Genomic DNA, 72,089 nt, shown 5'->3' with positions numbered 1-72,089 from the left:
GAAGTCTAGAATTTATGAGACCAGCAAATGTAAAATTTTCACAACTCTAACACACACCTATCTAGGGCTCAGTGAAGACTTGCATCAGATTTATATGTCTTATTAGGTTTAATCTTAAAAGTACAACATGAAAAAACCTAGAATGTTTCAAATAATCTGAAATAGCAATCCTATGACAGTTATAACAACTGCAATTTCAAACACCAAGGCTTGCATAACTTCACAATATAATCATCTCAAAACATGTGATCAAAAACTTTGGGTAGGAGCTTCTTTCATAAATTCTTCGAGGACAGCTACCACACTTTTGGCTTCGGGCATTTCTTCGTGTTCCGCTTTAACAATCTTCAAAAGGATATCTCCACTACCACAGTTCTTTAGGAACATGTAACATTTAAACAAAGCATAATGATTCATTTCTGCCTGCCGGATAAATCTCTTCAAATTATTTGTGTCTTGTATGGCCTAGAAAAAGATTACCCAGTTAAATGTGTGTTTAGTGAGATAATAATGAAGCCTGAAAAAGATCTCCTATCCAGCTGAGAACTCAACATATGTTACTGAAATGTTTGCTTTTTATTTTTGAATATTTTCATCATTTTTATTGCTAATATGCTTTGCCCTCAGTAGAACAAAATCTTTTATATATATAAAGTAAAAATACTTTACAAATCTCCTAAATAAGGTGACAACATGCCTCCCCACCAAAATTTTGAACCCTTAGGCATGGAACTCCTTTTTTTGTGCTTTCCAACTAAGATATGTCACGAATTACAAGACTGAAGTCCTTGAAATATAAGCAAGCATTCAATCCAATTAACTGGATATGCAATGGTACATATGCAGAAGCCACTGAAAAATACAAATGGAATGCCTTTTGAGGATTCTAGTTCGTGTTTGTTTTTAAAAACTTATTTTAATTATTGTGAATAAGGCTTATGGTACAAAATAGATACAGAATAATGCAAATTTATGGTTAAGACCCGGACTCTACTGACAATTAGGAAACCATAAACAAGACCAAAAGACAACCCTCAGAATGGGAGAACATATTTGCAAATGAAGCAACTGACAAAGGATTAATCTCCAAAATTTACAAGCAGCTCATGCAGCTCAATAACAAAAAAACAAACAACCCAATCCAAAAATGGGCAAAAGACCTAAATAGACATTTCTGCAAAGAAGATATACAGACTGCCAACAAACACATGAAAGAACGCTCAACATCATTAATCATTAGAGAAATGCAAATCAAAACTACAATGAGATATCATCTCACACCAGTCAGAATGGCCATCATCAAAAAACCTACAAACAATAAATGCTGGAGAGGGTATGGAGAAAAGGGAACCCTCATACACTCTTGGTGGGAATGTAAATTGATACAGCCACTATGGAGAACAGTATGGAGGTTCCGTAAAAAACTAAAAATAGAAATACCATATGACCCAGCAATACCACTACTGGGCATATAACCTGAGAAAACCGTAATTCAAAAAGAGTCATGTACCAAAATGTTCATTGCAGCTCTATTTACAATAGCCCGGAGATGGAAACAACCTAAGTGCCCATCATCGGATGAATGGATAAAGAAGATGTGGCACATATATACAATGGAATATTACTCAGCCATAAAAAGAAACGAAACTGAGCTATTTATAATGAGGTGGATAGACCTAGAGTCTGTCATACAGATGAATTAAGTCAGAAAGAAAAAGACAAATATCGTATGCTAACACATACATATGGAATTTAAGAAGAAAAAAAAATGTCATGAAGAACCTAGGGGTAAGACAGGAATAAAGACACAGACCTACTGGAGAACGGACTTGAGGATATGGGGAGGGGGAAGGGTGAGCTGTGACAGGGCAAGAGAGACGCATGGACATATACACACTAACAAACGTAAGGTAGATAGCTAGTGGGAAGCAGCCGCATGGCACAGGGATGTCGGCTCGGCTCGGTGCTTTGTGACTGCCTGGAGGGGTGGGATAGGGAGGGTGGGAGGGAGGGAGACGCAAGAGGGAAGAGATATGGGAACATATGTATAGGTATAACCGATTCACTTTGTTATAAAGCAGAAACTAACACACCATTGTAAAGCAAATTATACCCCAATAAAGATGTTAAAAAAAATAAATAAAACAAATAAAAACACCAATAAATAAATAAATAAATAAAATAAAGATATTGTTTACATATAAAGAATGACAGGTAACATCTTTCATTAGTATTGCCTTTACAATTTATAATGTCGCTATATCACAGTGGATAGATTTGCTCCATTGAAATGTGTCTTTTTGTTTGTTTATTTGCAAATAGTAAACTAACATGAAAAAATGTTCAGCCTGAATAATAATTAAAGACAGATTTGAACAGCTATGGAGTGCCAGTATTAAGTTAATAAAAATAAATAAGATTGATAAAAACCTGTTGTATTAGTTTCTGCATAGAAAACCCACACACATTGCTGGCCATTCTGTAATTTGTTCCTATTTTTCTGAAGTGCAAGCTGGCAATTTGTAAGAGGAACCAAAGCATTCAAACCCTTTGACTTGGTAATCCCACGTTAGGGAATATACCCTAAGGTAATAATCCAAATGAAAAAAATACGATCCAGCAATGCTCCTTCTGCATCTCCCTGAAGAAAACAAAACACCTATTCAAAAAGGTAACTGCACCCTCATGTTCCCTGCGGCATCACCGAAGAACCCAAGTGTCCACTGACGGATGAGCAGACAAAGAAACTGTGGTATATATACCCAGTGGAATACCACTCAGCCATGAAAAAGAATGAGATCCTGCCATCGGTGACAACGCGGATGGACCTCAAGGGCATCATGCTAACTAAAACAAGTCCGACAGAGAAAGACAAATACCACACGATCTCTTCTACATGTGGAATCCAAATATATATAGAGTTAAAAAACAAAAAAACAAAAAAACAAGCTCATAGACTTCAAGAACAGACTGGTAGCCACCAGAGGCAGGAGGTAGGGAGTGGGAGAAATGGGTGAACTGTTTTGGTTTTGGTTGAAATAAACTGAAATTTTTAAATGCAAATAAAAGGACTTCCCTGGTGGTCCAGTGGTTAAGAATCTGTCTTGCAATGCAGGGGACGCTGGTTCGATCCCTGGTCAGGGGACTAAGATCCCACGTGCTGTGGGGCAACTAAGCCCGCGCGCCACAACCAGAGAGCCCACACGCCGCAATGAAGAGCCCACGCTCTGCAACTAAGACCCGACACAACCAAAAAATAAAAATAAATAAATAAATAAAGCAAATAAAAACAGTGATATACCATCGTCACCCTGTCAGATTAGCAAAGATGAAAAGTTTAGGTACCCAGTCGTCACTGGGTACGGGAAAACTGGCACTGAGGATTCTAGTTTTGAGAATGACATCATAGCTATAAAGCAGATTTGTTACTCAGTCACCGGTACTAATTACAGTTCAGACAAAGACTATGCGTGGCACTCGGCACACAGCCAATTAGTTACCTTTAGTTTAAAGTTCTCCAGGACTTGTCGAAAAAGAAAAGGGTTACCTCCTTCAGCACCATTCAAAAAAGCCTGCATCCAATCCTCACAAAACCGATTGCTTCCTATAAAATATTTTAGAAAAATAAATAAAAGTGAAATCACAAGACATTTATTCTTCCTTTCTTTTTATTTATTTTCTTTCTTTCGCGGTACACAGGCCTTTCACTGTTGTGGCCTCTCCCACTGCGGAGCACAGGCTCCGGATGCGCAGGCTCAGCGGCCATGGCTCACGGGCCCAGCCACTTCGCGGCATGTGGGATCTTCCCAGACCGGGGCACGAACCCGTGTCCCCTACATCGGCAGGCAGACTCTCAACCACTGCGCCACCAGGGAAGCCCTATTTTCTTTTTTTAAATTGAGGTGTAATTGACATATTAGTTTCAGGTGCACAACATAATGATTCAATATTTGTATACATCAAGATATTCTTTCCTCCTTTATAAAAACTCTTATAATGAATTATTTAAGACTTCTATAATGGTCTAAAAAAACTTAACTCACCACCTGGTTAAGAAATACCAAAATGGTTGAAGTTCCCGTGTGCCTCTTCCCAATCGCATCCCCTTCCTTTCCCATCAGAAAGAATTATCATGCCCATGTCTTTCTATAAACTTTTGCCACATACTTTATCTATAAGCCCTATATAGTATTATTTTGCATATGTTAAAACTGTATTTTTCTTTAATGGCTCTTGCATTATATAATACATTTGTGTGCTATACTGAGACATATAGCTCTAGTTCACTCATTGTCACGGCTATATAGTATTCCATTGTATGAATAGAGCAGTTTATCAATTCTCCTGTTGACAGACACTTAAGTTGCTTTCAGTTCTTTGCTATTTCAAACAGTGCCCTTATGAACATCTTGTATTTGTCTCCTTGTGTACATGTACAAGAGTTCTCTATATACCTAGGAGAAGAATTGCTAGGCATGACATGATTTCCACGTTTCTAGAACTGCTATTGTTTTTGGTGATTTGGGGATAAACATGTAAAACTGCACAAGACAGGAAGGATAAGTTTGCATCATTTGTTCTCAGCGCAAAAAAGGAGATTCACAAGCCTGCTCCCGGGGTTGTTGGCTCACCTGCATTGTGGAACTGAGGCTGGGAGCTACTACAATCGATGATCACAGACTTATGCTGCTCCTCCGTCATGGCCATGCACAAAGACGTCATGGTGCCTTCGTGAATAAGGCCTTGGAGACTGGCCACACTCAGAAACCTGCCACACACACAATCCTTTTGCACAAACTATATTATAGGATGGGAGGGAGGAAGCAAATTCATTCTGCATTGGGAGTGGGGGTGGGTGTTAAAAACATAAACATCAGGCTTGCTGTGGAAAAGGTTCTCTTTGCAAAACTGTTCTTTACCTGTGAATGTCTCTCTTTGTTTTTTCATCTGATTCTTTAACCTCAACAGGAGTATAACTCAGAGCCTATGAGAGAAAAATAAAGCCTAACTGATACATGTATTCCAGTTTTCCTTGTTGCGCAGCCACTTGTGACTAAACATCACCTCCCCCAATAACCACCACGCTAGACGATGCTTGCTCGGCACTGTCCGGGAGCGCTCCAGAGCCTTGTTCAGCTGTTGCTGTTCAGATCACTAATCCTTGTTCAGATCACTAATGGTCTGAAATCTGGCTTCACCACCTGGGCTTGTGGGGCCATCCAGCCTCAGCTGCATCTACCTACCACATATTTACATGAAAAACCTGGCCATTTACTCGAGCCTACCCCATTGTCTAGATATTTTAGTGAATTTTTCATTTTTTATTTGGACATTTTTATATAGGTAAAATCCCTTTTGATTTCCATTTTCCTTCTCAAATTATTTTGGAAATTACACCTCTTCCAGATCACTTCAAAGGGTAATTATTTTAGGGAGTTCCCTGCTGGTCTAGTGGTTAGGATTCGGGGCTTTCACTGCCGTGGCCCAGGTTCAATCCCTGGTCGGGGAACCAAGATCGCATAAGCTGTGCAGCGCGGCCAAAAAAAAAAGGTAATTATTTTAAAACGTTTTATCTTATTAGAAGACTCAGTATTTGCAATTCTACCTTAGTAGTGTAACTTTCTAGATCTGAATAAATAGAGTGTGGTCTATCCTAATGCAGGCATTGTCTGAATGAATATTCGGGGGGAAGGTAATGTTCAGAGAAAATAAGTATGTCTTTAAATAATCCAAACTTGGCCAAAGTGATTCTCAATTAAGGAAATGCTTTTGTTTGGGCAATACTTACAGCATGTAGCAGAAAGGTAAGCTGCTCCTGAAAGAGATGAACCACCCTTTGGATTGGGCATACAACATCCTCAAACCAGCTGCTCAGGTAGGACTGTACGTGGTTCTCCCCACCCCTTTCCTAGATCAAGAGAGAATGTCATTTGCTTTGATATCAGCCTTCACCTTGGACTTAACATTTTCTTCATGATACTCTTGACAGTGAAAAGAACTGGGGACAGACACCTTCTTTTAAGCTAACACCACAAATTTTAAAAAAGGAATTGTGATATAACTTTGCTGGGCTTGTTGGGCAGAGTGGGGATTAATTCAGTACTGCATTTCTTAAAAACACACTAAGAAATGCGTTATATAAAATGAAGAGACTGAATTAATAGGGTTCCATGCTATTTCTTCACTGAAAGGAGTTGGGGCATTTACATGTCAATCTCCTCCCACTGTACTGTGAACTCTTGGAGATACTCTCTTAATAATCCTCATCTCCCCAGCACCTGGCACAGCGTCTGAAATGTCCATGGATGAGCTTATAAAGTGCCTGTTGAATGAAAGAATGCAGATAGTTCGTTCACACTCGAAATGCGAACAGGGAAGAATACAAGTCATCGCATCAAAACACTCAAGCCCACTCCGGGTGTCAGACACGCTGCCAGGAGCTCATTTGGCTTCCTTGGCTGTGCTGCTCCCTGGGGCTGGAGGGAGAGCTCCAGCCTGGGAGAGCAGCTCCCCCTAGACTCGTAACCCCGGCTCACTCCTGTGCTATCCTTTCCCCTCCTGCAGTGTCTTGTAAGCACATGCACAAGTGAAAGAAAGGAATTATTACCACGTGTAATGGGGAGTAAATTTTAAGAGTTATGACTTTACTGCCACCAACCAAACACATAGTTTTTAAAAGGTATGGATAAAGGAATTGATACGGAGGTATCTAATTCATAAAAGATCGATTAATGAAAACTGGGATGTTTCTAAAAATCTTTGAGGTTGAGTTCAAGGACAGTCATCCCATTGCATAGCATGTCTTTGGTGCCAGAGGCTTTGTGGGCCGTTAGTTCTGACCAGAATATAAATCTTATGTGTCTAGAAATTGGGAAAAGAACGTCATCTTCCTCGCTTGGCATGTTACTATATACCTTTGAATTTAATTGAATTTTTCATAGATGCAAAACTTCAGAAGCAGTCTTGTGAAACATACAGCACTTATACGACTATGTTCCCTGCTTCCCTTAACAAGCACCTTTCTTTTTTTTCCTTCTTTTTTTAAAACAAATCCATTTAAAATTAATTTATGTATTTTTGGCTGCGTTGGGTCTTCATTGCTGCACGCGGGCTTTCTCTAGTTGTGTGGAGTGGGGGCTACTCTTCATTGTGGTGCGCGGGCTTCTCATTGCGGTGGCTTCTCTTGTTGTGGAGCACGGGTTCTAGACACGCGGGCTCAGTAGTTGCGGTGCACGGGCTCTAGAGCGCAGGTTCAGTACTTGTGGCACACGGGCTTAGGTGCTCCGCGGCATGTGGGATCTTCCCGGACCAGGGCTCGAACCCGTGTCCCCTGCATTGGCAGGCGGATTCTTAACCACTGCACCACCAGGGAAGCCCCCAAGCACCTTTCTTTTAGCCCGCAAAGTAGCACATTTTCAGAATTTCTACGTGTTCGTGTCCACTTGGATGATTTGACAAGTATAGCAGTCGCATAATGTTAATCATCTCAGTCTTTAAAAATATTAACGCAGGGACTTCCCTGGTGGTCCAGCGGTTAAGACTGCACGCTCCCAATGCAGGGGGCCCAGGTTCAACCCCTGGTCAGGGAACTAGATCCCGCGTGCTGCAACTAAGACCCGGCACAACCAAATAAATAATAAATATTAAAAAAAAAGGAATGAAACTCTTTTAAAAAAGATTAATGCAATCATCTTACCTCACAGTTCATGTTATTTTTCAGCCCTTGAATATACTTGTCCAATTCAAGCCTGAAAGTATGTTCTTAAGGAAGCAATAAAGGATGAATCAAGAAAGGGTTTTATTTCTCAATAGGTAATATAAAAATCTCTCAAATAACTGTCAATTAAAACAAGCCAAGACAAACTGGTCGTACGGAGGTCTGAAATTGGAGTTAATGCATAAGAGGTAGAAAACCTTTGCGGACGTTGCTAGTAATAATCCTCTACTTGCCTGCCAACACTTTCCTTCCTGATACCCTCAAAGACCAAAAAAAGGATATAGCTCAAGTCCTTTTTCAGACCCTCCTAAAAAGCAGACCACATACTCTGAACAGTTATGTTCAGAGTCTGTTGTTGTTTGGGAAAGCAGTTTTTCTTGTTGGAAAAGGCAGTAATAACAACCAACTCGGTAACCTGGCGTTCTAGAACAGAAAGAAAAAGGTTAAATGTGTTATTTTGATAACTCATGCATGTAGTTCTGTAGACTCCCCTGAGCCCTGGTCATCCTTGTCTGGCAATACCATTAGATTGCTCAGTAGGTCAGAGCTTCCCAGACTTCTTGGTTTACTTGTAACAACAGAGGAAAATGAACGTATACCATAATGGGCTTTAGCTAAAGCAGCACCTAACAAACATGGAATTTCTTTGAATTCTCCTGTCTTATGTGAAAAATTCATGCAAATTTCACTCTTGTTCATAGTTTTTCCATGTTCACATAAATATAATCATCTTTTCTCCCTCCCCTAAACCTTCATGAATCACTGAAGCTCCAGGCAGATGTGAAGTGTTTATCCGATGGCCTTATCTTTGGTATGTGGCCTCATACTCCTGAGAGGACTTGATGCCAATATCATGGTCTGAAGTGAACTACAATCAAGGGGTGTAGTAGAAAGATGGCTGGAATTCGACTGAGGACACCTATATTTAAGCCTGAATCCCATCAATGTGACCAGCCTTGGGACCTCAACTTCTCTGAGTTTATTACTTCATCTGAAAATGGAAGTAAGAGTATCTGCTTTATCACCCCTTTGCAAGGAGAATGGCATTGAAGTTTGTGAAAGCCCTTTACCACTGTAAAGTATACAGTTATAGTTTTGGTAATGAGCTCTTCTCTTCCAAGTACAAGACTAAATATGTACACCGAGGAGGCAGAGTCTCTGCCGTTCAGTTAATTCCATTCCACAAAAATGTGAGGCCCAGTGCTCAGCTGCCAGGGAACAAAGATGAACTTTGCAGGTCTAGTAGGTACTGATCTTTTGGAGTTTCTCACCACTTCTCATATTTAGCTCAGAAATAAAATCTCAGGATACAGCACATTTTATACTTACCTCAGCTCCACAGATGCAACATTACCCAGCCCTTCAAAGACTGCTCCCTTAGAAAGACGCTTAGCAATGAAACTGCACAGCTCTGGCTCCAATTCAGATGGTAGATTAGTATCCGCCAAGGAGAGGCTTGACAAATGAAAGACACACGTTCCTTACCAGTGGACTCTGCATTTACACCCCGCAAGTCAGATAGGACATCGCTAAAAGCCCTCACTAAGGACTCGGCAAAGCTTTCTATCTGACTCCTGTTGGTGAGGCTTCTAGGAATGTATATCACCAAGTATGATCTACCTCATCCATTTAAAATAGTTCTCTTTCCAGCTCATTCTCTCTAGTATTATGACTCCACTGGGACCTCCAAGCCACTGACCTTATATCTTTTTCACAGCAGCCTCAAGTTTCTCATCCTCATCTTCTTCCTCCTTACCAAGCTTAAATTCCAGTCATTGTAATCACACCCCTGCACACATTCTCATTCAACCCCCCTTTCACCTTCCTGTACCTACTTAGCAAAACTTCAGCCCTGGTTAGTCCAGCTCTCTACCTACTCTGCATCTGCACCTATGCAGCTGAATGTGGTTGGACAAAAACCCATATCCACAGTGTCTAGTCTCATTTTAAATTAATGACCACTAGGAATTTCCTGGTGGTCCAGCGGTTAGGTTGGTGGTTTCACTGCCGTGGGCCCGGGTTCAATCCCTGGTCGGGGAACTAAGATCCTGCAAGCCGTGCAGCACAGCCAAAATACATACATACATACATACATAAATAAATGACCACTAGCCTCCAGTGGGCCCTACTGCTGCCCAGCTATCACATTTCCTGGTTCACTCATTCTCAACTCTTTGAGATCTCTATTTTTCTTTAAATTAATTAATTTTGGCTGCATTGGGTCTTCGTTGCTGAGCGTGGGCTTTCTCTAGTTGTGGCGAGCGGGGGCTACTCTTCGTTGCAGTGCGCGGGCTTCTCATTGCGGTGGCTTCTCTTGTTGCAGAGCACGGGCTCTAGGCACGCGGGCTTCAGTAGTTGTGGCTCGCGGGCTCTAGAGCACAGGCTCAGTAGTTGTGGGACACATGGCTTAGTTGCTTCACGGCATGTGGGATCTTCCCAGACCAGGGCTTGAACCTGTGTCCCCTGCATTGGCAGGCGGATTCTTAACCACTGTGCCACCAGGGAAGTCCCTCGAGATCACTATTTCATGCCTCCTCTTCTTTCCTCAATCCTCCAACTACCTACTACCCATGAATAAACACACCAGCTTAGTGATCATTTATGAGCTAAACATAAACACTTCAGTTTGGTTGAGATTAGAATATAAACAGAAACTATAAATTGAATATGCAGGAAGAAAAGCTTTTCTGTCATCAAACTTCCCAATATAAAATATAAACCCAGTACGCCTCACATCTTTGGTTTCATGTTATGGAAAATTTCAAACATATAAAAAGTAGAGAGAATAGTATAATGAACCCACATGTACCTACCACCCAGTTTTGACAATTATCAGCTTATGGGCAATCTTGTTTTACTTGGTGGCGGGGATAAATTTGGAGATTGGGATTGACTTTTACACACTACTATATATAAAATAGATAACGAAAAAAGACCTAGTATATAGCACAGAGAACTCTACTCAATACTCTGTAATAGCCTATATGGGAAAAGAATCTAAAAAAGAGTGGTTATATGTATACATATAACTGATTCACTTTGCTGTCCACCTGAAACTAACACAACATTGTAAATCAACTATACTGCAATAAAAATTATTTTTAAAAAAATCTTGTTTCACCTGTACTCCCATGTTGTCCATACCTCCCACTTCCCAGACTTATTTTGAAGCAAGTTTCTGGAATCATATTATTTCATCCCTAAATTTCTCATTAGGTATCTCTAAAAATGAGGACTTAAATATATATATATATATATATATATATATCTCCACAGTTCTATTACAGTACCTGAAAAATTCCTTAAATCATCCATCATCCAGTCACTCAGTGAACATAATTTTGTTTTATACTCCACTTTGCATCCAACAAGTGTTGAGGTTCATTCATTCATATATATATATATATATATATATAAGTATATATTAAATATCTACCCTGTGCCAGGTACCACTCAAGGTACTAGGTAGGGAGACATCGATGAACAAAAGAGACAGCAATCGCTGCTATCCTGGAGTTTACACTGTAGCGTGCAGCAGAGGAGCTATGAAAGGGTATTCAATGCGGGGGGGAAAGGAGGATTTTAAATTTCTTGATACTCATATTGAATATTTACTGGAGTTCCAATCAAGAAGCTCAGATTAACTGTGTGGCTAATCACCCTGGGGCTAATCACAAGGGTATTTGGATCTGTCCCAGCCTTGACTAAATGAAGTAATAAAATCAAGATGAGGTTCCTAAGGGAGAGGTGGGCTTGATGGTTTGACTCAGGGAAAGCTGCGTGGAGACAGGGTACCCACTGACATCTGCAGGCCAGAGATGCCCTTAAGAGAAAAGCACATACGCGGGATATGGCCAAGCTGTTTTTACCTGAAATCATCACCAGAGGGAGTTTCTGCATTTGTGCCACTTGGGCTTCCATCATCACTGTCCGCTCGCTGCTGTGCCAATCTGCATGCCGCAAAAGCAAGTCAGCTATCAACTTATGGGTTCTAACTCAAGCGGAGTATGGGGCCCCAGCCCCCGCAAGCAGGATAGGGGCAGTCAACTAAAATGCTGCAAGGTAGAAGTGCTTGAATCCTCCACTGCCTCCATTGACAGGGAAAACCCATAAAACAGCTCTGACAAGAGCTCCCTCTCTCTCCAGGCCACTTAAGGGGTGGAGGAAAGGCTAAATTAAACATCCAGAAGAGTCAAGGAAATTTACTCTTAAAAACAGACTTTACAGGGAATTCCCTGGCGGTCCATTGGTTAGGACTCGTAACTTTCACTGCTGAGGGCCTGGGTTCAATCCCTGGTCGGGGAAATAAGATCCCCCAAGCCACGCACTGCGGCCAAAACAAAAACAAAAACAGACTTCACAGGGCCAGAAGAACCCCAGGAAGTCTGCTGGGGCAGAGGGAAAAGAGGCAACAAGGACAGAGGGTAACTAGAAGGTGGGCGTGGGGGTAGGGATGGCGGGTTGGGGATGGAGGAAAGTGGGGAGACAATGACAGGAAGGACAGGGGATGGGAATTGACATTATTGAGCGTGTGTGGCACTGCGCTAAACAAAAGGCAGGGGCGACAGGAAGGGGCTGGAAGATGTTAAGGACAGAGCGCACAGGCATGGGAGGGCCAGGCACAAAAGTCCAGGATGGGGGCCCGGAAGTACCGCGTAAGGCGAGGAGGGCCCTGAGGGCCAGAGACCTTGGCTGGGAGGGGAGAAGACGGCGTTTGAGAGCCGCCAGGCTGCGGGACCTGGGGTGGGCTGCGGGGCCGGGCGGCGGGGCCGAGCGGTGGGGCCGGGGCGGGGCCACAAGGGCGGTCGGGCGCTGCACCTGCTTCCGCGGTAGCTGTAGAGACAGTAGTAGCTGCTGGGCGGCGGCTCGAGTCTCCGCTCCTCAGCGGAGCCACCCTCCTCGCTGCTCTCTAGCTCCTTTTCATCCCCATCCAGCGATTCCTGCAAGGAAGGGAGCATCGCGGCGGCCACTGAACGGCCCTGTGTCCCCGCCAAACCGCTCCCCCGCTGCCGTACAGTCCTCGGTGGCCCGGCTCCTCCGGCTCCCGGCCCTCGCGTATCTGCGTTCCGCCGGTTTCCCGGGCTCTCAGGCGAGGAAGCTGGACCGCCCCCTGATTTTCCTGTCTTCTCTCACATCATTCAGGTCTCTGCAGAAACGTCACTTCCTCAGAGAGAACTTGACTGCCCTATGCAAAACACATCCCACACGCACCTCTACTGATGTCCCATCAGTCTCTGTCCTGTCCCCTTATATTTACTTCTTCTTCATCGCACTTGCCCCCACCTTATGTATTTGTTTACTATGTCTCTCCCAGTAGAATGTCAGCTTATTCACTGCTATATCCTCTGTCCTAGCCCACGGCCTACGGTGCTCAAGAACTGTTTGCTGAATTCGTTTTAAGATTTTGTAACGCCTAGGCATGTTTTTCTTGCACATTTCACCCTATCACTATATCAAAGATATTAAAGTACACCTATATCCCATGTTAACTTTATATAGAAAAATAATAGCTAACATGTACGGAGCAGTTTCTGTGTGTGAGGACCCTTCTAAGTGCTTTACAAATACTTACTCATTTAATTCTCACAACTCCATGAGGTAAATATTATCCCATTTGACAGATGAGTAAACCAAGGCCAGTATTACTTAACTTGTCCATGGTAAAATAGCTAATAAGTGGCAGAGTGGCATTCAAACCCACTCTGGCTCTAGAACTCTTTTTTTTTTTTTTTTTTTATTCACTTTTGGCTGCCTTTGGTCTTCATTGCTGCCCGCAGGCTTTCTCCAGTTGCGGCGAGTGGTGCACGGGCTTCTCATTGCACTGTCTTCTCTTGTTGCAGAGCGCAGGTTCTCGGCGCGTGGGCTTCAGTAGTTGTGGCTCGTGGGCTCAAGAGCACAGGCTCAGTAGTTGTGGTGCACGGGCTTAGTTGCTCCATGGCATGTGGGATCTTCCCGGACCAGGGATCGAACCCGTGTCCCCTGCATTGGCAGGCGGATTCTTAACTACTGCTCCACCAGGGAAGTCCCTCTAGAACTCTTAATACTGCAAAATTGAATTGAGGATGACTTGTTGACCTAAAATTATTGGACAATTAATCTCAGGGTTGTTTTGTTTTGTTTTTTTTTCACTTCTTTAGATCTTTAATTTCTTACAATATTTTGGTTTTCCAGAATATAGTTCAGAACTTTTGTTAAATTTATTCCTAATTTTTATGCTTTTTGATGCTATTGTAACCAGAATTGTTTTCTTAATTTTATTTTCAGATTGCTTGTTGCTAGTGTATAGAAGTACAATTGGGGCTTCCCTGGTGTCGCAGTGGTTGAGAGTGCGCCTGCCGATACAGGGGACACGGGTTCGTGCCCCGGTCCGGGAAGATCCCACATGCCGCAGAGTGGCTGGGCCCGTGAGCCATGGCCGCTGAGCCTGCGCGTCCGGAGCCTGTGCTCCGCAACGGGAGAGGCCACAACAGTGAGAGGCCCGCGTACCGCAAAAAAAAAAAAAAAAAAAGAAGTACAATTGATTTTTGTATATTGATCTTGTACTGTGAACTTTGTTGAACTCTTATTAGCTCTAGATTTTTAAAAAATGTATTCCGTAGAATTTTCTACAAACAAGTGTATTAGTTTTCCAGGGTTCCCATTAACAAAGTACCACAGACTGAGTGGTTTAAACACACACACAAAATTTTTTTTTTTTTTGGCTGTGCGGCTTGCAGGACTGAACCTTGGGGTCCCAGCAGTGAAAGTGCTGAGTACTAACCACTGCACCCTAAACAACAAAATTTATTGTCCCACAGTTCTAGAGGTTAGAAGTCCAAAGTCAAGGTGAAAACAGGGTTGGTTCCTTCTGAGGGCTATGGGGAAAAGTCTGTTCCAGGTTTTTCTCCTTGATTTATAGTGGTCTCCTTCCTATCTCTTTATAGTGTTTTCTTCTATACCTATCTCAGCAACCAAATTTCCTCTTTTTGTAAGGACACCAGTCACCAGTGTCCACCCCAATGACCTCACCTTAGCATTATTACCTCTGTAAAGACTCTATTTCCAAATAAGGTCACATTATGAGGTACTGGGGGGTAGGATTTCAACACATTACTTTTTCTTTGCGGGCTTTTTCTTTTATTCACATACTCATGCCATCTCTGAATAGAAATGGTTTTACTTGTTCCATTCCAATCTGGATTCCTTTTACTTCCTTTTCTTGCCTAATCACCCTGGCTGGACCTGCAGTACAATGTTGAATAAGAGTGGCAAGAGTGGACATCCTTATATTGTTCCATCACCTTCTTTCTTCATTTTTGTTTTTGGTAGAGCACTGGGCACCATCTAAAATTATCTTATTTTTTATTTTAGTTAGAATGAATAAATGCTTTTCTATATATAACCACTCCCTACTTCAGACCAATTTCATCTCTCATCCAGATTACTGTCACATTCTCTATGACTTGCCTTTCAGCCTCCACCAATCCACTGTTCCCACTGTAGGCAAAACGATTTTTTCTAAAACTCAAATCTAATTCAGCTTCATACTTACTAACTCTGTGACTTTGTGTCAATTACTTCAACTTCCCGCCCCCCCTTTTTTGGCTGCTCCCCCCGCAACTTGTGGGGTCTTAGTTCCCCCATCAGGGGTCGACCCTCGGCAGTGCAAGTGAGGAGTCCTAACCACTGGACCACCAGGGAATTCCCTGCTTCAACTCCCCTAAGCCTCTTTTTCTTCATCTATGTTAACCGCGTGATAACAATGGCACCTCCATCACAGGTTTGTTGAGACAAGTAATGTAAAACTTACCACCTTGTCTGGCGCACGATAAGCGCTCCATGGATATCTACTATTACTTTTTCCTTTTAATAGTAACATCTAATTTACATTACTGGTTATTTCTCTATGCCAAACTCTGTTATAAGTGCAGACAGAGGAAGTTTAAGTGGCTTGCCCAAAGCCATGCAAATAGGCAGGGGCACTGGTGGAAAATGAACCCAAGCACTGGACTCTTAACCAGCTATACTTATTTGCGTTTTTCTCTAACTGCGCTCTTAAAATTCTTCTGTTGCTTCCCAGAGATTTCAGCATAAAATCCAGCTCCTCAGGCTGCTGGAGAATCTCCGGAAGTCGCCTTTGCCAGCCTCCCTAGGATTATCTCTTGCCATCAGCCCCTTCACTACGAGCTCCAACCCTACTATCTCTAGCGTTTTTTCAGGTGCTCAGGCTCAAAGACGTGCACTTTTTGCGCCCTGAGTGAGATACCCTCTCCTCCACCTCGTTTGCTCCCATTGACCCTGCAGGAAACCTTCCTCGATACCCCAATGACCGCCAAGGCCCTGTAAACGGTTCCTCTCCTCTGAGGTTCCGCAGCACCTCGAATTTCCGTCACCGCGGTGGTCACGCTGCGTCGTTTACGCATCCGTCACCGATCTGTGAATTACAAGGCAAAGACTCCGACTTCTTCGACTTAGTAGGCAAACGTCCGACAGTTACTACAGAAAGGAGTAATCCGGGAAATGAAACAAAAGAAAAATTGGGCGCTGTCTCAATTATCCTTTATTTGTAGTTTACCTTGAATTACTCTGGTAACCTATTGAGGTTTTTTTTTTTTTCTCCAATTCGCGCTGTCTCGGCGCACCTACGTATCATCGGCTCTTTTATAAACAAAGTAAACCCGGAGTAATTCGCACGCACGGGAGAACCCGGACCGGACGCACGGACAATATGGCAGCCGGCCCTCCGCTGGCGCGAGTGTCCGCCCACTCAGGGCGTAGGCCTCGTCATGTGAACCTCCCCTGCCTGGCACCGCCCCCGGCCGCAGTGCCTGACGGGAGGCAGAGCAGCGAGCGAGGGCGTCGGCCATTTTGTGGCTGTTTCCTGTGGGACACGGAGGTGGCGGTTGGGTCGGAAGAGTGAGAGACTCTTTGGCTAGTTTTTCCTGCTTGTTTTCTCCTCGTTTTTTTTCTGTCGGTAGAGCGCAGTTATGGGTCGCAAGAAGAAGAAGCAGCTGAAGCCGTGGTGCTGGTATCCTTTGTCGGTTTGAAGTCGAGGCCGAGCGGGGGCGCCGGTTGGTGGTGACCGGGACGGGGAGGCCTGGCTTTGGCCTATGGCGGAGAGTGGGATTTAGGCCTCGGGGTCGGTGGTTTGGTGGCTGGGCTCAGATTTGGGAAGGTTTCTCGGAAAATGGGGTCCCTGGGGCGAGAAGCTCTGTCAGTTGTGGGCCGTGGGACTCCGTGACTCAGGAGGGTCTTGGTTTGGTGCGAGCGTTGACCCGCGGGGAGGCGGCTTGGACCCCTTTCACCAAGGACAGAGTCCCCTGAGGAGTCTTCTGCCACACTCCGTTGTTTTGGTGACGGTTCAACAAAGGGACTTGAGCTTCGAGTATAGTACGCTTATTGACTCTGTGGCGGATAAGGGGGGAGCTTCCGGAGTCGGTCACCCACTCTTTTCTTTTTTCTTTTTTTTTTTTGTAGAATCGGTGGTTTAGTAAAGGCTTATGTTAGTCAACCCTGATTTCGACGCCCCCCACCCCCCCCTTTTTTTTTGCTGGGGGTTGGGGGGAAGATCTAGCTTCCGCCTCCCACCCACTGACGCCTTAATCTTGGAGAAACGTTGTCTTACAGGGTGGGGTTTCTTGTTATCTTTTTACCTGTTTTATTGCAGTGAGAAAGTGCCTCTTAATAAGGAAACGTGGCGTCGGTTCCCCCCCCCCCGAAACGTTAGTAAACTTTACGTTTCAGTTGATTTTATTTACTGTCTGGTACCTAAAAACGCTGCATTTATTTATATAATAGTTGAAAACCGGTTACAGATTTTGTAAAGTGCTTTTAGGAAAATCTGACAAGGGAGAGAAGAATTCTCAGTATTATTAACAGAACTTATCTGTGAGTTTATATACATTTTTGGGCGACAAATTCGTACGGAATTGCAAGCAGCTTTGTGGATTGTTCATAGGAAATTGTCGCAATGAACTTATTTTCAGATTCTAAATAATATAAACATTAAATTTTAAATGTTAGGTAAATTATTAGTATTTCGATTATTTTTATCTTCTAATTTTTGAAGATCTGTCCACATTAACTTTGGGTTTGTTTTTTTTAAAAAACATTTTGAACCCTTCCAGTTCACAGTGTGCATTTGTAAATGTTGAGACATTGAACAAAAGAAAAGTTAATTTCACATAAATCTGTGAAACGCGGGAATTTGACAAAACTATACTGCCTACTGAGATGTGTTTATTTAGGGGTGCTGAAGAGATAATGTGAGATTGTGAGCTTCCAGGACATTGAAAATTCCAAAATTATGTGGCAGGTTAATCCTTAGTTGTATAATAAATATCAAAAGTAGACTTTATATAAAGTACTCTTGGTTTTAGCTGTTGCCTGTTTTTAATGTTACTACTATTCTCTTTCATTACAGATTTATTTTTTATAGGCAGTGTCACTATTGTGCTAGTTTTGTACCTTAACAATAGTGATCAGGTATTGTAATAGAGATTTTGATGATGAGAAGATCCTTATACAGCACCAAAAAGCAAAGCATTTTAAATGTCATATATGTCATAAGAAATTGTATACAGGACCTGGCTTAGCTATTCATTGCATGCAGGTAAGGAGTTTCTTTCGTATTTAATTTTTGCTCTCTTGTAGTTTGGAAACAACATGAAAAAATCTTGAATTTCTCTTTGATAGCTGTAGAGTTTTTTTTGTTGTTGTTTATTGCAAAAGGTTAGGTAAGATGACCGGTAAGCTTTAAAATTAAAAAAAAAACCTGTTCTTTAGCCATTGAGAAGATAAACAATTGATTTTTCATGTTTAAAGAGTTTATGCTACTATTTACCTTTAAATTATTGATAATACCTTTTATCCTAGATTTAGATGGGTGACAATTAGGTTAAGATCACGAAGTATTTCGTCAGTACTTGGCTAAGAGAACAAGGATCAGTGATTTAAATTTTGTGGGCAGTCTGACCAAATCCAATCCCATAAGAATTAGTACATAATTAACCACCATTACTCACTGTCTTTGAACGATTTGTTAAAATCTGTTGCCTGGGGCTAAGCTACCATTTATCCCATGGACCTCTTTTGGAATGGTGGCCGTTGTGTTTCACTTAATAATTTCTAGGTTTCTTGAGTTCTTAACTACTAGGTGGGGAGGGCTTTGTAATTTATATTTTTGAAGATCTAATAAGTACCTTTTTTATTCAACATTATTTCTTCTACTTTTGCCAGTCCTAGAGCTGCCTGAATTTTTGCCTAATTGGACCCTAGAGAGATGTGAGATGAGCAAATCCCCATTCATTGGAAACTACTGTTGGTAGGAGGCAGGGAGGTAAATTAAAACAAGATATTGCTTCCCTGAGTTTAAAAATAAGTTTATAAAGATCTGTTTCACTCCAATTATGTCGCTTTAATAGCAATTCAGTATCCATTTAAAAATATGAGACCCACAATTTTCCACTGTGGTAGTCACTAGTTACTTGTGGCTATTTAAACAGAAATTTAAAACTTAAAACTTCAGTTCCTCAGTTACATTATAGTCACATTTCCTGTGCTCAGCCACAAGTGACTGGTGGATGACTATTGTATTGGATAGTACAGATGCAGAACATGACCATTTATCACAAAGTTTCTGTGAGACAGTACTGTACAGTGTTTTAGGCACTGAATATTACAGCAGTGAATAAATTAAAGTCATCATTGTGGAGTTTAGATTTACGTTGTGGAGGAGAACAATCTATAAATATTTAATTTTATGCTGATATGTGACAGAGGAAACTAAAACTAGGTAGGGGTTAAAACTAGGTAGGGGGGATAGGGGAGGGCCACAAGGTAGTACAGGCCTGAATGAGAAACTGACATCTGAACAGAGATCTGAAAGGAGGTGAGGGAGAGATTCCAGGGAACAGCAGATGAAAGACCTTCACTTCAGGGGCATTCTCCTATATTGAGGGCAAGGACAGCAATGTGCTTACTTTACATAGGAGGGTTTGCAGGCTATTGTAGGCCATTTTCTTTAATACTGAGTGAAATGGGAGGTTTTAATTGAGATGTAACATGCTTTGGCACACTTTTTAAAGAGTCGTTTTGGCTGCAGGGTTGAGAGTAGACTGTAGAGTGCAGTAAGACCACTTAGGAGACCAGGCAAGAGTGTTCCAGGCAAGAGGTGATGGTGACAGAATTTGCTGATGAATTAGATGTGGAGTATGAGAAAGTGAGGAGTGGAGGATGTTCTGAAAGTATTTGGCCTGAGCAGTGTGAAAAGTGAGTTACTGTATTCATTTGGCCCTTGGTATCCACATCTGCGTATTATACCGCAATTGAAATTCGGTAAGTTGAATCCACGTGTACAGAATCCGTGGATACAGAGGGCTAACTATACTGCGCCATTTTATATAAGGGACTTGAGCATCCTTGGTATTGGGGGGAGTGGTCCTGGAACCAGTCATGCCTTGATATCAAGGGACGACTGTACTGAAATGTGGAAAGCTGCAGGAAAAATAGGCTTAGGGATGAGGCTATCAAGATCATCTTATGTTAATTTTGAGTGTGGGTATGTTAGTTTTGAGATTTTGAGGAGGTCTGTTGAATATCCAGATGGAGATGTCATATAAGCAGTTGAATCTACAGATCTGCAGTTCAGAGAGGTTGGAGCTGGTGATAGAAATTTGGGGGGATACAGTATAAGGATGGCTATTTTAAGCCATGATATTATATGTCCTTAGGGAGTAGAACATAGATAGAAAAGTGGTGCCAACGACACCACCATGGGCCACTCCCAGCATTTAGAGGTCAGAAGATTAAGAGAAACCAATCAAGATTGAAAAGGTAGGAAAACCAAGAGAGTAGTGCCGTGGAAGCCAAGTGAAATGTTTCAAGGAGTGAGTTATTTAAGTCAAACGCTGGTGGTAGGTTAGTTAAGCCCAGGACTAAGATTGGATTAATCAAACTAGAGGTCATTGGTTACTTGCCAAGAGTGATTTCCTAGAATGTAGAGGATGAAAGGCTGATAGGAATGCTTGCAAGAGAAAATGAGAGGGGAAACTAGAGGTGCTATTTCAAGGAGTTGTACTATAGAGAAGAGCAGAGAAATGGAGTGAGTGGAAGCTGGAAGATTAGTTAAACTACTAGTAATAATCTTTAATTGACTAAGTGCTTCTGTTTATATGTTCTTACCATAATTTCACAGGAGCTTGTGAGATAGGCATGGCAGTTAAATCAGACACATGCTGGAGTTTTATAGATTAGTTTAGGACATTAGTAATTTAGATACTTTACATCAATGTTTGCCCCTATCTTTTCAGCCGAGACCATACTAATTTCTACTATGTAAGACTCTAAGAAATCTAATTCTGGCTGTAACATAAGGTTGGGAAGATTTTGAGTGAATGGCGTTATTTTTTCTTCTCTTTCCAATACCTTTTAATTAAGATAGTTCTTTCCTTCATCACTTAGAAATGTAGTGAAAACTAGTTAATGTGTATGTGAATGTAATTGTATTTTTTCAGAGAACATATGTATGAGTTACTTCATCTGCCTTCATCAAGAGAAGTAACATGTTCCAAAAAATTTAGGAAATGGTGATTGTCATTTATTGAGTAGCTTTATTCATGGATCTTTTAATCACAATAAGATAATTTGTGAATTTGATTTGCATATCACTTTTTAAAATCTTTGAGATACTCTTCCAGGAAAATACTTAGTTTTCTTTAATTACCTTTCTATTCTTCCATGAAAGTGTCTTGGAAGGAAAGAAAAATTGAGTATTACTTGGACCAATATATCCAAGTCATTAACCTAAATAAGTGGTTCTCAAACTTGAGTATGCAAAGGAATCACCTTGAAGTCTTGTTAGATAGATTTGCAGTTCCACCCAAGAGTTTCTGATTCAGTAGGGCTCAGGTGTGGCCTGATAATTTGCATTTCTTATTTATTGTTTTAAAATTTTTATTGGCGTAGAATTTGCATTTCTAATAAGCTTCCAGGTGAAGCTGATAATTTAGGCAAAATACTTTGACATCCTTTAGCCTAAGGTAATACCTTTTGCGGAAGAAACCAAGACCGACAGGGATTTTAGCATATTAGCAAAAGTTATTTGCGTTTGAGGGTTAGAAATGTTTGATCTAGCAAAACCATACAGTGAAAAAAGGTGCTAGATCCCCAGTGTTTTATTTTACAATAAAACCTCTGAAGGACTTCTTTTTGTGATCTGCCAAATAAATTCAGAGGTGGAAAATGACAGGATCACTACTGTGGCAGTGTTAAGCTCTTCAGGTGACTCATTAGTTACGGGTAATGCTAATTGGAAATGTCACTTTTGTGGTTTGTAGCTACTAGCTGTCTCAGGATACATTCTTGGAAAATTTACTTATTTTAATACTTAATTTTAAGACTTCATAAGCTTTACTTAGTTCACACTTCCCTGATTTGAGTAGCACTATTAGTTCATTTTTAATAATTCAAGCAATCAAGGTTATAAGGTAAACTTGAAATTGTTTATTGAGCCCTTGCTATGTGCTTCACATTGCCAAGTGCTTTTTACATACACAGTATCTGTTTTAATCCTAAAAATGACCCCAGAAGTTAGGTGCTGAATAGGTGAAGTAAACTGAGGCTTAGGTCAAAGAATTTGCCTAATCTCACATAGCTAATAGGCCATAAAGCTGGGGGTTGAATCCACATAGTCTCACTGTGGAACCGGTCATTCTTAACCATTATACTAAGTGGTCTCTGAGTAATATAAAAGTACTCTTTAAAAGACTTTCATGAGGCACTTTTGTTTATCTAATGGAAGGTTTTTGTTTTGTTTGTGTGGGGTCTTTTTGGTTTGTTTTTTAATGTTAGGTGCATAAAGAGACAATAGATGCAGTACCAAATGCAATACCTGGGAGAACAGACATAGAGTTGGAAATATATGGTATGGAAGGTATTCCAGAAAAAGACATGGATGAAAGAAGACGACTTCTTGAACAGAAAACACAAGGTAAATGCTAAGATGTATGCTTTTTCTTGATATAGCTTAACTAGTGAGAGTATTATTACAATATTTTCAAGTATAAATTTAATGGTAGATGTTAGTTCTATTCAGAATTTCAATTTGAGGTTTTTTTGTTTTGTCTTATGTTCGAAGTTAATGTATCTTATTTGTATATGTGGTAGCATTTGGATCATTCCATACATTTTATTATATTTTTACTCATAACTGAATTCCAGGTGGATTTAGCAAGTGTTGAGGCCTTTGAAAAGGAAGGTAGCTTGTTTTGATTTATGAAACCACTAATTGTAAATTTTTTTAGTGGTGTATTTGACTTGGGATTTGCAGCCCTCTCCTATCCAAATGATAGAAACTTACTAATAAACTACGAAATCTTTTGTTTTGGAAAGCATTCTGGAGAGGTCAGACTAGTTTTCATAGTTTACCTTTTGGAGTGGAATAGAAAGCTGTTTTTTAAAAGTATAACTGCTTTAGGAAAATGTTCTTTACCTGCCATAGAATAGGGAAAGGATGTTAACCTTCTTGCTTAATACAGATTGAAAAAACATTTAAAGAGTAAAGAGCAGTGTTAACTGAGTTTTTTTGGAAGAAAAATCTCAGGAGCTACTTGCACTGAAATAAAAATTTTAAATGTTGAATGTCTTAAACTTGCTTAGGTTTTCTTTTTTTACTCTATGGGAAAAATTAATTTAAACTTTTTTAGCAGAGAGTCAAAAAAAGAAGCAACAAGAGGATTCTGATGAATATGATGATGATGACTCTGCAGCTTCAACTTCATTTCAACCACAGCCTGTTCAACCTCAACAAGGCTATATCCCGCCAATGGCACAACCAGGACTACCACCAGTTCCAGGAGCACCAGGAATGCCTCCAGGTAGCACATAAGGCTTCTTACAATTTAACACTCTCAGGTCTTTGTTGATACAGTTTAGAAGTATTAATTTTTTCCTCTTAACCCTTTTTTATTTTTTTGGTTGAAATACTTGTTTGTAGGCATACCTCCATTAATGCCAGGTGTTCCTCCTCTGATGCCAGGAATGCCACCAGTTATGCCAGGAATGCCACCTGGGTAAGAAAACTCTTTTAATTGACTTGTGGGCTTGTGCCTAGAATGATCTTTTTCAACTTGGGTGTGTTACATCACTTAAATGTTACTTTGCTGTGTTTTTTTTTTTTCTTTTTGCTTCTAAAAGGTATGGGCTCTGTAACTATTAAACTTACCTAATAAAGGGATCTACTAATAAATTTAAGGAATATAAATTTGACTCTGAAGAGAATAGATTTTTGGGTTTTAGGATGTATGTAGGCAGCCATCTGCTTCAGTTGCATCTGATGTAATTAAAGTAGTTGGTTGTAGATTTGAGTTTCTGAGATTCAAAACTGTCCATGACACTTCGTAGTTGTGAGAAGAAGCAAACTCTGTAAATGATTTATTTGTCAAGTCATCAAGAACTAAAATGAATATGAGGTGCTCGTGCCCATCACTTTTATTTAAATATTGTTGGATGTGAGAGGTATACAATACACTTTCCCACTGTATTTTGAAAATCAGTTAGATTTTGATTTTGTCATACATTTTCACAGATTGCATCATCAGAGAAAATACACCCAGTCATTTTGCGGTGAAAACATGTAAGCATCTCATTCGTAATGTAATTCAGGAGGTATAATCATAATGTCATTTTTTTGTGTGTTTAATGGTATCTATTAAGTTGACTTCAGAAGTTTTCTAATCTTCCTCACTAAAACTTCTAAACTTTGCAAACTGATTGACACAGATCTCTTAAAGGAGGGAACTAAAACATCTGTGAGGAAATCGTAATAGACTCATATAAACAAAGCATTTTCTAATTGTGCAGCTGTTTTCCCCAAACTGCTAAAAGTAAGGGGACTTAGTAAAAAGGGGTGATATTTAAGAAAGAGTATATATTCCTTTGCCAAATTACGTGCTGTGTTACTATAGAAGGTAATTGATTTTTCTTCTGATAAAACCTATATATAGAAGTTATTCTGATAAGAATCCTAAATCATTAATTCACAAACTTGGTAATTTTTTAAGTGAATTGGACACTGATATTTGAAGGTGAGCTCTTTTAAGGAAAGGAAAACAAATATGGGTTGTGTTTTTAAGTCCTGGTTTAGTGATAGCAACTTCGTACATGAAAAGTAGGGATTCTGAGTTTACTTTTGATTATCTTTAATTTTGATGGTAGTTTTTCCGTGCCTGTCCAAAACAAATCTTTACTCCACAGAGTACATTCAGTATTTTCTTTTTGAAAAAATCTGATAACTCTAAAATATAGAGGGGTTTTTTTTGATTAATATTCTGTGGATATTTTCCAAGTGAGACAAAAGGTGATTTTGTTTTCCAGTTACGCACATTTTGGATAAGGCCTCTTGTTTATATTAAGGAGAGTATAATAATTGTTCTCAATGACTTTAAATGTATTAAAATGTTCTGTTAACAAAGACTGAATTTTTTTCCCCTATTTTACTGGTAAACAAAGAGTTCGCTGGTTTTTAGGGAATTTATTTTGATAGAATTGTTTTAGTGTGTTGTGTGTTCTTTCAGCTTGATTTGATATTAGGGGTCAAATTCAAGTCTTATCTATTGTTGTTTCAGGCTTTAGCCAAAATATTTTCTAATGTTTTATACTGTTAATTAACTTTAGTTGTCTCTTGAAATTTGCTTTCTAATAGAATGATGCCAATGGGTGGAATGATGCCACCTGGACCGGGAATACCACCTCTGATGCCTGGTATGCCACCAGGTATGAAATGTTAGACAGTTTCCTTTTTAATATGACAGAAGTGCTTTATTCTTAAGTATTTTAGACAGCAGATTTGTGGGCATTGGTGCAGTTTTTTTTTGTTTGTTTTTTGCGGTACGCGGGCCTCTCACTGTCGTGGCCTCTCCCGTTGCGGAACACAGGCTCCAGACACGCAGGCTTAGTGGCCATGGCTCACGGGCCCCGCCGCTCTGCGGCAGGTGGGATCTTCCCAGACTGGGGCACAAACCTGTGTCCCCTGCATCGGCAGGTGGACTCTCAACCACTGCGAGGTGCAGTTTTAAAATTGGTGTAATTTTTAAAGTTTCTATAGGTTAGTGACTTCTTTTTAAAATTACTATGAGAAATGTGATGATCTCGTTTTGTTCTGAGTTCCGAGTTTTGAAATAGATCGTAAAAGTAGTCCTCAAAGCCACCAGAATGAGTCACTGAGCCTGTGACTTAAGAGTGGTTATATCTGTTAGGAATATTTTAGGCAAGTACTGGAGACTCTTAACAAGTAATAGAGAAATCCAACAAACTATTAAACCACGTAGGTATTTATTATCTCACTCAACCTAAAAGTGGTAGACTCAGTGGCTCCAGTGATAATAAGAACCCATACTTTAAAAATTTTCCACTTTGCCAACCTTAGCTTTCTCTCTCAGACATGTAACTCAGTAGTTATAAAATCTCAGGCAAGAAAGGGTGCTTTCCTTTTTCTTGTATTAGGGAACAAAGTAACTTTCCCAGAATCTCCTTAGCCTCTTACATATCATTGGCCAGAAATAGGTCTAATGGAGCTTCTAGGTGCAGGGAAGCATGGGAAATAAGTATCTTGACTTTTTAGCCTACAGTGTGGGGAAAGGGATTTGGTTAGCCCAGTAAATGTGCCACAGAGGTCTTCATGAGGCTTTCCGAGTCCATTGCCTAGCGTTTTAATCCTAGCAAGTTTGGTTTGCAGTCCATAGCAGATTCAGATGTACTCAAGTGATAGTTGGTTTAAAAGGAACAGAAAAATCAGCAGCAAAATTTGAATCATGCCAGTGCAATCATTAATTTATAGGCAACAGCTTCACATACATCATACTCTGTGATAATTTTAGGCATTTAAATGAATACAGAAAAATAACCTATGTTCATTTGGTAATGTGAAGTCAGTAAAAGTTTTAAGTTACATTGAGGAACTTCAAAGAATGCCGAGTGGTATATTTTAGGAAAATTTGTGTATTTAAAGCACACTTAAAGGAATAACTTAGTTTCTGGAATAATTTTTATGGGTATTTGACCTATTAACAGTTTTTACTGTAGTTCGCATTAGAGTTCTGGAAACATCTGTCTGTTAGATGATTGAAATAATTCTATATGTTTCAAAAATTTGCTGCATCAGTAATATCAATAAGCCTAATTGTTGGCTTTGCCCATATACAGGGTTTCTAGTGGTATCTTTCACGTCCCAAAATTCTGAAGAGACGCAAAGGTGTAGAAAGTTGGAGGCAAAACTGTTCCAAGGGGGCAGGTGCCCAAGTACTTTGGGCTTCATTGAGTTCAGCAGTCAGTCGTCAGTATTGATAACTTCGTAGTATAGAATCTTGTTTTGTGTGTGTCTGTGCCGCACGGCTTATGAGATCTTGTTGGTTCCCTTACCAGGGATTGATCCCGGACCATAGCAGTGAAAGCCGAGTCCTAACCACTGGACTGCCAGGGAATTTCCTTGAATCATTTTTAATTTAATTTAGTATGTTTTAATGGCAAAGTTTTGAGGAAGTATTTTTTCTGAACTAAATGTTTCAGCAACAGGGTCCCACTCCAGTATTTCTTCTCTGCAGGTATGCCCCCTCCTGTTCCACGTCCTGGAATTCCTCCGATGACTCAAGCACAGGCTGTTTCAGCGCCAGGTATTCTTAACAGACCACCTGCACCAACAGCAACAGTTCCAGCTCCACAGCCTCCAGTTACTAAGCCTCTTTTCCCCAGTGCAGGACAGGTAAGGTTAAATTTCTGAAAAAGAGCGTGCTTATATTTAAAGGTAAAGTGGAGTTGTTCACTGAACTCTTTGAAAATGTCAAGTCATTTTAAAAATTGTAATCTTCTTAATACAGTTTATTAACTATACTGAAGAAGTGGTGTTCTCTTCCATTTTTGCACACATTGATTTCCTTTACTCAGAAGGTTGACTGGAACCAGAAAATAGTGTATGTTATTTTTTTGTAGTTGTGAACTCTGGTTATTCTTAGCTTTAGTTAGAAATGAAAATTTAATTTCTGGGAACTTAAATACATAAAAATGTTATGAGGTCCTCCTTTACCTAATGAGCTATGAGTAGAATGAAAACCAAAGTCAAAAAATCCTAAGACCTTAGCAAATAATTTTTGGGCTCTTCCTTTAGTCTAGAATTGTGACAGACAGTAGTGCCTCACTGTTGCTGGAAGGGCATCATTTAATGTCTTTTGACCTAGTCACACTCATATTTCCTACTCGTCCTTTTTTTTTTCCCTCCCCAGAACTCAGAAGCAAAAAATCCTTTATATATAGTATGTATATAATGGTTGTTACCTTCGCTTTTTCACCCCAGTTTGATTCAGAGTTAAGCAGATGTATTTAATTCATTCAGAATTGAGACACTGAGGATGTATGTTCTTCATTGTTCACCTTAAAATTATCCCTTAGATGTTTTCTTTTTTCAATTTTTTTTCTGTTTGTAGTTGCTAAATTAAAAGCATTACTTTTTAAGTACATTAACATGTTTTTGAGGTGGGGGGTTTTTGTTTATTGTTTATTTTGTTTATCCTATTAATAAACTTTTGGCAAAAATTGTAGTTATCGATGGAGAATTGGATTGAAGTGTCAATAATGCATCATAATTCTCAGTTTAAGGTTTCAGTTTTGAAATATAGTGTAAAACATTAGTTTTAGGGGAAAAAACCTGTGGTTAATTAGGTTTATTGGTGTAGAATTTAGAAAGTTTTTTTGAGGCTCATAGTGTCACTCTGTTTATTGTAAATGCATTAACTGCCTGCCTCTATAAAACAGATTTGATTGCATTGTATTTTGCATTTAGAAAAATGCAATCTATACTGAAAAAAAAAGTCTACCACGTGGCTTATTTTCACCCATTTGTTTGGAGACTTTTCATTGTTTCCTTTCTTTTATGCTACAGATGGGGACACCTGTAACAAGCTCAAGTACAGCTTCATCCAATTCAGAAAGTCTGTCTGCGTCTTCTAAAGCTCTGTTTCCTAGCGCAGCACAAGTACGCAGGAAGTTGCAGTTTAAAATTGTTAAAAATGGCTTTATAACTTCATTAACCCTTTGGACCCTACTTTAAAACTAAATCTTTTCCCAAAAATACGTTTAATTTTTCTAAAGTAAAATTAATGGCTTATAAATCAATGGTATTTGAAAATTTGAACCGCATACTAATATAAAAAAATATACCCCAAACTCCTATGGTTCTAAAGGGTTAAAAGCATGTAAGCAGTAAATGCATTTTAGTGGCCAATGGTTAGCCTGATGCATGATTAAGCTATTCTGTTTTATGCTGTTTAATGCATCACATATAATGTAAGGAAATTTAGTACTCTGCATTTGATTCTAAAAGTTGGCCTAGTTTACATGTTTCAGATGTTCAGTGTTATGAAAAGTAACAAATTTATTACTTGGTAACTTTATACTTAAAAGCTTACTAAACTCTTTAGTCCATCATAATAATCTAGCCATTGTTAATTGGGAGGGCATTGTATTACTATATAAAGAATACTTCTGAAGGACATATCTTTAATGTGTCACCATTGGTAGTTATTATTTATGTTATACTTAGTAACTGAAATTTATCCAAACATTTGTATTCTATAATTTTTAACTATTTTTTTTTGAGCTCCTTGGTAGATTAATTTTAAAAAGGAATTTAGAATGATGATAATAGAAAATATGCTATTCCATTTTATGATAATATCTTCAATTAGGAATAAATACAAAGCTTTGTAAATTAAGTAATTTCTGGTGAAGAGATAGATGATATCTGAGAAGTTACATAAGCAGTCTAACTTGTTTCTTGTTTCCACTGCTGTGGTTTGGATGTACATCTTTTGGTATTATGTGTTATCTCGAATTTTGTGGATTGTTCATGATTTTAACTTTCAGTTTTGTCCCTTATTGAATGTTAGTGTCTTGTTTTTAAGTTAAATAGGTAGTAGATATATTCAGTTTTGGATTTTGAAGTTTTGTTGATGAAAGATAATGTTTTACAGGCTCAGGCAGCTGTCCAAGGACCTGTTGGTACAGATTTCAAGCCCTTAAATAGTACCCCTGCAACAACTACAGAACCCCCAAAGCCTACATTCCCTGCATATACACAGTCTACAGCTTCAACCACTAGTACAACAAATAGCACTGCAGCTAAACCAGCAGCTTCAATAACAAGTAAGCCTGCTACACTTACGACGACCAGTGCAACCAGTAAGTTGATCCATCCAGATGAGGATATATCGCTGGTAAGTTGTTTACATTTTTTACTAGCAGAGTTTGATTGAGTACTGTGGTAGCAACTTGTCCATTTGAAAAGTTTTAATTTGTATACCAGTGGTCTTATGATCTGATTGAATGCTAAGTGATTTTTATCATTCTGATTTTTAAGAACCACAAAACAAAGTGAATATTGCATGTTTTGATCTTAGATACATCCCCCCTAAGACTATTTCTAAAAGAAGACAGTAAGTTGGGTTCTTACTCTCTCAAAAATTATTTTTGTTGTTCATAAATTTAATTAATTGAAGAAACAAGTGTGAGAGTCTGCAGGTCCCTTGCAGTCCATATACCTTCTTCATTACACAGTTTCTTGTTGAAGCAATTTATAATTTCTGGAAAGTTGTTCAATATAACGTGCTTCAAATATAAAAATAGGTAACGTTTTCTTAAGGCATCAAGATTTTAAGTTGGACTGGTTTGTGGGGTGAAAGTAATTGGGATGTAAGGGAACATTTAAAAATTAGTCTCACTCTGTAAATATAAAGACTTTAGATGCTTACCTTCATGCTTAACTCCCTGTGTTCAGATGTTTCACATTTCACATATTTTTATTCCTAGGAAGAGAGAAGAGCACAGTTACCTAAATATCAACGTAATCTTCCTCGACCAGGACAGGCTCCCATTGGTAATCCACCTGTTGGACCAATTGGAGGTATGATGCCACCACAGCCAGGCATCCCACAGCAACAAGGAATGAGACCCCCGATGCCGCCTCATGGTATTCCTCTTTTTACATTTATTTTATTTAGTGGATTTTCTGAGTGTACACATGAAACAGATTTATCTGCAAAGTGCATTGCATTTAAAAGTACAAGGCAACAGACTCAATCTATTTTTTTGTGTTTTAAATGTGTTTTTTAGGTCAGTATGGTGGTCATCATCAAGGCATGCCAGGTTATCTTCCTGGTGCTATGCCACCGTATGGGCAGGGACCGCCAATGGTGCCCCCTTACCAAGGTGGGCCTCCTCGACCTCCGATGGGAATGAGACCTCCTGTAATGTCGCAAGGTGGCCGTTACTGATCTTACTTCATCCAGTCTAATAGGTTTGGAGATTAAACCTTTTCTCAACTTGTGCTGTTTATATAGCCAAGCTTCCGTCAATAAGGCTTCATTGTGACTTTAACAAACATTATCTTCCCACATACCAGGAACTATTGGACATTTATTTTACATGGGAAAATTTATTTGGAATAATAAAGCAGGAACTTTTCCTGAAGTTGCAATTTATACTGTATGGCTTCTTTTTCATGTTTCATCTAGGTTTTTAGAAGTGAAGTATAGTAAATTTGGTTCGTTATATTGTGAAGGCGCTGGAATTACATGAACATACCACCCTAATAAAGGCAAGTTCTGTAAGCTTATGTTGCTATTTGTAAAGTTATGCCTTCGCAGCATTTCAGATGCTGTTGGACTTCATGTCCCCAACCTAGCTTGGTGAGGGCTGTAACTGTCTTCAAGTACCTGTACATTGGAAGTCTGAATGTGTAACAATATTTAATGTATTTAGAGTTCCTCATGTTTCAGGGTTTAAGAAATCTGACCCACCAAGGTCATGTGACTTTTCTGTACTGTTAAACTTCATTGTAATAAAATGAGAGAAAAATTTATGCCTTTTTATTCATAACCCAGCTGTGGACCACTGCCTGAAAGGTTTGTACAGATGCATGCCACAGTAGATGTCCACATAATAAAATTCGTAGTTATACCAATGCAGTTTTGATATATCATTGGATTCTGTCTTTGAATTGTAGGTTGTTCCTTAGCTGCATGTTTTAAACTGGACAGTATATGTAGAATTGTATGTTAGTCCTTCAGTTGACAGAAAAACTTAGATATACCTATGAGTCATTACATGGGTATGAAATCTTTGTATTGTGTCACCTTTCCACCCCCTTGGTGTGTCAATATATGTTAGCTATCATAGATATTTGAAATGTAAACCTTAATATTCCCTCCTTCCTGCTGATGTTTAGAGCCTAGTGCCAGACCCATTCATTTCCTTCTGATTATTTTTGAGACTGCGGTACTGTGTGGACCTCAGAAGCTTTTCAGGTGCAAACTTCTAGAAGCTTAGGTGCATGCAGTAATAGCCTTCTGTACTGTTAATGACTGATATATATTCTAATGTTATGATGAGAATCTAAATGTGCCTCTGTTAAGATGGTTAACAGATGGATTTGAAATTTTTTATTATGTTCCTGGAAGATTACATTATTTCTTTGATTAAATGGCTACCTTCTGTTATTATTAAGCCTAAATGGCTTTTTACTGTTAACCTTTTCATTCTTGGAAATTTGAATGTTCAACTGTGTTCTATGGAGAACTTTTCTGTAGAGATGACTGCTATTATTCAGTATCTTACGTTGCAAGTCTCATATATTAATAGCCTTGTTGACCTCTTTTTGGCATCCATTTTTTTGATTTTCATTTTTACAGAGTACTTTTATGACTAAGTATCAAATGACCTGTACAAAGTATCATTATTAATATATTATGAACTCAGGTTTAGTTTTCCTCAATATAAAGTTAAGACAGCTAAGAAAATAACATTTCTTTATAACCTTTATGTGAAGGTGTAGGTATAAGGCACAGAATCTGAAGTTTTGTTTAAACAAAAGAAAGCTTTAACCATATAAGAAAATACTGAAAGATGTTTTAATTATCATAAAAGAGTGTATATAAGTGACAAGTAAAAGTCATTCATCTTAAACAAAACATTGTAAGTATTAACAAAGCTGAGTGTTATTTTAAATCTATTTTGCTCCAGTGGTTTTACAGCTCCTGTGCTATTTTTGAGGGTCAAAAAATTTCATAGTTTGAAAAGGCAACATGCATGTATCGCCAAGAATGCATTTCTTCCTGCTGCCAGCAGCCAAGTCTCTACCCCTTTCTCACCAAACGCCTGTCTACGTAAATACGTAATAGAAATTATCATATACTTCTTAGATTTGGCAGCATGTTTATCATACTGCCAAAGAAAGACCTGTGTTGAAAATCTTTTAAGGTAAAAATGGCATAATTAAATTTAGAATTATTAAATAGGAAATATTCTCCCAAACCAAATTTCTCTCAAGCATTTCATGTACAGGCTTATCAACAAACTACGGATGGATTATAGCAGTGGGGGAGAGGAATCAGGAAGAGGGAAAAAAATGGGTTAGTAATGTTTCAAAAATTATGCAAAGCTTGATTTGCATTTGATGCAAAGAGAACTGATATATTGAGGTTTGTTGCTATCTGAGGTCAGAAAGGAGAAAATATTGCCACTTTTAAAGAAATGATAGAATTCTAATTAAAAGTTAATTCAAAATGTTATGCACAACACTTAGGCACATCGTTCATCTGTTGTATTTTGTAGGTATATGGCTCAGATGGTGCCCATTTGGTATATTTAATGTGTAATTTGTGCATGCATCAGAGTGTAATTAAGCTTCTAGAAAATATCTTTTACCTAATTGCTTCTGGGGTCCATAATGTGGTTAAATCACGAGTGGAACAAATTATGTTGAAATAATTAACTCTGACTTACGCTTTCTTAAAGAATAGATGGAGTTGAAATAAACTTCATCTGCCCTCACAGAAGACAGCTTTGGGACTTGGTATATACCGGCAGGCATTGTGATTGCCATAATTTAGGAAGTTGTAAGATTAATGGGGCTGCCAGTTTTGGCTCTTACCTTACATCCACTGTTACCACTTTCTTTAAAAAAACAAAAACGATTTTTGTCTGGCACTAGTTTCTATTGTGTGTATGACAGTAACAAGACCAGCAGGTGAGGATCAACTTTGAGTGACTGCTGGATATCATTTGATTTGAATACTATTTTAGCAATCTTTCACACTTTTACTGTTAGGAATGGGGTAAATATTCTTTGAGCACTCCTGTTCCACTGATCAAGTCACATACTGAACTTAAACTCAGTTTAATTAAATTTAGTTATTTGCAGAGGTGGGCGAGATTCCCAGTAAAAGTATGGGCTCAGAGTGGAATTATAATGGACAATAGATTTTTTTTTTTTTTAAAAGAGCTACTCTTTTTTCCTTTGCTTGCTTGATCATTGGGATTTTTTTAAATGCATGTCTTTTAAATTAATCGGGTAATGTTTTTCTAAAATTAAAATTTTCTTCTTCCTATAGCCCTGCCATAGGACAGGCTGAGGCTGAGTCTCAGTGTTGCCCTGTTCAGTCTGAGGCAAGTGGGATTTATTTTATTCCTTATAGGGGCTTTCACAGCTTTATGGCTGTTGGATATTCATGTCCCCAAACTTGCAGCAAGTTTGGTGAAGGCCCCTAAATTTAATTAAATTTAGGATTTTTATACTCTCTTGGCAGAGAAGGCTCTATATTAATATTCACGTTTGACTGTGGTGTTAATAAACAGAAAAAAGTATTTGATATATGTAATTTTATCTAATTTACTTTGTGTTACATAATATTTAACAGCCTCAGTAAAGGTGATGTTATTTATATTGAACTTGAGTAAATTGACAAAATTTGACGTTCTTGATTTGGAGGCATGAAATGTTTCATTCAAATTTTCCCTTTCACTTTTAGGAAAACCTTACTGGTTATTTTCTCCTCAAACTATTAAATTTAACCTCAAGGATAATAATCATTGGAAATGCCACTGGATACTGAAATCTGCATTTTTAATCCCAAAGTTATGCATTGAACGTTAAGGTTGAAAGGTCATCTGGAAATGCTTGTGACTTTTAATATTTCCAAATTTCACCACATTAGAGCAAATGTTAATGTAGAGCCCTGTGAAAAGTGGGAAGATGGTGTGTATGTGTGGTATGTATGCGTATACACTACACATTTGATATAATAAAAGAGTTTGGGTATTACACACTTAGTAGTATGGATGGATTACAAATTTTCAGGCAGCCAAACTGAAATTGTTTCACATAGTAAAGTTTAGTATATTGAATTGTGGTTTTGGAACGATTATTTTGAGTTTCATTTTTATCCTTACTGAACAATATTTGATGCAATATGCACACATGAAAAACACCCGTGTTTGTTTCCAACTAAAAATTGCTTTTATTTGGTGGAAAAAGTTGTGTTTATGTGTGTATGTTGTAGTGGGCAAGTAACGGGGGAACTGAAAGAGAGGCCAAAACATTAACTTGGATTACTTTTGTTCCTTCCCGTGTTAAAGCCACTGTTCTATGCAGATAGCATTTTCCTCTGAACAGTAACAGTTCACTTATAGTACAATGTTTGGCAAACCCAGGCTTGTGTTTCTATGTGGTTTTAATTCTTGGAAACATAAAGAAGAAAAATGAATTAAATGAATTCCAAATTTTCACCTCTGTTATTAGAGTATAAGCTTTTCTCTGTAACTGAATCATGGAAAAAAGATATTAATGTTTGAAAAAAGAATTGTGTCACACAACAAAAAAATTCCACTGGAATATTTTACTACCTGCTCAATAACTGCATCTTTTAAGACTCCTCAGTTGGAGTTGTTTTCTGTTGCATCCATCATTCCCCAATATACTGAAATATTCAAGAGTGAAGTTGCTTGTCCTAATGCTAATAGTGATCATTGAAATAATTATAATTGAAATACCCTCTTAAATGCTTGAGTACTGGCGTGGGAGGGATTTTCTAAGGGAGACATAATTTGTTGAAGGTGATACAGATATCTAAGATGTAGGTTCTTCGATCTTTGTAGTCCTCTGACTCAGACAAATACAGTTTTGAGAATAACTTTCAGGTATCTATTATATCCACAGGTAAAACTTAGTAAATTACTGAAAGGAAATGTTGAAGTCACTTCTTTACTGAGATGAAATTTTGTTTAAGTAAACTGACACTTGTATCGGTTAGGGGATTTTTTAAAAAGTAGTAAACATGTTCCCTAAAATTTTGTGTAAATCAAGTATGTCTTTTTTTAAAGGCGGTATTTATCTACCTTATTGAATAACCTTTGTATGTTATTCCAAAATGAAACTGGTTTTCTTACTCTTTTATGGAAGTCTTCTAAAAGAAGAGATTCATTATAAGACTATTGACTATAAGGCAGAGTTTTGTAAGTAAACATTCTCCCATTTATGCTTCTGCTATCATGATTTGAATATTAGTATAGGTTATTCCTTTTTAGCCTTCTTTCTCAGTATTTTGTTTTCTGTCATCCGAATCATTTTAATAAATGATCTTTTGTTTTAATAGCATAGCAATCATCTGATATTTCTTGGCAAAATAAGCAGCTACTTTAATGATGTTATATATAGTGTCATGCACATAGTGGATATTCACAATTTTGTAATTAATGTTGTATTTTCAGAACTATACTTTCAATATCTTGGCTCTTAGGCATCCCCTGTTATGAATCTAATTCAAACTAATACATAGCAAATGGGGAAAGTGGGACCTCAGTTTGAGCTCCCTAATTAAACATCTCCAACATTTCCAAGTGTTTTCATGTTCTTACTTGGCATTTTTGTAGGAAAATAAGTTTGAAAGTATCATGTTTTAAAAAACTAGATTTCTTCAGTAAGGCTCAGAGGAGAATTGTTTTTTATAAGCATTGTTTTTCTTGCTGTGGACTTCATACATTTTTGCATAATAATTTGGCCATAAAAGAAAGAGCCTTTCATTTTCTTCCCAACTCTGGAAAAATAATAGCTTGAAACTGTATTAGTTTGAAATTTTTGAACCATTTCTCTTTAAATCTGTTCAACTAATCTCATGTATGTTCTCAGGGGAAATTACATTTTACGAGTCAGGATACAGAAATCATATTAAGGCAGAAATTGGAGACCCAAAGGAGATCTTCACTGAAGCTAATTTGAACTATTTCTATTTGAAGCAAATTGAACACTGTATTATAAATGAAGACTGGTTCATGGTTAGGTTCTTTAGGAGGCAAATAATCACCAGCTTTATCATGAGAATATGTTTGTGTATATGTTGTAATTTTGGGCACATTAACTACAGAGAAGATACATGTGAGTAAACTGTTTTAACAGTTGATTAGTTGGACCCCAGCCATTAATTCCAAATGCTGTAATGGTATGTAAGGTTGTGATATGGCACAGTTTCAGTAATGTGCTGTGTGTTTGGTCAGGGGTTTGTGTAATGCTTTGTTTGTAAAAAAGGGGAAGTCCTTTATTGGAATTCTCCGGGCCTTTTGGCATTCTTACTGTGTCTGGGTTTTTTTTTTTATCATTATTATAGTTAAGAATCATATGCCTTCGTTTTTGTTTAAATGTGAGGAACTGGCAGTGAAATTCATTGATGCCCAACTTGGATAAAAATGAAGAATGTTGTTTGCCCAGCTTACTACACACAGACCAGTAGTGATTATTTGGGTGAGAGGCCATTGTACAGTATCGTTAGACTTTTAAGAACCTTAAATGTAATGGAAGGTAATAGTATTTTGGCCTTGGTTTACATTTGTTATGCAAGATTTCATCAAATCATTTATTATAATGTAGCTCATTCTTAATATTTTTATTTATAAATAATTTGGCAATCAGATGAAAATAAACAAGGTTTACCACGTCATTTTCCAGTTTCTACTAATAAAACAAGTCTGCTTAACTACCCAAGTGGACCAAGGGAAGCGTTATTAAAGTTTCTGTAAGTTTGAGTTAGAAAAATATGGGAGATTTAGTTACTGAGCATAGCCTGCCTTTTAGCTATTAGCTTGTTAGTGTACTTATAGGAGAAGCAATAGAATGTGCTTTTCAGCCCATGTGTTTAAAATGGAAAATCTTTAATATACAGAAATGAAGTCAAGTATTTTAGAAGTTGAATTTAAAATATTAAAAATTGCTTGTTTCTGTGGGATGTGTCTACATGTACTTAAATTAGAAATTATCATGCAGAGATTTTTATTGCTAGATATATGTACCCCCCTCTCCTTTTAGAGTAACCCATATCTTTATAGTACACATACTGGAATATATAATTTATTAAAATTGAGAGGTGTCCAAGAGATATACAGTATTATTAACTCATTCTCATAAGGTCACTCTAAATTTAATAGCCAATATAAGGTACTTTTTGTAAAACAGGGAAATTTTTTTTAATGTAGTAATGTCAGGCTCTGAGGAAATTTTATGCACATTGACTTTTTAAACTATGAATTGAACTCCTCAGTTTAATACAATTTGTGTTTTTGTTAACTAGCAGCAGAATTTCAGCATTTGCTACTTACTGGTAGAGAAGAAAAATCCCACAGCCCTGCCAGTACAGGTTAGTTTAATCTGTAAGTACCTGATGTTCCTATTTTTTTCAAACATATCCATATAACCCACACCAGGAAGAAAGCTGTGCAGTTACTTAAATGTGAGTATGACATTGGACACTTCTAAACACTCAGTACTTGGGCCAAAGTAGCTCTAGGTTTGCTCACCTGAGTTGTAATAAAGGTGTGATACTGCTCCTTTATTATCGGGTTACGGTTAAACCTAAATAGATATGTTGTACATAGAAAGAAGACTGAAAGTTTTAATTGGCTATATGCTCATGTTGGTATATGGAGTACAGGTGTTTGGGTCCAGGGTCTCCTACTTAAGCCGCTCCTTGGTACTCATACTTACCTTTTAACTTTTTACAGTATGAATCAACAGATAAAAAGTCAAGTTTCCTCACCTCTAGTAGTGATAAATGGTGTGCAGTCGTATGCCAGAATATATTTTTATGCTGCTTTTTTGTTCTTAGATATTTTTAGTAACTCTTGTTGTAAGTACTAATTTTGTTCATCCTTTTTGTAAACTATAACCTGTTGGTGCACCACCACTGTGGGTTCATTTTAATTTGAACTAAGAAGAACCTTTTTAATATTCAGATGAAAGCTGACTACCCATCAAGAAATCTAGACACATTCGTTGCATATTCCTTTTGAGGAGCAGTGAGGACATAACAGGTTGTGAAAGTTATGTTAAAGTTTTTATTAGTTTCATTGGTTCTACCAGCGTTCATTGTTGTCTTGAACCATCCTTCAGAGATTTCCTTTAACCTTTAAATATTGTGCTCTTATGTTGATAAAAATTTTAAATACTGAGGAGAGAAGAAGAAAGTATACAATTTAGTTTATACAAGCCTACCTGAACCATTCTGCTATTCTGTATGGCTTCCTCTTCACCTTAAGTGTAATATTGTATAATGTGAGTCTGTCCGTACAACTACTGATTTTTTACTCCTGTTAAAGTGGGATGGTGATAAAGACCTTGATTTATCAACCGATAATAAAATATATTTTATAAGATATCCACTTGTTTTTTAACATAAAATTGCCTAAGGGCTTAAGTTTCATTGCCTTTCACAGTTTAATCTGTATAAGAAATGGCGTAGATACAGTGGAATGGTTTTCCTTAAAACCATCTCTTTAAAGCTGCTTTTCTGGTGAGTACTATTTTATACTTTTATATATCACTATTTTTCCATTTAAATTTAACTTAAGTTGGACACTTTGATCAAAGTGTATGAGTTTCTACACTCTTATTACCTGAATTGAGAATGTTAAGGTGATTATTTTACCTCCCTATGTTTCTCTAATAATTGGGGCTCACTTTTTTCCTGACCTTCACTTAATAGACTATATAACTGCAAAAACTTTAACATGTAAATTATTTCTTTTTGGTGAGATAGGAAAGATGTTTTTACTCAAAACTAGTGTTAAAACAATTTTTATTTTAACTTAAAAATTTTTTTAGTTGACAGGCAAAAGTGGTTTTTTTCCTCAATGCTTTTGGTTGCCATGTTGCATAGGTTTAAAATTTAAAGACCAGAATTTTTGTCTAGTGATTCTTGAGTAGTTAAGCTGGGAATAGAGTTGAAGGAAAGCTTGCCCAAAATGGTCATGCAGACTAATTGCTTACAGGAGTCTCTGAGTGAGGCTTGAGAATTTCAAATGTATTCTTAAATCATTCTAACCTTGCATGAAAAACTTGGGTTGGACTACTGATTTCTGGGATTGTGTATACCCGTGAAAATTAGCCTGAGCATATTTCTAATTACTTGATCCCCTGTTAAATCCCTCCGTCATTGTAACACGTGAATTTTTTCTCTCTAGCTTTTAGCCACATCCTACCTAACAACAGTTTATCTTAAGGATGTTTTCACATTGTATTTCCTGCTGTGATCTTTGTAAGCCAATAATAAAAAGTCAGCTCATGCTTTTTAGTATGAACAGTGATAGTCTTCTAAAATAAATCTGAAAATTTGAATATGTGATAATGGTAATGTATTCTTCTAGATAAGCACTACACAAAGTGTGGACCCTCAATTTATGTCTTTAAGATTTAAAGTGAAGTAAATTTCTAAGGAACTCTGTCCTTTCCTAGCAAGGATAAGCAGACACTGAAAATTTGGTAAGTATGTAACTAAATGCATGTAATAGTGATGAGAATAAGTAGCCAAATTTCCACAGTTTAAGCTAATATTTAGATGTGAACAAGAATTCTTAAATCTTTGCGACTTAATGAATGTGTCTAGAATTTTTACAAATTTGTGTGCACACTGATTAAATTGAAATGTACCTTACTCCTTTGTCTGCATTGTTTTCTTTTTATTTTCTATGGTGTTTTACTAATTTCATATTTCAGGGTTTTTTCAGGGTAGAAATAAGTGGCGGGTAAAGAAAATATCTTCAAGAATAATTATTTAAACCTCCCTATCTTAAAACTCAGTGATGACTTTCAGTTTATGTAGGCCTTCTGTTTTTCAGCTCCAGTTAAAGCTGACAGTAGACAACTGATCAAAAATGGGAAAGAAATCTTTGTGCTCTTCCTGGAGTATTGTAGGAATCGTCGTATAATAATATTAAGCCAATGCTGGATTTTCATGGAAGGAGTGGTTTTTAAATAAGAGAAAAAGGTGGTGAGATTTTGGAATCTCTCCTCCCTGGAACTGCATTACTATTAATAAGAGTAAATAGAGGTTAAAGTGAAAACATTTAATTACTACAGCAGGGAAGGTGATTTATATCTGAGCGGTATGTCTACAGTTTTCTAAACTGGTATAGCATTATTTTGTGAAGTGGTACAAGATCTTAAAGGGTTGGGACCCGGGTTGGGGTGTTGGGGGTGGGTGGCTTCCCACCATTCAGTCTCCAGGTTTCACTCCAGCATTGTACTGGCAAGGAGGGAAGTGAAGAGCAAGTCATACAAGGGGTATGATACGATGATAAGGAGGACCTGAACAAAACAAACAAGGGAGGATAAATGCTAGTCCATGTGTATGATTAAATGGTCTAGCTAAACAAAAAGATATTGACTAGTGGCATAACCTTTAGTGTAAGTGAACTCTCTGATTTAAAGGTTGTAATTAAATACTAGCTTTAAATTATTACCAACTTTAAAACTCTAGCTGCCCCCCAAAAAAAAAATCATGGGGGAATTCCCTGGCAGTCCAGTTAGGACTCGGCGCTGTCAATGCCAAATTCCTGGGTTCCATCCCTGGGCAGGAAACTAAGATCCTGCAAGCCCGCAGCTTGGGCCCACCGCACCCCTCCCCCCTCCCCAAAAAGGAAAATACTAGCAATTAATACTTGGAATTTTTTTGGGCAGGGTGTGTTTAAAATTTTTTCTTAATACAAGTGGTAGTGCATTTTGGGTTTTTTGCGTTACGCAGGCCTCTCACTATTGTGGCCTCTCCTGCTGCGGAGCACAGGCTCAGCGGCCATGGCTCACGGGCCCAGCCGCTCCGCGGCATGTGGGATCTTCCCGGACCGGGGCGCGAACCGTGTCCCCTGCATCGGCAGGCAGACTCTCAACCACTGTGCCACCAGGGAAGCCCAGTAGTGCATTTTGTCACTTTGACATAGCACCTGGAAGCTAGTGCATAAGAAAAGTGGATGACCACGTTTATAGTAGTTAACTATATTAAATTTTAGCCTACTGGTAGGGTTTGGATGGAAGAGATGTTCCTAGGTGTTCTTTAGTGTATGGAGCCATGTAATTATTAGAGCTCACAAAAGGCATTGAAGTGTTTATTTTCTTTCTCTTGAAGTCATCTGGGAGCGCTTGCTAGGCTTTAAGAAAGCCAAAACTACCATTTGAGAAATGGTGCTTTATTTTCATATTGGAAGCAATTTTCAGTTTGTGTTTTCTTTTAAAGGTTGAAGGATTTTTGCTTTTGCATTATTAAAAGCAGGCCTCTTTTTGTTCCAAGGTAATGATTGACCATTAATAAACATTTGAGTGCTTGTTCTTAACAAAGATGAGTAAAAATTTTTTTCATTTATTATTTATGATACTTGTCTGAGCCCATTTTATTAAGTTGTATCCAGAACAAATTCTATTGAGAATGAATTGTAATGATACACGTCAGCTGTCCTGAACAGTTTTTGGTATGCCTTGGGAAATAGAATACAAAGTTATTTTTATTAAATATGGAATGTGTATTGGGAGAAAGTAAAGGGTAAATGAGGAGGCTTAGACTGTGGGTATGGGGTAATTGTGATTAGGCATTAAGGTTGAACAAGTAGATGGGGCCAGGAGTAGCGTAGTGGTTTAGACTATAGGCATAAAATTAGACCTTGCAATCAGATCCTGCTCCATCATTTAGTAGTTTTATGACCTTGAACAAGTTAACTTCTCTAAAATGATGGTAATTTTCCTAGACTTGTGAGAAAAAGTTACTGTGTGAAACAACTTAGCCTTGCCTGACGGATCAGTGGAAATGGCAGGGCTAGGGACGGGTAGGCAGTTATTGAAAACCTAAAAATTTCATTTAGTAAATATGAATGCCTATGACATGTTTGGATACTCTCCTATGTACAGATAGACAGGGAATGCATCTCAAAAGGGACCTTGGAGTTGAGGATTTAAGAAGCCAGCCATTGCAAAAAGTCTTGTTGGGTAACAGTATTACAGGCAGAAGGAATAGTATGTGCAGAAACTGAGATGGAAAAGCATAGCATCTTGGAGGAACAAAAAATGAAGTATATGAGTGGTGGATTGGGATGGCCTTTGTACAGCTTGGAAAGGTAGGCCAAATCACAGGTCATGGTTTGAATTTTATTCTAATGGAAGTCATTGAAGGACTTTGAGCTGGTGAGTAGTATAAATGATTTTTAAAAGGTCATTCTAAGTTGTTTGAGGGTGGGGGGATTGGTGGGCAGTATAGGGACTAGTTAGAAGGCCAAGAACCTGGCTCTAAACAGAACTCAAGAATAACTGATGTTATGAATTAATATGGCTTAGATGATCATTGGAGAAGAAGTTAGATGATGCCAAACCTAAGCACAAAAAAAGTAAAAAAGATTTGAAAGTTAAACTCTTACACATGGTTTAGCCCACACCTGACCGTTCATTTAGGAAATGTTTATTGAAGATCTGGTAAGGCATTGAGAAAGCTTCGGTCTTTTTAGATTTAAGGATAAATGCTAACACAGGAAAGTGAAAATGCCCTCTGAGGAAGTTTGGAGGACGGTAATTCCACCTGCCTTGTGTCGGGAAAAAGAGGCATTTGAACTAGGTCTTGAAGAGTTGTTAGGATTTGGACAAATATGAAAAAGTGTTAAGGGAATGACTGGAAAACCCAACAATATAAAGAGGTATGTGAGTGAAAGTTGCAAAGAATGAGAAGAAAATTTAAGGTGTGTCTGTAAAGGTCCTTGAATACCACATTAGGGATATACATTTCCTCTAGAAATTGGAGTGCCTTTGATCTTCACTGATGAGAGTTTCGTTTTGGTCTCCACATCTCTTCAGAAGCATCCACAGTCTACCACCAGATGACCAGACACCGTCACCATTTCCTCAGTGCCACTGTTCTGGTGATGTGGAGTAGTAGGATTCAGGAACAGTAATTGGGCCTGACTGCTATTGACTCAGTCAAGTTAAAACTAGAATTCCTCCTGTTCACAAGGACTAGCTTAAAATGTTTTGGCAGCCCTCTGTATCTCACACTTTACTTGGCCACCGTCTTGTAATCCCTCAATTTTTTCTGTCACTTTCTCTCAGTAGTAAGACTGCTCCCCTGCTTCAAAAACCTTTCTGTTAGGCCCAGGTAAATCCTATTTTACATAACTGAACTCTTTATAAAACCTTCCCCAGGGCTTCCGTGGTGGCGCAGTGGTTGAGAGTCCGCCTGCCGGATGTAGGGGACACGGGTTCGTGCCCCGGTCTGGGAAGATCCCACATGCCGCAGAGCGGCTGGACCCGTGAGCCATGGCCGCTGAGCCTGCGCGTCCGGAGCCTGTGCTCCGCAACGGGAGAGGCCACAACAGTGAGAGGCTCGTGTACCACACACAGAGAAAACCTTCCCCAAAGCTGGTTTTCCACAGTCAGTTTCTAATAGTTGGCAGAGTGAGTGTGCTGTTCATCCAGCTTATTTGTACCTGGAGTTTGAAAGGATCAGTGAGCTGCTCATTACCTGAAACAAAACCGTTATTTATAAGCTCATTTGTTCTATTTGACCTCATGACTTTTATCCCTCTGCTTTAATTTACTGACTCCTGAAAGTTCCTTTTTATTGAAGTCTTTGACACACTACTTAATGTAATAGGTGCTTAATGTTTTTTTTGATTTTTTGAGTGATTAATGTTTTTTGAAGAATATGGGTTGTAGTGACACTACTGAAGCAATCACACAACTTTGCAAGTTGTCTAATAGGGTATAATCATACACTGTAGATGGATAACATATAACCATTTCAACCTTTGCTGAGCCCATGGTGCTGCAAAGCAATTCTGTGTAAGGGTATAGTCACCTTTTCCGCTTATTTGTTCCATGTGTCTTCAAATCCTTGTCTGCTTCCTTCCCATGCCAGCACACACGGCATACATGTACTTGTCTCATGCCTTTGCTTCCTAATTCATGAAGGTAATAAAAAGTCAAAGCCTTTAACTTTTAGATACCATATCTATAAAATAAAATAACCTGTATTTACATCCTTTATTGCTTTGGAGTCAGTATCTAGTTCTTCATGGTAACCCCTTTTACTGTGCTCTGGAATTACACCAACTGCCTTTTTTTTTTTTTTTTTCTTTATATTTTAGAGCAGTTCTAGGTTTACAACAAAATTGAGAGGAAGGTTCAGGATTTCTCATATACCTTCTGCCCCCACACATAGCCTCTCCCATTATCAACATCATTTACCAGAATGGTACTTTTTTTTTTTAAAAATACTATGGATAAATGTACACTGATACATCATAATCACCCAAAGTCTATAGATCTGTAGTTTACCATAGGGTTCACTAGATGTGCTTTGTATGGCTTTGAATAAAAGTATAGTGACATATCCATCATTGTAATATACAGAGCGTTTTCACTGCCCTAAACATTCTCTGTGCTCTGCCTATTCATCTCCCCAACTCCCACCCCTGGCAGTCACATCTTTTTTTGTTTTCATAGTTTTACCTTTTTCAGAATGTCATACAATTGGAATCATACAGTATATAGCCTCAGATAAGCTGTCAGTAATATGTGTTTAAGGGTCTTCCATGTCTTTATGGTTTGTTAGCTCATTTCTTTTTAGTGCTGAATAATATTCAATTGGATGTACGAGTTTAGCCATTCACCTACTGAAGGATGTCTTGGTTGCTTCCAGGTTTTGACAGTTATGAGTAAAGTTGCTATAAACATCAATGTGTAGGTTTTTGTGTTGACATAAGGTTTCAAATCCTTTGGAGTGTGAAGAAATGTAATTGCTGGATTGTATAGTAAAGAGTGTTTAGTTTTATAAGAAACTGCCAAACTCTGTCAAAGTGTGCCCTTTTGCATACCCACCAGCAATGTATGCAGGCTCCTCTTGGTCTGCATCCTTGCTAGCATTTGGTGGTGTCGGTGTTCTAGACACTGGCCATTCTAATAGGTGTGTAGTTGTATCTCATTTAACTGTGCATTAACTTCATATAACATGTAGCATCTTTTCATATGCATATATCTTGTTTAGTAAGGTTTCCGTTAAGGTCTTTGGCCCATTTTTAAATTGGGTTGGTTCCTTATTGAGTTTTAATAATTTTGTTTTTATATTTTGGGTACAAAGTCCTTTATCAGATTTTTTTTTGCAAATGTATTCTCCCAGTCTGTGCTTGTTTTCTGTGCTTGTCTTGTAATGTCGTTACAGAGCAACTTCTACCTTCTTTAGTGCTCTCTATATTATTCCTTTTGGTGCTTCTTAAGCTTCTTTTCCCGTTCCTCATTTAATGACTTCTCTTTTCCCTCAGGATAAAACTTGAATGATTGGAAGTGCCATAAAGAGTAGGAGTGAAGAGTGATACTCAGGTTTTACTTCTTTATTTGACTTGGAAGACCTTTCATAATCTGACCCACTGCTTATCTTCCCAGTTTCACTTCTTTCCAATTCCCCTTTGTACTCAGTTCAAACTCTCAATTCTTTTAGGCTGAACACCCTGTCTCCTCCCATTACCTCTTGTCTTGGTTGACATCCTCATCTTTACACTTAGCAAATTTTAGTTTAGAGGTTATTTCCTCTTAAAAATTCCTGAGCCTTCACGATGACCTTCATATATGCTTTCATTACACCAAGTACTCAACCGTTAATGTTGCCTGTTTGGACTGGAGTGCAGCCTCCTTGAATGGAGGTGTGTGTCTTGTTCATTATATTTCTAAAACCTAGAATGCTGCTGCGTAGTATTAGGTTGGCCAAAAAGTTCGTTTGGGTTTTTTCTGTAACTTACAGAAAGAGCCGCATGAGCTTTTTGGCCAGCTCAATACTTAAAGAGAGGCACTTAATAATTGCTGAATTCAACTAACTTGCCAATAGTGGGTTGATTTCATCAGAGCAGACTAGCGGTTCCAACAGACATGTGCCTTTATTTGAGCATTGCGCAGTTTAAATCTGACTAACTCATGCTGTTCTTTTGAGCAGGATTTTTTTTTTTTTAAGCAGGATTTTAGAAGGTACTTATTGATTGGCTAATGAATAACCCTTTCCAACAGTAAGAGTTTCTTGGACAAAACTGTTCTGAGAAACAGTGTAGTTTGTGCTTTTCCAGGAAGATTAGAAGGATTTTTGAGAGGTAACTTTTCCTGTAGGATGTAACTTTTGAGAGGTAACTTTTCCTATAGGATGTCTACCAGAATAAAAAGTTCCCTTTTCCTACATGGTGAAAGATCAGCTCGAATTTAGAATAGAGGTAGACTGGACTAGGGATTGCAAACTATTAATAAAATACCTAGAACCAGATAGGTAGTAGAAATGAGTGAAACGAGCCAATTGGAGAGTGGTGAAGTCTTGACCCTTCTGAATGAGGTTCATGCCATGTGTAACGTTTGGTCAGGGTTGTCTGATTTCATTTTCCTAGAAAAGTTAGAAATCTTTTTGAATTTGACAAAAAGGTAGTTCTGTTTTAAAAATTAAATGAAACACTATGAGCCAAACACACCTTCAGACCAGTTCTTTTGTGGGTCACCAGTGTGGGGCTTCTTGGATGGAAGCTGATGTTTGTGGGAATTTATCTAGCAGCTGTGAATAGCAGGAAACCCAGATAGTCCCAGAGAGGAAGGTTTGATAATGGACAAGCAAATGATATGTCAGCTTGATGGAGCGTGATGTCAGGGAACAAGAGTGGCAGTAATTGGCCACTATGACTGAGTTGAAGGTTGTAGATGGGAATAAATAAATTATTGTTCAGCCTCAGGATTTCAGTTCCTAGAAGGGTTTTGGTGGCAGTGCAGTATTCTAAGAGGGTTGAGATCATGAAAGTAAAACTTAAGAACAACCAGTGAATTGTTTGGGTGGAAGACGTATCTTGGAAACAGTTAAAATAGATGACTAAATTTATTACCCTGGTGTTCATTCTACCTCTGGTTCATAGTGCCTGGCACATAGTGGGCAATAAATGTTTGTTGCATTGAATAGGTTCATCTCTGTGATCTCAAATCAAAAAAGCTGTGATAACTGTCAGGATATTGACAAGCATACCTCAGGCATCTGTTTCTCAATCAGCAAGCAAGTAGCGGTGAGACTAAAAAAAAAAAAAAAAAAAAGAATTTAACTCCAGAAATTCATAATTTCTAAGAGCGCCTAATCTTTTACATGGTCCCTGGAAATTTGTACAGAGTTCATACTGTTCCTTTTTGAAACAGTAAATTTTTGTTTAAAGTATTGCATATCACTTTTAAAAATCCAATGTGGATCAAATAAAAAAACAATAGGGAACCTCCCTGGCGGTCCAGTGGTTAGGACTTGGCGTCTTCACTGCCATGGGCCTGAGTTCAATCCCTGGTCGGGGAACTAAGATACTGCAAGCTGTGTGGTGTGGCCAAAAAAAGGGCAATAGTTCCCTGCCCCACCCACAGTCACAGTACCAAGGAAGAACTACTTTTAATAGTATTTTTATTTGGCTTCCTCTCAGTATGTATAAATGACATCTTTCTGTTACTGACTTATAAATATTAACATTTGTTGATTTCCACTGTCTTAAGTAACGATTTAGCTTATTCCATCTCTACTATCCTTTATGTAATTATATCACTTTTTTGTTCCACTATTTGTTACCTCTGTAACATATCTTTATTCCTTGTTCTGTCAGTTAAAGACAGTATCTAAACTCCTTACTTAATAACATAAAGATATCATCGTTTACTCTTCTGTTCCTTTTCTACCTTTCACTTTTTACTTTGCACATCTATACTTTCTGTAGTGTCAAGGCTCGGACATTTGCATTTTCTATAAAACATAACATGTTTTGTCTATAGATTGATTTTTTAATTTCTTTACAGATTGATTTTAAAATTAGAAATCGACAGATTTCTTATGATAGTAAATATTGCTCAAAAGGCCACAAAGTGTAATGTGATTACATTTCCTTTTCAGTAAAGTTTTTTGTTTTACCTGGAGTCAGTCTCTCTCTCTCTCTTTCACTTTGCCTACTTTATTACATCCTTTAGTTCTAACGATTTTTTGAGGACAGTGTCAGTCTCTGGAATTCCTTTTCTTTTTTTTTGATTGTTGTGTGCCTTTTATAAGAAAAATCCATCATGTAGTATTTTAGAAGTATGTTTGCAAATCCTGGATGCTTTCTGAAAGGTGTCTTCATATTCAGAACTAAGAATTACATTCCCAGCCTACATACACTCAAATGAAAATGCTGTAAAACCATGTTAACCTCCTTGTGTTGGACAGCTAAGAAAACTGAAGTTAGCTCACAACAGTAAGGTTAAGTCAGGAAGAAGTATTTTGCTATCTATCTATATCTATATCTACAGAATATTTAAAGCTTTTAGTTGACAAGAAAAGTATAGTCCAGTGGAAAAATGGGCAAAGTATCAACTGGTACTTCACAAAAGAGAAGACGAGAATGACCAATAAATATGAAAAGATGACTCATCTTCACTAGGAGTCATAAAAATACAAGTTAAAGCAGTAGAATACCATTTCAAAAACCTATATCGATTTGGCAAAAATCAAGGTCTGATAAAAATGTTGACAAAGATGCGGAACAACATATGTTCTTACACACTGCCAATGGGAGCGTGTTTTGTTAGGATCCATGTTCTGACTGTTGTAACGAAAATCCAACTATAACGTGGTTTAGTGAAGTGGAAGTTTTTCTCTTGTAACAGTCCAAGCATAGAGCTGATAAAAGTGTTTGTGACCCAGGCTTCTTTTAGTTTTTTATCTGTCAGCTTTAGTAGGCACCTTCATTCTTTGGTTTCATGATAGCTACTCCAGCTATGACCATCATATCCACATACCAATTAAGAAGGGGGGAGGGTCCATCTCATCTTTTTAAGGGTATCACCTAGAAGTGGCCCAACTTCTATTTACATCCCATTGGCCAGAACTTAGGCACATGGCCACAGATAGTTACAAAAATTTTGAGAAATGATATTATATATTTTTAGTTGGCTATACGCCCGTCTAAAATTTGGAGGATCTGTTATTAAAGGAAGAAGGAGAGAATATCTTGGACCTTTTAGCAGATATTGCCACATAAACTAGTTCAGTCACTTTGGAAAGCATTTTGGCAAGATTATGAATAAGATTGGAGATGACATATTCCTAGATCCACCAGCTCCACCTCTGGATATATGTCTTATAGAAACCATACGTGCACAAGGAGATGTACAAAAATACTGTGATATTATTTGCAACTGAAAAATTTGAAACAACCAAAATACTCATCAGTAGAGGAATGAATAAATACAGGTAAATGCAAAAAAAATACAGTTAAAATTAACTATCAACCTGGATAAATATCAAATAATGCGTGATAAAAGCAGGTTGAGTAAAGGTATGTACAATGTTACAGCATTTAAATGTTGGAAACATACAACACTAGTGTTTATGCATACAGATACATGTAACAAAAGTATGGAGAGCTGCATGGGAATGGTAAATACCAAATACAGGGTATAAGTTGCCTCTTGTTGGAGGTGGAGGTAAACAAAGTGCTTCAACTATTATCTGTCATATTTTTATATTTTTTCAGTAAATTATTTTTGGCTGCATTGTTGGGTCTTTGTTGCTGCGGGTGGGCTTCTCTTTTTTTTTTTCGGTGGCTTCTCTTGGTGGAGCATGGGCTCTAGAAGCGCGAGCTTCAGTAGTTGTGGCTCACTGGCTTTAGTAGTTGTGGCTCACGGGCTCTAGAGCGCAGGCTCAGTAGTTGTGACTCACGGGCTTAGTTGCTCCACGGCATGTGGGATCTTCCTGGACCAGGGATTGAACCCGTGTCCCCTGCATTGGCAGGCGGATTCTTAACCACTGCACCACCAGGGAATCCCAGGTCATATTTTATTTTCTTAAAGATCTGCAGCAAATACAGCAAAGTGCTAAAGCTAGGTGGTATATATGTGGATATACTTATATATGTTTGCAATATTTTGTAATTAAGGAAATGGTACATGTTCTCATTGAACATACAGTCCACTGGAAGAAACAGTGGTTTTAGTGATGTAAAATGTGGTATAAATAGTGTGGTGTGCGAAGGGCTGTAAAAATAGAAATGGAGTACTTCTTAACTCAGCCTGGTGGTGGTTGGTTGAAGAGGGAAGACTGTACAGAAATGATTACTTCTGAGTCTTGAAGGATGTTGGGCAGACAGTAGATGGAGTGGGAGAAAGGTAATTATTGCAGAGAGGTCAGCATATGGTAAACGCCACTGTTTGCCTGGCAAACATTTATCCCGTGTCCAGATGAAAGAAGCAGATTGATCTAAGCAAGTTGCAGCTGTCTGTCCTCTAGATAATCCAACCACCATCTACCATGAAAAGTGAACTCAGAGAAAATTATAAAATTTCAGAGGTCGAGCTCTCTTATAGAAAGTTCTGGGCAAACATCAACCAAAATTAACTGTTAGATACAGGATCGTATGGAAATTTAACCTAGAGTATCAAATCGAAGAGTAAAGGATACAGGCCTCATAATTCTTATCCAGTCTGTTTTTGCAGGAGTGAGGACTATTTAAGTATAGCTGATCCACGTAACTACAGATGTCAGATTGGCCTGTAGGTACAGCTTCTGGTCATATGTTTCCTAATTAAAACACCACTAGACCACTCAGGGACTGTGTATTCTTGATTAGCACCTGGGTTACAGCTTAACCTAAATAATACATTTTGCCACATTGCAAATACTGAAGTATTTTAAAGTAAATTACAAATACTTTCTTCTTGACCTCATCTGGGCATCCTCAATTTTTTAAAGTATAAGGTGCCAAAAACACCAATAACTGGGTGTTCTCGGGTGTATTTCAGTACTCAAGTGCTTCCTTGAGGATTTCATTTTGGTAAAGTTAGTGAATGGATAAAGAGTATTGGTACTTGTCTTCTTAATCTTATATCTTCTGGGTTTCTTTATAATCATTAAAAACTTGACTGAGTTTTTGCTGGAAAGTATTCTTTTTTTAATGTTTTCTTTTCCTTCTACTTTTTCTCTTTGGAAAGTCCTTATTCATTTTTAAATTTTTGGCTGCTTGGGGTCTTTGTTGCTGCACACCGGCTTTCTCTAGTTGTGGCGAGTGGGGGCTACTCTTTGTTGCCATACGCAGGCTTCTTATTGCAGTGGCTTCTTTTGCTGTGGAGCATGGGCTGTAGGCGCGTGGACTTCAGTAGTTGTGGCACGTGGGTTCTATAGTGCAGGCTCAGTAGTTGTGGCACACGGGCTTAGTTGCTCTGTGGCATGTGGGGTCTTCCCGGACCAGGACTCAAACCCGTGTTCCCTGCATTGACCACCAGGGAAGTCCCTGGAAAGTCTTTCTTGTGAAATATGAGATAGTCTTACTCTGGGCTTACTACTCAGTGGCTGAAAAAAAATTATGTAATAAACGATAATTTATTACCTTATTATGCAAGTAGTGAAGCTTTGCTCTCTGATACTCAAAATTTTTTTCAAATTTAGCATTTTATTTTCAATGTACATACTTATTACCAGAAGCACTTCACAATTTGAAAATGAAATATATTGTGTATGTAGGACTTTCGTAGTGGAATATGCCTCATCAAGTTGGTGATATAGAAAGATACTTCCCTTGTAATAGATACTGTATCATATATATTTTTAAAAATAAATTTATTTATTTATTTTTGACTGTGTGGGTGTTTGTTGCTGTGCGCAGGCATTCTGTAGTTGTGGCGAGCCGGGGCTACTCTTCGTTGCGGTGCACAGGCTTCTCATTGCAGTGGCTTCTCTTGTTGCAGAGCACGGGCTCTAGGCGCGCAGGCTTCAGTAGTTGTGGCACGTGAGCTTGGTAGTTGTGGCTTGCGGGCTCTAGAGCACAGGCTCAGTAATTGTGGCACACGGGCTTAGTTGCTCCGCGGCATGTGGGATCTTCCCGGAGCAGTGCTCGAACCCGTGTCCCCTGCATTGGCAGGTGGATTCTTAACCACTGCGCCACCAGGGAAGTCCCATGTGTATCATCTTATATAAATTTCATCAAAGTAATTATGCTTTTAGATAAAAATTAGTACAAGTTCTAGACCAATGTATTCTTGACCAAGTACCTTAGGGCCTCTTGTATTACTGGAAAAAAGATTTTTAAGATCTCCAGGGATAGAGACAGAATTCCGATTTTCATTCAAAAATATTTATGAGCCCCTTTGCATAGTTAAAAACTAAATTTGAGGTGTTTTGTTTTCACCTAAAAAAACTTAGAGAAAGTGGGTAGGAAGTAGGTAAAAGGGATACAAATATTAGGAGATTTGATATCTACAAAATGAAGTCTTCGTTAGGGAGTTTACTTGGATATTTATCCATATTGCCTCTATTCTTTTCTTGTTCTCCCTGGCCCTCTTCATATGACCTCTTTCGATTGCTTCTCTGACACAACCTTGGTATTTTCTCTCTTAAGAAATACTCTAGTGGTGGGAAAACCCTAGTCCTGGGAAACCCAAGACACCTGAGTTGGTTTTTCTCAGCTTCCCACCAGGAAAGGGAGACACATTTAGCTTGTATTTTAATTTAAGCCTGGCAGTTAAAAGTTTTACATTTGGGATCAGAACTACTGTATCTGGTTTGAAGATTGGAATTTTTTAAATTATCCTGCTTAAAAGTACTGTCTTTATAGAACCACAGGATGTTAGAATTAGAAGGCACCTTAAAGATCTAGTCTAACCTCATTTTATAGAGATGCAGAGATGAACTGCTTGAAGCAGCTGTTTGAAGCAGATGTAGGATGGGGCAAATTAGAACCTGTAACCCACCCAAATTAGTAGCAAGTGCTTATTTTTTTAAATGTGATACTTTAGGCTAGCATGTCTTAAATAATATGACTGTTTTTATTGCGGACTTTTTTCTTTTTTTTTTTTTTGGCGCTACACAGGCCTCTCACTGTTGCGGCCTCTCCCGTTGCGGGGCACAGGCTCTGGACGTGCAGACCCAGCGGCCATGGCCCACGGGTCCAGCCGCTCCGCGGCATGTGGGATCCTCCCGGACCGGGGCACGAACCTGTGTCCCCCGCATCGGCAGGCGGACTCTCAACCACTGCGCCACCAGGGAAGCCCAGTGCTGTACTTTTGAATTCAGGATTTGTAAAGGGTACCAGTTACAATTTTTAAAATTTACATGAGCCTAACAATACATTTGCCTTAATTTTATTGCTGACAGACTACATCAAAATGTGAAAGAAAAGAAAGTGAAGCATGTAACTTCAGAAACTCAAATTGTATTGAAATAAGTTTAATTGCTCTAGTTTGCTCCTAACTAGGACATTTTAATAATCTTCGGCCCTCTGGGGCTGAGACAAGTACTCTCTTCTCTATATTCTCATAGAACTTTCTAGTACTTCCATGAGTGGGGATAATATACATGACTTGCCTCATAAGATTATTATGAAAATTAAATGGAACACTTTATGTGAAGTGTTTAAAACTGTTCCTAGCTCGATAAAAGTTAGCTGTTTTTATTAATAGTCCTTCAATTATGTATCACCTATCATTCATTGAGCAAATATATATTTATTGAAGACCTACTCTGCTATATATAGGAAGTACAGTTGTAAAATATGGTTAGCTTTAAGTCAGAGGCCTCCTGTAATTTTTTAAAGTTTTTCTTTTTAGAACTAATATATTTTTTTAAAAATTCGTTGTTTGTAACCAAAATTCCTAAAAGTGTAGTATTCATATTTGAATGATAGATATGGTCAACTCCAAAGTGAGGTCCAATTTTTTTCTTATTTAACTTTTAATTTTTTAAATTAATTTTTTGGCTGCGTTGGGTCTTTGTTGCTGCACGCGGGCTTTCTCTAGTTGTGGCGAGTGGGGGCTACTCTTTGTTGCGGTGCGCGGGCTTCTCCTGGCGGTGGCTTCTTTTGCTGCGGACTGCGGGCTCTAGGTGTGCAGGTTCAGTAGTTGTGGCTCGCAGGCTCTAGAGTGCAGGCTCAGTAGTTATGGCATACGGGCTTAGTTGCTCCCTGGCATGTGGAATCTTTCTGGACCAGGGATTGAACCTGTGTCCCCTGCATTGGCCAGTAGATTTCTTAACCACTGCGCCACCAGGGAAGTCTCCGTATTTAACTTTTTTTAAGTAGCTGACACAAAAGGATATATGGAACATGTTTATCATGTTTTTGCTTTTGTTTTAATTTGTACATCTACTTATATATAAAAATGTATTTAATTCTGTTTCTAACCTTTATAAAATTGGAATCATGGGGATTATGCTAAATCATACTAAGATTCATCCATGTTGTTTTGGGTAGCTGCAGTACATTGATTTCCAGTTTTGTCTGATGTACCAGAATTTATTCATTTTATTTTGATGGCTGTTTAGGAGTCCAGTTGTTTTGCCTTTGCAGTGTTGTGGTGAACATTATAACGTGTGTCTCTTGGTGCATACATATGAAGAGGTTTCTCCAGCAATGGAATTGCTGGGTAATAGGATATGCAAATGATGAGCCCTATAAGAGAATGTCACATTGTTTACCAAAGTAGTGAATTGATTTATACTCCACCAGTGACATATGAGTTCCCACTGAGCCATATCCTTTCCAACATTTAAGGTTCTCATACTTCTACATTTTTTTTGCCAATTAAGTTTGCATAAAATGATACCCTAGTATAGTCTTATCTTTCACTTTTTTTTTTTTTTTTTTTGTGCAGTACGCGGGCCTCTCACTGTTGTGGCCTCTCCCGTTGCGGAGCATAGGCTCCAGATGCGCAGGCTCAGCGGCCATGGCTCATGGGCCCAGCCGCTCCGCGGCATGTTGGATCTTCCCGGACCGGGGCACGAACCCGTGTCCCCTGCATCGGCAGGCGGACTCTCAACCACTGCGCCACCAGGGAAGCCCCACTTTTTTAACTAACTTAATTCTCTCTGCTTTTATTTCTTTCATATCTCAAAAGTAAATAACTTTATTTTTTTGTTCTGATTACAAAATTGACTTATGGATATACATTTTTCAACAAATATTATGTGCCAAAGTATGCTTCAAGGTCCTAAGGGGAGATACAGCATTGAAACAGAAGGGACAAGCCCCTCCCTTCATGGAGCTCCCATTTCTAGTGTGGAAGATTAACAGTATTCAAAGAAAAAATAAGATAATTTCTAATTTAAGATACTGATAAAGTGCCATGAACACAATAAGACAGTAAAATACTAGTGATTTGTGGGGATGGGACTGCTCTAGATTGGATGATCAAGGAATGCCTTTCTGAGGAAATAAATCATATGTGAGCTGTATCTAAGTAATGAGAGAGGGACAGCCCTGCAGAGACAGACTTAGCCATGTGAAGATAGGTTAAGAGTATAGGTTAAGAGTATTTCAGGTGGCGGGAGCAGCAAGTCCTAAGGCCGTGAGGTGGGGAACTCTGGTGAAATTTAAAGAATAAGAGAGCGGAATTTACCCTCGATGTAGCCATCTGGAGATAACATGTTAATATATTTTGTTGCATATTCCTCCACACATTTCTCTATGTATTTTTGGTATATCTTCCCATCTTCTGGTAAATTAAATGATAGACTCTCTTTTTTTAAATTGAAGTAAAGTTGATTTACAATATTGTGTTAATTTCAGGAGTACAGCGTAGTGATTCAGTTATTTTTTTCTGTGATTATATTCCATTATAGATTAGTACAACATACCTAATATAATTCCCTGTGCTGTACAGTAAATCCTTGTCGCTTTCTGTTTTTTACTTTTTTGTGTCTTTCAATAATATTCATATATATTTCTTGATTCATCAAGAATAAAATTTATTTGTTCACTGTATTAAATGTGAGGAAATGATCATACTTAATATTTCTTCTCATTCTCCTACTTATTTAGCTTCAAAGGTTCAAATATTAACTGTTAGTCCTTTCATGTCACAAATTCCAAATCAAAAGCGTGTTCTCTTTTTTCATTAGTTGGTTGGCTGGATGATATCTTCAGATACATTTTTGAGAAGAAGTGTACATAGCTGGTGTATTTCTTGACTCTTTGCATATTTGAGAACATTTTTCTGTTGCCTTCAAATGTGATCAACAGTCTGGATAAAGAATTCCCATCAATATTCTGTAAGTTTTGTACCTACTGGCATGTGATGTAGCTAAGAAGGAGACCAAAGCCAGCTTTCCCCCCACACCCCTCCTTTATACATAAATTTACTTTTGTCTGTACTTTTATATGATTTATTTTCAATCCTTAAAGTTCACTACCTTAACTAGGAATTACGTTCCTGTTTGCCGTTTTTTTTCTTTTTCCCTTGGTATGAGATGAACCTGTGATGTAGTTACACACACAAAAGGAAGTTAGAACCGTTAGAGTTCCTGTCCAATCCTTGGAGCACTTCTTAGCCAGATTGAAGGAGTAGGTTCTGCTTCTAAGGCTCAAGAGTAGGGAGATGGAAAAATCTCTGCCATTAGAAGGGTTTCCTGGCTTCCTGGAGGGCTATGAGAAGTATTGAGAATTATTTTGAAGCCAACTAGGCTTATTGGGAAAGAATACTGTGATTGGTTAGTGAAGTCTGCCTCAGGTGAGGGAGAATATAGTACTACCTAATATGCCAGGTAACTGACATCCCTGCTCTCCCTAAGAGCTATCTTAGATTGTCTTCATAAGAAAATTAAGGACATTTTTGGAGACTAGTGAGGGCCCTTTAAACCCAATGATGCCAGCCAAAGGCAGCAGAAACCCCAAGGCTGCTAAGACTCCAGACTCCAGAGAGCTCTGGTGCTGCTCTCACTATTTTACTTAGCTCAGAAGCTATAGATAACCTTCTATGGCCAACAGCATGATGTCCAAACCCCTCCTTAGCCTATCAGGGCCTTCATGTTCCTTCATGCTCTCTTTGACAGATCCTGTGGTGCAGTTACCCCAAACTAATTTTTATTCCCTGTACATTTCTATAATCTGTTCTTAGCACTTGTCTACTTTGCCATGGTATACGAAATGCACTTAAAGAATTAGAATGTTCAAGTTGAAAGAAACATTAGATATCCTATCAGTGCCTCACAGTCCTGGGTATACATCAGAGTCACTTGGAGAATCCCTAGAGGTTTTTTTTTTGCGGTACGCGGGCCTCTCACTGTTGTGGCCTCTCCCGCTGCAGAGCACAGGCTTTGGACGCGCAGGCTCAGCGGCCATGGCTCACGGGCCCAGCCGCTCCGCGGCATGTGGGATCTTCCCGGTCCGGGGCACGAACCTGTGTCCCCTGCATCGGCAGGCGGACTCTCAACCACTGCGCCACTAGGGAAGCCCCCTAGAGTTTTTTTACTTTAAGAGATCTGGGGAACAGATTTGGCATGTGTATTTTTATTTTTCAAATTTTATTTCTGTATACTATGCTTTAGTTTTGGTCATATGTATGTTTGTAATAGTGCAGTATTGAATAGTTTTTATTATTTGCTGTTTGTTACACTTTTCTATGTTGCTACAGTATCCATAATTATTGTCAGAAAGGCTGCATAATAATTTGAGTTATTTACCCGTTTCTTGATTGTTGGTAAGTTGTTTCCTAGATTTTACTTTTATAAATGACTCTACTGTGACTATCTTCTTGCATATAGCTTATGTTTGTTTTGTTTTTTTTTAATGAACAATACTGGACATTTTACATAAGAATAACCTGAAGCCTAGAGAGGTAAGTGGCTTACTTCGTGTGCACAGTTAGGAGTAAAGCTTGAACCTGATCTTCCGATTCCTGGTGCAACACGCCTTCCACCACCCATACTTTTTACACCTTGTCCTTCATATCCTTTCTCTGTACAACCAGATCCTATCCATCTGACAAAAATTTGTGTAAATATCACTTGCTTCACAAAGCCATTCCTTGTTTACCCACTTGGAAGAAATTTGTCTTCTTGAATGTCCTTAATTATCTACAGTTCTTTTTTCCTTTTTCACTTTTGACCTTATATGATAATTATGCTCTTTATGTCTTATCTCCCTTACCAGAGGCAATATGCATAATGGATAGGATTTGGGGCTCTGGAACAGATTGGAGTTCTAATTACAGCACCAGATCCTAGCTCTGGGAACTTGGGCAAGTTACTCAACCTCTAAGCCTGAGTTTTCTCACATTTAAAATGGAATTAAGTGAAATACTAATATAAAACACCTAGTACAATATCTGGCACACAGCTCATAATTTATTTTAATTTTTGTGTTAATAATATGCTTTTATTAACAATGTAACTCATGGTAAGCTCCTTGAGAACCAGATCTAGTGCTTAATACAGGGTTTGGGTCCATAGTATGGATTCCATAAATATTTGATGAATAAACAGTAACATTAATATTTAAGGTATGTCACCTCCCTAAATACTTAAAAGAAGCCCTGGGTAAATGTTTAATATGACACTGCTATTACCCTTCCAGGCAATAATTCAAACTCACCTTACCAGTAGCCATTCTGACTAGCTAGTACCTTGTCCATAGTGCTTAACCACTCAGAACTCAGCACCTTCGATTATGTCTGTTTTAATTGGGCATTTCTGGTCTAGATACAACCTTTGTGAGGCCAACTCATGAAAATTTTATTTTCCGGCACTGGTGGGAAGAAACCTTTATTTAAAAGTTGAGCTTATTACATATGGATTTGTTTTTGTAATTTAGTGATCAATCTCTTAGTTTTACTTGACCAAGAAATTTGGATCTGAAGTAGATTTTTTTTTGCAGTTTTTAGAAAAAGTTAATAGTACTGTTGAGTCTGGGGTACATTGTTTTAAAGTTTTACTATTGACAGCTAGGAGAAAAGGGAATGAACTTGTCTTTAATAATACCTTGAATTTATATTCATATCTCTTTCTGTATGCAAATTGCTTCTTTCTTGAGTTAGGCAGGTTCCTATAGTTTGCTGTTTGTGAATTAATGTCCACTTATAATACTAAAAAGTAGAACTAGAGCACAGCATTAAAATATCTAAAGTTTAATTTCATGGATCTTCATCCATGTTGGTGATAGGTCTCATGCTCTGAATGTATGGACTTAACACGTATGGCTCCTTGTCTAACCTGGGTCTTTTGTCTCCACTGCTGGAGCCACTCAGTCTCAACCACAAACCCAGCTAAACCTCAGGCTTGGGACTGACTTCCTCCCTGCCCTCATTTGTTGAACTCATTCTGACTTTAGTGTGTTTTAGTATCAGAGCATTGTCTTATTTCCACCTTCTCTGCCGTATTCCAGTTTTCAGAACTTGACCCTCTTTCTTGACCTACCTGACACCTAGTTCACTGGGGACTGCTTTGCTCTCACCACTGCTGTGAGCCCCAGCCCATGATGCTTCCCGATCTGCTGCCCATCTTCTTGTGTGTTTCTTAATGAGTTGCTAAACTGCCCCAGTTTCCATGTATAACAAAGGACAGAGCAGACCAGAGACACATAGATGAAGCAAACTAAATTGATATTTGTGCACCTCCTGCCCCACAAAGGACTGGCTCCACTGCGCTACTGCAGGGGAATAGCTTCTATTTCATCTCTGATGAGACATTTCTACCAAGTATTGTATCACTCTTTTCTAACAAGTTCATTAGATATGATTAAGTATTTGTTTCACTTCTTCCTTTATGGTTCCAGTGAATCCATAGACCATTTTAGGATGTGGGCAAACAACTGGTTGAAATGTGAAGCTTTTTCCCGTTCCCGTGATAAGCATTTGGCTCTTTCTCCTCTTTGCATCCATAACTCCACTTTTTATTTGCCTCTGTTATAGTAAAGAGAGTAAATGTTAAAATTGTTAAAGCTTTTTTTTGGCTTACAAAGTACATTATCATTTTTTAAAATGTATAAGTAAGTTATTACCTCTGATTGAGATATTAAAGTGAGTTCATGCTTCTACACAATTCCCCTGCCTCACACACTTAACAATAACAGGTAAAATGGTTAAGATAAAAGCAGATATATTTATGTGACTAAAAATAGAAGAGAAAGCCCTCATGGTGAGTGGGAACTCGGGCTCTGGGTCTAGAACCAGGGTGGCCAAGACCATGACCTCTGTTCGTAAAAATCTTTTTGAGAGCTCCATGACCGAGGCAAAAGAGCTAGGAATAGTGATCAAAGCCAGGGCCTGGGATGGGTGTCAGTTTGTGAAAGCAGGCTGGGAAAACTGTTGACTTTCGGCCTGGGACTGCTGCTTTATAAAAAACTGGGCCCAATGAGAGTAAATGAGAAAAACATGGCTTTTGGGTCTTTTAAAACCAAAAACAGACAAGTAGCCTTGTCTCGGTTGACTCAGTAGCTAGATCTGTGATTTAAGGGTATCAAAGTAGGCTCAAAACACTATTTAAGACCTAGTTCTTGGACTTCCCTGGTGGCGCAGTGGTTAAGAATCCACCTGCCAATTCAGGGGACATGAGTTCGAGCCGTGCTCTGGGTAGATCCCATATGCTGGGGAGCAACTAAGCCCATGCGCCACAACTACTGAGCCTGCACTCTGGATCCCACAGGCCAGAACTACTGAAGCCTGCGTGCCTAGAGCCCGTGCTCCGCAACAAGAGAAGCCACGTCAGTGAGAAGCCCGCGCACCGCAACGAAGAGTAGCCCCCGCTTGGCTCAACTAGAGAAATCCCGTGCACAGCAACGAAGACGCAACACAGCAAAAAAAAAAAAAAAAAAGACACCATATACAAAGGGCCACCAATTACGATGGCAGCTGACTTCTCATCAGTAACAATAGAGGCCAGGAAACAATGTCTCAAATACTGAGGGCGTATATATTGACCTAGAACTTTATCCACAGCTAAAATAACATTCAAGAATGACTGTAAGTTAGAAACATTTTTAGACATGAGTTTAGTACAGAACCTCACTTAAGAATTATTAAAAGAGGGCTTCCCTGGTGGTGTGATGGTTAAGAATCCACCTGCCAGTGCAGGGGACACAGGTGAGCCCTGCTCCAGGAAGATCCCACGTGCCACGGAGCAACTAAATCGGTGCGCCACAACTATCGAGCCTGTGTGCCACAACTACTGAAGCCTGTGCACCTAGAGCCCGTGCTCTGCAGCAAGAGAAGCCACCGCAATGAGAAGCCTGCACACTGCAACGAAGAGTAGTCCCCGGTCACTGCAACTAGAGAAAGCCCGCACGCAGCAACGAAGACTCAACACAGCCAAAAATAAATTTATTTTAAAAAATTATTAAAGGATACATTTCTGCAAGGAGAAAAGTGAATCCAGAGAGAAGATGTGGGAGTAAAGAAGCAAAGGCAGGGCTTCCCTGGTGGCGCAGTGGTTGAGAGTCCGCCTGCCGATGCAGGGAACACGGGTTCGTGCCCCGGTCCGGGAAGATCCCACATGCTGCGGAGCGACTGGGCCCGTGAGCCGTGGTCGCTGAGCCTGTGCGTCTGGAGCCTGTGCTCCGTAACGGGAGAGGCCGCACAGTGAGAGGCCCGCGTACTGCAAAAAAAAAAAAAAAGAAGCAAAGGCAGTTTCTGCAATAGGAGAGGTGGTGGCTAAAAAAATAGAAAATGATTTGACAAGTCAGTACATTTAAATCAGTTATTGACTGCAAAGTAGACACTTTTTTTGTGATAAAAAAGCTGAAATAAACCAACAGTTCCTGAATGTGTTGGTCTTAGGATCCCTTTATACTCTTAAAAATTATTGTAGGCCCAAAGAGCTTTTGTTACATGGGTTATATCAACTGATATTTGCCATATTAGAAATTAAAACTAATATTTAAAAAATACTATTTCATTTGCAAATAATAAACCTACTACATGTTAACATTTTTATGAAAAATATTTCCCAAGATAGAAATTTAATGAATGGCATTGTTTGTACATTTTTGCCAGTGTCTTTAATGTGTGGCTTAGAAGACAACTGGGTTCTTATATATGAATCAAGTACTCATTTTCATGTATATATTATTATAGATGAATCACATTATTCATAAATTCTTATTTCTGAATTGAAATACCTGTAGAAAATTCAGCCTCACACAGACATGTAGTTGGAGAAGGGAATATATTAATAGCCTTTTTTCTTGACAGCTTAAATTTTTTTCTTTTCCTTGAAGTGACAAGAGCACTTCATTTTCAAGGAAATGTCTGTCACATACCCACGTCTGCAGAACCATGGTTTGTCTGTCAGTCGTTCTTCAAATAAAAATGATGTTCTGTGAAAAAAAAGTGGCTTGTTAAACTCAATCACACGAGTGCTTCTCCAAGAGACAACCACTGTACTGTGTGCAGCAAAAGTGCTTTATGCATGTTTCCTATATCATCACCCAGATTTTAAAAAAGACATATTTGTGGGTCAAAATTGAATAAAATCAGTAATTTTTACTGCCTCATCAAGGGCACTCTTAAGCGTAATTGGCTTTTTTTTCTGTGAGTGCATGACAATGAAGAATACAATGACAGCTGGGACAGTTTGGTACCACTGCCCTGATTCATGTAAGGTGCCAGCTGTTTTACCCATCATTGCTTTCATATCATCAGTGCAAATGTCAACAGAGTGGGGGAAAAGCAACATCTTAGTAATATTATAAAATAGCTTTAACCTTGCAGATTCTTGAATGGGTCTCGGGAAACACATTCGAAGAACAGCTGCTCTAATGAGAGAGGACCTCTTCACTAAGAACCTCTTTATGTTCAGGAGGAAGGCAAACATAGCTGAAGAATATTTAGAATAAAGGTAAAGTTAAGTGTGCCCTCTAAAAGTAAGAATAGGGACTTCCCTGGCAGTCCAGTGGTTAAGACTGTGCTCCTAATGCAGGGGACGCAGGTTCGATACTTGGTCAGGGCACTAGATTCAACATGCCACAACTAAGAGTTTGCATGCCACAGCCTAAAAAGGAAAAAAGAAAACAAAATAAGAGTAATTACTAAAAAAAAAAAAAATAATTACTGAAAGAAAAAGAAGGCATCTATAATTTCCAAACAAGCAGAGCTATAAAAGGGAATATAGAAATCTATCAATTCAATAGAAGGCAGGAGAAAAGAATCAGAAGGATAACAAATATATTGAAAACTATATAAAGTAGGGAAATAAATCCAGCTACACCAGTAGTCAAAAGTGTGAATCAACTCCTCTGTAAAAAATTAGTTTGTCATATTAGATTTTTAAAAATTCATTTATATGTTGCTTAAAAGAGACACAACTAAAACCTAATTTTTGAAAAGTGTTGAAAAGGAGAAAACAATTCAGGTAAATACTAAAAGGAAGCTTGTGCAGCATATTATTATTAGGCAAAATGACCTTTAAGGCAAAAACCATTAATTAGGATAAGAAGGGACAGTACCTAGTGGTAAAAGAAATCTAAGAAGATACTAAAGTAAAAAACTATGTACCTTCCAGTGTATTCGCCGACAACTGCAAGGAGAAATTGACAGACTCCCTGGTCGTGGTGGAAAATTATGGTGCAGCTCAATCAGAAATTAGTATAGCAGATTAAAGAAAAAAAATCAGCTTACAAAAAACAAAAGCATTCTTGTACATGCATTACAGTTAGTACATGTAATGGGAAGAAAACACTAGTAACAACCAACTCATTCTATGATGCTTTTTGCAAGATTACAACCTTAATATAAGGATGAGCAAGGGTGTTCAAGAAAGAACATTAGAAACCAATCTCAGGAGTAGAGAGAAAAGAAAAACAACATTCTCACAAATTTAGCAGTGTACTAAAATAATGCATAATGAGCAAAGAGGATGTATTTTAGAAATGCAAGAATTTAAAAATTCTTTTAAAATATAAGTCATATTTATCACTCTTCTGCTCAAAATTCTTCAGTGGCAAAATTAAAAGTTCTGCCTTGAGGGCTTTGCACCTGTGGTTCCTTCAGCCTACCATGGACTTTCTTTGATCTTCCCTCAAATGTCACTCCAGTGAGCCCTTCCCTGACTATCCTAGTTAAATTTCATTTTCTAGCTAGCACTCCTTACCCTCCTGCTCTGCTTTGTTTTTCTCCAGAGCACTTATGAGTTGTGCTGTATTTTATTTTATTGTTTATTATCTGTCTTCCCAAATAGAATTTAAGCTTCATGAGGGCAGGGTTTTTTGCCGGTCAGTTCCCTGCTTTTCCCAGAGTCTAAAACGGTGCCTGGCACATCACAGTCACTCAATAAATATTTGTTGAATGAATGAATGACTAGTTCAACATCAGAAAATCTACCAACAGGGTAAAAGAGAAAAATCATATGATAAGCTCATATGCAGAAGAATTTGATAAAATTATTCATTCATGATAAGAACTTAGCAAACAATAAATAGAAAAAAATGTCTTTAATTTGCTAATAATAAAAAATTTAGAGTTAATGGCATACTTGATGGTGAAACTTTAGGAATAGTTACATCAAAGACAGAGCCGAAAAAAAAACAGAGCCGAGACAAGAAGTTGCTGCTCTCACCTATTCAATTTTGTGCAAGGACAAGAAAAAGTACTAAGGGATATAAAATTGAAAAGTAAAAAAAAAAGCTGTCCTAATTGTAAAGGAAGTCTACACTAAATGTTCAAGAGAATCTACAAACTATTAGAAAGTTCAGAGAGGTAACTGTTATATAAAGATTAGCATTCTTACAAGTAACAATTAGTATATATAATAGAAAAATGATCCAATTTATAATAGTGACTTAAAACATAAGCTTCTCAGAAATTAATGTAATGAAAGATGCAATGGAAAATTTTGCAAGATAGTATTAGGGAGCAAAAAAGTCCTGACGTCATGGAGATAGATTCATAGATGGAAAGATGTAATATCAGAAAAATATCAGTTCTCTCCAAATCTATAAATTAAACAGTATGCCTAATGATTTTCCCTGGAACTTGACAATAATCTAAGATTTATATGGGGGACTTCTCTGGTGGTCCTGTGGCTAAGACTCCACACTCACAATGCAGGGGCCCCGGGTTCGGTCCCTGGTCAGGGAACTAGATTCAACATGCCACAACTAAGAGTTTGCATGCCACAACTAAAGATTCCACATGCTGCAACTAAGACCTGATGCAGATAAATAAATAAAATATTTTTTAAATTTAAAAAAAATTGTGTGAAAAAGTAAAAAACCTGGAACATTAAGACAACTTTATTTTTTTTAATTTATTTATTTTCGGCTGAGTTGGGTCTTTGTTGCTGCTCTCGGGCTTTCTCTAGTTGTGGTGAGTGGGGGCTACTCTTCGTTGCAGTGCTCAGGCTTTGTTGCGGAGCATGGGCTCTAGGCACGCAGGCTCAGTAGTTGTGGCTCACGGGTTCTAGAGCGCAGGCTGAGTAGTTGTGGCACACGGGCTTAGTTGCTCCGTGGCATGTGGGCTCTTCCCAGACCAGTGCTCGAACCTGTGTCCCCTGCATTAGCAGGTGGATTCTTAACCACTGTGCCACCAGGGAAGTCCCTATTTCTAATTTTTTGATGGACCACCATACTGTTTCTACAGCAGCTGTACCAGCTTACATTCCCAACAACAGTTCATATTTGTTGTTTCTGGGTTTTTTTTGACAGTGGCCATCCTAATGGGTATGAAGTGTTATAGGAGGTTTTTTTTTTTTTTGCAGTACGCGGGCCTCTCACTGTTGTGTCCTCTCCCGTTGCGGAGCCCAGGCTCCGGACGCACAGGCTCAGTGGCCATGGCTCAGGGGCCCAGCCGCTCCGCAGCATGTGGGATCTTCCCGGACCAGGGCACGAACCCGTGTCCCCTGCATCGGCAGGCGGACTCTCAACCACTGTGCCACCAGGGAAGCCCTCATAGTAGTTTTGATTTGCACTTCCCCAATGATTAGTGATGTTTAGTGTCTTATCATGTGCTTCTTGACTACTTGTAGATCTTCTTTGGAGAAATGTCTATTCAAGTCCTTCGTCCATTTTTGAATCAGGTTGGTTTTTTGTTGTCGTTGTTGCTGTTGAGTTTTAGGAATTCTGTATATAGCCTGAATATTAATCCCTTCTCAGATATATCATTTGCAAATATTTTTTCCCATTCTGTGGGTTGCCTTTTTACTCTTTTGATAGTATCTTTTGATGCACAAAAGTAAAAGAATTTTTATGAAGTCCAGTTTGTCTGTTTTTTCATATCCAAGAAATCATTGACAAATCCAATGTCATTTCCAAAGTACTTTTGCATATACTATTTCACTTGTGCCTCAAAGATACATAAAGGATGTTTATTTCAGTTCAGTGATCATTTATAGAGTAGGTTTTGTGCTAGGTTTTGTACTAGATCTTGGGGAACCAAAGATAAGAGAAGAACTCTGACCACAGGTAACATCAACAGACAACATTGGAATATACAGTCAGAAATGTTTATATGAAAACAGTGATTAGGGGAGAGACAGATTGTTGGGAGGTGTTAATGATAGATAGTGATGGCACTCATACTCTGTTATATATTTTTTCTTTTTTTTTCCAACTTTATTGAGAGAAAAATAATCGATAATGTAACATTGTGTAAGGTAAGGTGTACAATGTGTTGATTTGATATATTACATTTTTTGTTTCAAGGAAGAATTGGTGTTTTTTTTACACCATTTTGGAATTATATTTCATAATTTATATAGCTGATTTGATATACTTTTGAAAATTGTATTTTCCACAGTTATAATTTTTTTCCTCCAAAAAATCTGAGTGATATATTAGAACATTGAACCTAGGCCACCCTCCTTGATATTGTGTTTGTGGAAAGAGTGATTAATCTATGTGCATAATTTGGCCCCTTGCATCCAAAATGCAATTTTGTTTATTAGAAATATTTTAGATAATTAATGCTTTGTAGCTTTGTGTTGTTATTTTTATTTTATTTTTTAAAATTTATTTATTTTTGGCTGCATAGGGTCTTCGTTGCTGCGCGTGGGGTTTCTCTAGTTGCATCAAGCAGGGGCTACTCTTTGTTGTGGTGAGCGGGGGCTACTCGTTGTTGTGGTGTGCGGGCTTCTCATTGCAGTGGCTTCTCTTGTTGTGGAGCACGGGCTCTAGGTGCGCGGGCTTCAGTAGCTGTGGCTCGCTGGCTCTAGAGTGCAGGCTCAGTAGTTGTGGCACATGGGCTTAGTTGCTCTGCGGCATGTGGGATCTTCCTGGACCAGGGCTTGAACCCATGTCCCCTGCCTTGGCAGGCGGATTCCCAACCACTGCACCACCAGGGAAGCCCTTGTGTTGTTATTTTTAGATCTGAAAAAGATGGAGAGAAATAAAACATGGCAAATCTATTGCTTGAAGTAGATGAAAAGAGTCAAACTTCAGCAAAAACAAAAGCCCCTGAAATGAAGAACAGAAAATCTGTGATTATTATTATTAGCTCCGCAGGGATGTTGAAGTGATCAGCGTATCAATAACGTAATTAAGTAGAAAGATATTTTTAAATTTTGAGAAAGAGAGAAACCATTCCTCTAGGGTATGTCTCTTTTTTTTTTAAAATAAATTTATTTATTTATTTTTGGTTGTGTTGGGTCTTCGTTTCCGTGCGAGGGCTTTCTCTAGTTGCAGCGAGCAGGGGCCACTCTTCATCGCGGTGCGCGGGCCTTTCACTGTCGCGGCCTCTCTTGTTGAGGAGCACAGGCTCAGTAGTTGTGGCTCACGGGCCTAGTTGCTCCACGGCATGTGGGATCTTCCCAGACCAGGGATCGAACCTGTGTCCCCTGCATTGGCAGGCAGATTCTCAACCACTGCACCACCAGGGAAGCCCCTAGGGTATGTCTCTTATATACTCAGAAAAATTTGCGCTTTTTTTAGTTAGGCATCAGTGATGAATAAATAGTCCATTCATATTAAATACACTTGTGCTCCTTCAGGAGCATATATACATATTAATTACACCGATACAGATCTGATACCAAGGAAAAATATACAAATCTATTGCAGATTCTTTTCTTTTAAATTATTTTAACTATTTTTTTAATTTATGGCTGTGTTGGATCTTAGTTGCAGCACGCGGGCCTCTCTCTAGTTGTGGTATGTGAGCTCCAGAGCGTGTGGGCTCTGTAGTTGTGGAGCGCAGGCCTAGTTGACCAGCAGCATGTGGGATCCTAGTTCCCGGACCAGGGATCAAACCCATGTCCCCTGCATTTGAAGGCGGATTCCCAACCACTGGATCACCAGGGAAGTCCCTGCAGATTCTTTTATGTGTTGTGTAGAGTTCCTTACTTCATATGGAAGTGACCCTGTGAGCGCCATAACAAAAGCTTTGTTGGTTTTCTTTTGGAATGGGATCCCTTTATTCTGATAATTTATTCTGACGTAAGACCTCTACCCAAGGAAATAATGGAATTATTTTGAGCAGTGCTACCATCCAATTAGAGAATGCTAGCCTTCAGGGAGATCCTCTGGCTCTGCTAGTCTCCTTACCAAGGCCAAGTCAAGATTTTCCACCAGGACTGGCCTTTGGATGATAGATTTGCAATATCTGGTAGAGGGCATGTGTTAACATTGCCTAGTAATCTCTGGTTGCTTTTGTGGAATTCAGATGCAGATTTGATTAGTGACTAACCATCATCCCACATATGGGGACATCGTGAGATAATTGATAATTTTGGGAAAATCTCATGTTGGTTCTGTAATTTGACCACCTCTTTTGTGCAGGATTTGGGGATGAAGGTGGCATTCTGTAACTGAAAGAACAGAAGTTTTGTCATCAGAGTGATTTGGGCTCAAATCAACAGTGTTTGGGTTCAAATCCTGACTCTGACTAGCATTGTAACTCTGGGCAAGTGACTTAACTTCTCTGAATCTCAATTTCGTTTGTAAAAAAAAGCACTAGTGTTACTTTATAGGGTAATGGAAATTAAATAAAATCTTACCACAGTGCTTAGCATATAGTAAGTACAGTTATTCTACTATCAGTGATACAAACAGCTGGAGCAATATTTGGCGCATTTTATTTGTACCTCAAAGGTATGTAAACTCAGTAAAGAGTTAGAGTTCCCTTCTAACATTAGTTTTCCATTGTTGTTAATACAAAGAAATTTTCATGAAAGTATTACTGTACCAGTTATTGAAATTGTGTGTTGTTAAAATTTGATCATCAAAGGAAATGCATTCTGGTTTTTAGCTTTGTTGTTAGATCTCTTTATCCAGTTCATATTACACTTAAATAAACACATCCTTAGGCCTACTGCTTTTAGCTTTTAGACTAGGAATTGCTATTGAGGAGGAATAGAGACCAGGCCATATTTATAAGGGCTCTGAAAGAAATCTTGTGAAGTACAAACCAAGATAAGACACTATTAGGTAGATGCAAATGAATCAGAATGCATGGGATGAGTAGAATTCAGAGTGCTGTTAAAAAGCCTTATGCCTCAGAGCTAATAGGCTATTTTTAAACGATGATAACCCTAAGAGTCTTGAAAGAAAATTTATAAAGGAAAGTTTGGTTTGGGGTGGGGCTCGGGGAGCATTTGCAGATGGAATGGAGAGAACTCTGAAGATGAGCAGGGATTCAGAGTCCTGAGGAATTTTCAGAGTGATAAGATTATGAGAGACAGTCCCTGTGAATCTGCATGGTGAATTTACTTGATGCCTATATTTTCAGGACCTGTTGACATTTTATCCATCCTTAAAGGCCTCTCTTAATTGCTATTTTCTCCCAAAGTCTTCTCCAGTTTTTCTGCTAGCTAACAAGAATCTTTTTTCTTTATACTAAATAAAAGGAACCATGAGTTTGGGGGAACATTTTTATATTTCTCTTATGAGAAATTATGTTACAGTTGTGTCATATTATTACATGAATGTGTCTGCTTCTTAACTCATGGTATAGAAGGAAGAACATGAGTTCTTAGGTTGGAAATACCTGGATTTGAATACTACCTCTGATCTTTTATAGCAATGTGCTTTTTTGTTGTTGTTATATAATGTCTATTTCCAAAGGGTTGGGAGGATTAAATGGAATAATATGTAGAGAGTACTTTTTACCTTCTGCTGATCTAATGGCATAGAATTTCTGTTCCTTGCTCTCTGATAAGGATCCTAAGGAGGTGGTTTGAAAAGGGAAATTTATAGATACTAGATGGAATCGAAAACCCAGGTGTATGAGGAGTCATATGTAAGATGTCTGTCTTTTAATCTCACTGATTAAATTGATGAACAAAGAGAAACTGTGAGATATCAGGAAAAGCTGTTACTAGTCACTCAGATTATACATATTGAATACATTTACTTTATACATTACATAACGGAAATGCTACCACCTTGTACCAGAAACAATTTCTACTAGGAAAATTAATTCTGACAGGACAAAATTCTTGTTTAAAATTTGGACAGATATCTGTATTATTGAATTAGCCAAATGAGAAGAGAAACATTCTAAAAATGTAGCTTGTGATTTACCGACTTAATGCAGATGGCTTATTTGTCTAGTAACCATACAGCTCTGTCCAGATTTTGCACATAATATGTCAGAATCATCTACATAAGATGCAGCGTGGACTAATGCAAAGGGAACCTGGGCTAGAAGTCAGAAGAACTGGAGGCAAGTCCTAATGTTATCTGAGACCAGGCTTCTGTTATATAGGTCTTGTTACTGTGGCAAAACAATGGTAAACTATAGGCTGGTCAGAGATGCATTGTGCAGGATGAAACCTTGCAGCTCTGTGCATCAGTGTGTGTGGTGGTAGAGGTGGGGCGGGGGAGGGGCGGCGGCGGTTTGAGTTACTAAAGATGGCTAAAACCGACTGAAGCAGCGACCTCTAATCGATAAAAGACAACAGACTCCCTGTGATGCCTAAGAATAAACATGAGTTTGAAAGACCCTCTCTGAGATACACGAAACCCTGACTAGACTTCACAGGTCTGATGATATGCTGGTGGTTCTGTGTTGCCATATCTTGAAGAAATGTTCATCAGGTCCTGAGAAGCAAAGTCAGGGAAGAGGTCCTCGAATTTACTAGCTTGCACCAGACCATCAGGTAAAGGTAGGACATTTATTTGGCTTAGAATATTCTTCAGAGAGGGACAGTGAAATACTCGTGAGATGATCCAGGTAATAAAAAGGTCATGAAAAATTGTCTCTGAAAAAAAGAATCGAGGAGAAATGGAGACTTCCAGAGAAAAGCTACCAAATGCCTATGTATCAAAATGCCTGCCAAGAACACAGCCATTGAATGGTGACATCTGAGTGGCTTTGTTTGTTGGAGTTGTCTCAGGTGAGGTAAGTTTATGTCTTCTCACTCTCCTTGATCTTTGTATAATTCCCTGGTGCTTTACAGTGACTCCACAACTTTCTTATTGTGGGTTCTGGGCAAGTTCCTTAACTTCTCTAAACTAGCCTCAGTTTCCTCATCTGTAAAACACAGATCTGTAGTGCCTGCTACTAAAGGTGGCTTTAAGGATGAAGTGAAGTAATATATGTGAAAGTTTCACTATCAGATACTTGATAAGCTCCCTT

At 38.6% G+C, this 72,089-nt stretch overlaps 2 protein-coding genes across 9 annotated transcripts in view; one reads left to right on the top strand and one right to left on the bottom strand.

The window, feature by feature from the left end:
- Window positions 1-12,783, bottom strand: part of C19H17orf75 (chromosome 19 C17orf75 homolog) — a 14,452-nt gene extending 1,669 nt beyond the window's left edge. Inside the window, exons 1-10 of the mRNA XM_059996414.1 lie at window positions 12,536-12,783; window positions 11,587-11,667; window positions 9,047-9,172; window positions 8,000-8,140; window positions 7,697-7,754; window positions 5,789-5,908; window positions 4,920-4,984; window positions 4,632-4,768; window positions 3,501-3,604; window positions 1-465 (exon numbers count right to left, since the gene is read on the bottom strand). The exon at window positions 1-465 is cut by the window's left edge and continues 1,669 nt beyond it. Coding sequence (XP_059852397.1) covers window positions 250-465; window positions 3,501-3,604; window positions 4,632-4,768; window positions 4,920-4,984; window positions 5,789-5,908; window positions 7,697-7,754; window positions 8,000-8,140; window positions 9,047-9,172; window positions 11,587-11,667; window positions 12,536-12,675 — 1,188 coding nt within the window. The 5' untranslated portion in view covers window positions 12,676-12,783 and the 3' untranslated portion in view covers window positions 1-249. The remainder of the gene's footprint in view (window positions 466-3,500; window positions 3,605-4,631; window positions 4,769-4,919; window positions 4,985-5,788; window positions 5,909-7,696; window positions 7,755-7,999; window positions 8,141-9,046; window positions 9,173-11,586; window positions 11,668-12,535) is intronic.
- A 3,763-nt stretch (window positions 12,784-16,546) lies between these two features.
- Window positions 16,547-63,647, top strand: ZNF207 (zinc finger protein 207). Of its 8 annotated transcripts, none has more exons than XR_011246275.1 (13): window positions 16,548-16,724; window positions 18,182-18,308; window positions 22,547-22,685; window positions 23,401-23,571; window positions 23,691-23,766; window positions 24,282-24,329; window positions 25,398-25,468; window positions 27,295-27,452; window positions 28,626-28,718; window positions 29,716-29,958; window positions 30,551-30,710; window positions 30,854-34,186; window positions 38,140-63,647. XR_011246275.1 is itself a non-coding variant. In XM_059997570.1 (12 exons), exons 1-12 carry the CDS (start codon window positions 16,684-16,686, stop codon window positions 31,012-31,014), a joined length of 1,485 nt encoding a protein of 494 aa, XP_059853553.1. In that variant the 5' UTR covers window positions 16,548-16,683; the 3' UTR covers window positions 31,015-47,918. The 8 variants fall into 8 exon arrangements, 6 of the variants coding, with proteins under 6 accessions (XP_059853554.1, XP_059853553.1, XP_059853552.1 ...); XR_011246274.1 differs by having other exon boundaries at window positions 38,137-63,647; XM_059997570.1 differs by having other exon boundaries at window positions 23,404-23,571; window positions 30,854-47,918.
- The last annotated feature ends 8,442 nt before the right edge of the window (window positions 63,648-72,089 follow it).

This window comes from Delphinus delphis, chromosome 19 (genome assembly GCF_949987515.2).
Source record: "Delphinus delphis chromosome 19, mDelDel1.2, whole genome shotgun sequence".
Lineage (NCBI taxonomy): Eukaryota > Metazoa > Chordata > Mammalia > Artiodactyla > Delphinidae > Delphinus > Delphinus delphis.
The sequence above is the reverse complement of the archived record's forward strand: the minus strand, read 5'-3'. Positions and strand labels throughout refer to the sequence as shown.

Excerpts from the sequence above, each read along its gene's own strand:
- ZNF207 (XM_059997569.1), top strand. The coding sequence starts at position 16,684 with ATGGGTCGCAAGAAGAAGAAGCAGCTGAAGCCGTGGTGCTG. Across the intron at positions 16,725-18,181 it reads CAGCTGAAGCCGTGGTGCTG|GTATTGTAATAGAGATTTTG; the intron begins GTATCCTTTGTC and ends AATAGTGATCAG. Across the intron at positions 28,719-29,715 it reads TGTTTCCTAGCGCAGCACAA|GCTCAGGCAGCTGTCCAAGG; the intron begins GTACGCAGGAAG and ends AATGTTTTACAG.